Source organism: Loxodonta africana, chromosome 19 (genome assembly GCF_030014295.1).
Source record: "Loxodonta africana isolate mLoxAfr1 chromosome 19, mLoxAfr1.hap2, whole genome shotgun sequence".
Lineage (NCBI taxonomy): Eukaryota > Metazoa > Chordata > Mammalia > Proboscidea > Elephantidae > Loxodonta > Loxodonta africana.
Genome location: NC_087360.1, coordinates 80,912,115 through 80,977,140, shown reverse-complemented (window position 1 = coordinate 80,977,140; position 65,026 = coordinate 80,912,115). Strand labels below are relative to the sequence as shown.

The 65,026-nt window shown below is 41.7% G+C and overlaps 1 protein-coding gene across 2 annotated transcripts; it reads right to left on the bottom strand.

Moving 5' to 3' along the window:
- Positions 1-4,523: 4,523 nt before the first annotated feature.
- On the bottom strand, positions 4,524-36,688 carry PDLIM3 (PDZ and LIM domain 3). 2 transcript variants are annotated; one of them, XM_003412333.2, is made up of 8 exons: positions 36,578-36,688; positions 25,508-25,659; positions 24,194-24,278; positions 15,365-15,432; positions 9,501-9,764; positions 7,758-7,879; positions 6,481-6,592; positions 4,524-5,205 (listed from the first exon to the last, which is right to left on the bottom strand). In XM_003412333.2, exons 1-8 carry the CDS (start codon positions 36,668-36,670, stop codon positions 5,016-5,018), a joined length of 1,086 nt encoding a protein of 361 aa, XP_003412381.1. In that variant the 5' UTR covers positions 36,671-36,688; the 3' UTR covers positions 4,524-5,015. The 2 variants fall into 2 exon arrangements, with proteins under 2 accessions (XP_003412381.1, XP_003412382.1); XM_003412334.2 differs by lacking the exons at positions 9,501-9,764; positions 15,365-15,432 and adding an exon at positions 15,796-15,983.
- Positions 36,689-65,026: the final 28,338 nt, after the last annotated feature.

Sequence of the window (65,026 nt, the reverse complement as noted above, 5' to 3'; positions counted from 1 at the left end):
TGAAATAGTCACGTAGGTCAGGCAAATGGTTTATTTGCTTGAATTATCTGAACACCCTTACCTTTCTTCAAACTCTTTTTTATACTTAAGATACAGACAATACAAGTAAAAAAACAATGTTATGCTATGATGATATGATAATAAAAAGTAATAGTTATAAGTAATAGTTTCCTGGGAAAGAAAGAAAACTCTGCTCAGAGGACCACCTGACGAACTTTTGCAGCTAAATTTGCTAACAGATGAGATCCAAAGCTCCATTTTGCATGTCTTGGAGTGTTCACATGTTGGGAGATGCCAAATTAAGTGGCATCTCCCTTAATTTCAGGGACTGACAAATTTTAGATTATCTTACATGGAGATAAGTAAACCATTTGCAGGTCGCATTTAACTATTAAGCTTTCCTCTGCTTACTCAGGTGCAAGAATGTGTGATAGTGAGAACTGGTTTTTATTCCATCAATCATGCAGTTGATAGAGGGTCTAGCAGCTCCATCCTATGTTTATTCTGAAAAAACAGCAATTTAGCTAATCTTGAGTCAAAAGTTCATAGAAGGCCAATTCCTAACCATGAGTAGTCTCAATGACCATTGTTAACTTTTAATAAGTCTGTAAATCTAAACACAGTGACTAGTCCGTTTTTTAAGAAAATATGTTGTTTTGTGAGCTAAATCAAGACTACTTGGTATTCGCTGTGCATGGCTTGAATTCCTATATAGAAGATGCTGTGAATTTATTATTGAAAGACATTGAGGGAAAGAATGCTAGTATGGGGGAAATACTGCTTTCTAACTTGATTTTTTAAAAATGTTTTAATTCCTTTTCATTTCAACATTGCTATTTTCATTCTGTATTTTCTACATTGAAACTTTTTTCCACATCACATCCATTTTTTACTAGTTCTGTAGTTAATTCCTCTAATTTTCATGTTCGAATTTATGATTTAATTGTCAAAAGAATTTTTTTTTTCAAAACAATGATCATGCAATTTTAGGGTATGCTTCACAGATTTTAGCCACATAGTCTGAATTATCAAATTTAAGTGGCATCTCCCTTAATTTCAGATTAGAATCATACTATTTTTTTTTTTTAAATATCAAAAGCTCTTTATGGAATATTTGAACTTGAACAGTTCATTATGTACTCTAACCCCCCAAAACCAAACCCACTGCCGTGGAGTCAATTCTGACTCCCAGCAGCGACCCTACAGGACAGAGTAGAACTGCCCCGTGGAGTTTCCAAGGACCACCTGGTGGATTTGAACTGCCGATCTTTTGGTTGGCAGCTGTAGCTCTTAACCATCATGCCACCAGGGTTTCCATTATGTACTCTCCTACATATGAAATAAAACAATTTTAAAGAAACATTGTTTCATGTCTAACATGTATAGTACGGTGTCTCATGTACACTTTTCTCGTGACTCTTTTATACTTAGTTAATTTAACCTCTTTTTGGTACAGCACCCACTCAGCTCTGTGCCTTGTCTTCCAGTCCAGAGACACTTTGTTTTACCTTCTCCGTGTATTACCTAGCAGACTTCCACTGGGGTAGGATTGCTGTGCATTGTGTGTGTGTGTGTGTTGCAGGGGGGCTGTTCTAGTTTTTAAATACTTCTTAACCCTTTCATTACTGATGTTTTATTTTAATATTTTGATGGCCTGTGTTTTCAGTACTGGAATGCATGTTTACTAATTGAGTGTGTTTAAATTTTTGGTTGTAACATGGATTTTGAGAAGTATGACGTGGTAGTACAATCCACCAATGAGGGCAGTAACACGACGGTATACCAGTGGAAACTAGATAAATAATTTGTTGTGAGCGCCTTTCCATTAGGTTACATGCGGAACCTTTGGTTTTCCAAATATGACACAGAAAAACCAAAACAAACTCATCAGGTTTCCCTAACTATCACATAGGAAAGTCATACTCGTGCTTGCAAGCCTCATCTCACAGAAATAAAGAGGAAAAAGGCAAATGTTTACAAAACTAACACAGCCAGGAAGCATCACCTGATAGAATGCCCAACGGACACAACGATAGGCTCCAACTCCAGTCTGCTGAGTTTCATGATTTTCAAAAGGGACCCATCTTGACGCCAAATGCATTAGAAACAGAATAACGTACTACCTGTGAGGTTCAGAGGAAACCCTGGTGGTGCAGTGGTTAAGAATTCAGCTGCTAACCAAAACGTGGGCAGTTTGAATCCATCACGTGCTCCTTGGAAACCCTATGGGGCAGTTCTACTCTGTCCTAGTAGTTGGAATTGACTTGACAGCAACAGGTTTGTTTGTTCGTTTGCTTTTTAAGTGAGCCCCAGAGGCATAAAATGTGGCTCATATACCATTTTACAGCTTCCTCCCAGTCCTCCTTTTATGAGCTTCACCTTTGTCCTCTAGTCCAGAAATACCTGGTCTGATCAATTCTCATTTTGGAGAGTAAGTTAGATTCATTTTCAGTTTTCCTCACTGCTGCTTTGAGTTTCGGAGCCCTGGTGGTGCAGTGGTTAAGAGCTCAGCTGCAAACCAAAATATTCAGTTCAAGTTCTCCAGCCACTCCTTGGAATCCCTATGAGGCAGTTCTATAGGGTCGCTATGAGTTGGAATTGACGCGACGGCAATGGGTTTACGGACTTTAGGTTTTAACTTTCTCAGGTTTTCTAAATCAGTTACCATTCGTCTGCCTCAGATGTTATGGAGAGGTCTTGGTTGGGAGCTTTGGGAACTTGGAAGCGACAGCTGGAGCCCCAGGTGCAGGAAGGGTAGGCTGAGCAGCACCGAGGAAGTGGCACCTCTGGTGTAATTGTTGCCTTGGTTCTTCTTTTTCCTATTCTCGAAGGTTTTTACCTTAAAAAAATCCTTTATTCTTATTTTTTAAAGTTTTATCCTTCTCAGAGCAAAATATTTTAAAATAATGTAATTTTTTTTGTTACATCCATTTCCTTGATCTGAAACGCTTCTTATTTTTTAAAACCAGCTCTTTTAATGAATCTATGTTTTGGTCCAGGGTTGTAATCTCAAATGTTTATAGCAGTCAGGCAGGTGTTCTGGCTCCTTGCACTGGGTCAAAACCCTGGACAGGCAGGTGTCAGAGACAATCAGTTAAGTTTGGGAGAATCCAAGAGCCATAAAGCTTGTGCCTCATTTTCCATTTGGGATTCTGGCAGGAGAATGCTTGCCCAAGGCAGGAAAGCTGGAATGACCCTGTGGACAGTAGAGAGCCAGAGGCTGGGACAGTTCCCACCTCCCCACCCTGCTGACCCTCAGCTTGTACTTGGAGGGACAATTTCAGAATTTCTCATGTGTCTCCAGGGAGGAACATGGAAAGTAGGTGAGAGAAGCAAGTTGGAGGCTGTTATGGATTGAATTGTGTCCTCCCAAAATGTGTGTCAACTTGGCTAGGCCACGATTCCCAGTATTGTGTGGCTGTCCACCACTTTGTGATCTGATGTGATTTACCTATGTGTTGTAAATCCTATCTCTATGATGTTAATGAGGTGGGATTAGAAGCAGTTACGTTAAGGAGGTAGGGTTCAATCTACAGAATTAGGTTGTATGTTGAGTCCATCTCTTTTGAGATACAAAAGAGAGAACCAAGCGGAGAGGAGAGGGACCTCATTACCACCAAACAAGAAGAGCCAGGAGCAGAGTGTGTCCTTTGGACCTGGGGTCCCTGAGCTGAGAAGCTCCTAGACCAGGGGAAGATTGATGATGAGGACCTTGCCCCAGAACTGACAGAGAGAGGAAGTCTTCCCCTGGAGTTGGCACCCTGAATTTGGACTCCTAGCCTACCAGACTATGAAAGAATAAAATTCTGTTTGTTAAAGCCATCCACTTGTGGTATTTCTGTTATAGCAGCACTAGATAACCAAGACGGGGACATTGCCACAGGGCCACCAGAGTGAGAGGCAAGGTGACCTGAGGCAGAGTCTGCGTGGCTGAGTGCCTAGGCCAGGGCCCAGATGGAGCTCTCGTTGGAGATGCCACGTTGGAAAACAGACAACAGGTGAAATCATGGATTTCAGCAGTGGATACATGCAGGACCCCCAGAGACCAGCAGCGCCCTTTCCTTCCTCAGGAGGCCCCCTCAACTCCTTGGCCTGGAGGGACACCCTGAGAAGGAGGGGGAGGTGGTGCTGAACCTGTGAGCACAGAGAAACAGCCCTGGCGGACTTTGAACCTTGAACTTGACTGAGTGTTCATCTGAAAGAGACACTAAAATTAAAAGAGACCATTTTAAAGCAAAAGAAACTGTTTTATCTGAAAAAGGCTGAATTACCTTTAACTAGCAAATTTAAACTCCCCATCCTATCAGCAGAAATCGGGGGCTCATGAGAAATTGTAAGTGAGTTATAGAAACTAAAGACGCCACATTTTTCTTAAAGTATCTGAGTTAGTGTAAACGTCAAGATACGACTGGGCTTTTCGTTGGAATGCTTACTTTATCTGAATTCACTGAGTACCACGTCCTTAGGTAGTTTTTAAAACGCTTTATGCATTTATTACATACGTTGCATCCAGTGGTATGATTTTTTAATATGAAACTAAAGAAATCCAGGGGATTTCTTCCTAACATGCACCGTAGGAGTTAAAACAGATACAGACAACTGCAGATTGTGCTACAACACAAGGCTGTTACTTGGCAGTTACTACAATTGCTGAATTTGTTAAGGAAAGGCAATTAGACTCCCAAAAGTATCTTGATGCTTACATGTTTGGTTGTCATAATATCAGTGTAAATTTTGGAGTATAACATACAAAAAATTATTGCTTCAAATGTCATGAAGTTATTGCTAGCCCCAAAGATTAAAAGAGTTGCAAAGCGTAATTAAATGTATGTTTTTCATCATATAGCAGGCGTTTGCCTCCCATTCTCATTCCTCAATACACGATAAGATAAATGTTTAAAAGCCTCAGCTTTAGATTTGGAGGCGACGGTTTGCTGTGCTCCTGGCCAAAGCCATTAATGTCTCCCCGTGTAAATGCGTGTGGGTGAGCACTTGCGAGCCCGTCTGCCTAAGACTTAAGCTTTGGGATAAAGGGTGACTGTGTCGTAGCCCTCGGGGGGCCTGGAGCGGGCTCGTGCGTGGGCTTCACAGTACAGCTCTCCCTCCAAGAAGAAGTAGCCCTTCTGTTTGAGGTTGAGGTTGCAGTCAGCACACACGAAGCACTCTGGGTGCCGGTACTTGTCCCGTGCCTTCACCACAGCACCACTGCGAGGAAAACGAGGTCAAGTAAAAACCACAAAAGCAAAAATAGGATGCAGAGGGAGAAAACACTGCAGATAAGGGAGATGTTGTCTGTTTCACATTCAGGAAGCATGGCCTCCAGCTGTAGAACCATGCACAGCTGTGAAGCTCTGTGTCATTGTCAGGGAAATACAAGATCACTGTCATAAGCCACCTCGAGCTTCTCTCTGATGTTTATGTATGAATACTTCTCAGACTTTTGAACAAGTAGTTTATAGAATAACTTGTAGACTCCTACTTTGTGATCTTTCCCCACAGTTTCTTTGAAAGAGGGAGACATGATACGGATAAGACAAACACCTCTCTTTGTGAAGGATTCCGATTTTGACCAAGATTGTTGTCTACACAGCTACACTGGTTTCTCTTTTAGTGGTTCAGGCTCTTGTCTATGGAACACAGAACAGATCAAAGAGCAGGGATGGAACTTCCTCAAGGTGGGAGGAATTGCCTCTACTGTCAAAACGGTTTACTCCACCTTAGAAGCAACACTTGGTCTTTGGTAACATCATATTCTATCGTATTTTATGGGTGCTCTTTCTGCTCCTGAGCTCCCTTGCCCTGCTTTTTCCTTTCCTCTACCCAGGCTTATCTCCCTCAGCCTTCCTGGGGTTGTATCCTGGCTAATTGGACAGATGGCGCCTCAGTGTGTGAGCCAATGGCGGAGGCATAGAGTAGATGGCTGGCAGAAGTGGCCATGGAGGACATAGAGCATGGAGAGGTTAGCATTATCTGGTTCACCTGAAGATTTGAACTAGCAAATGTGGCCATTTAAACGTAAAGTCCCTCGAAATGGGAGTTGACTGTATTTTTAAATTATACTTTAACATTTGTGCAGCTTAAGAAACTGGGTAAAGATAAATGTGTTTTCATTAACAACCTGACGGCTCCTGTCTTTGTTTTTTGGGGTTTATGCAGAAAAGGAAGTATTCAAAGACTGTACACCAACAAGGGGGCAGCTTTTTGATGTGAAAGTTCTGATTCTTGAGATTGATTTTTAACGTGCTTTGGGGCCAGTTTCTTTTTTCACCAGAGTATATCTGAAACTCAAAGTCAAGATTGCTGTTTCATGTTACATGCCAGTTTTAGAGCTGGATCCTTAGACGTGCCGAGTGTTGTGGCAATTAAATGATACATGTGGTTTTTTCATAACCGTCTTTTACATGTAAGTCTCAAGGTATAAAGACTAGAGAGCTGGCTCCAGGATTTACGGTAAATTCCTGGGTCAGGAAGGACACTTACACGATGCCACTGCCACATTTGTCACAGAGCGGCATCTTCTGCGCGCCACCAGCACCACCATGGGCTTTTGTAACTGGAGCTCTCACACTCCGCGTTCCAGCAGGACGGTCATCTGGAAAACAAAGCGTTTCCATTTATGGCCAGGGAGCAGCTGGCTACAGTCTGTACTTGGCTTCTATTTTAACGTGTGCACTTTCACCTGAAGTCCTAAGATGCGCCTGCCCTACCATCTCAGAAGGAGCAGGGTTGAGTCAAGCATAAGAGACTGTTCTGAATAGAGGGTCGTACAGAAAGGAATTAGTTAAAAGATTTGCTGTTGTTGGAGGGAGCCGTGAACGTTCTGTATTTTTCTGCGGCGTTTAACGAACAGTACACGGCTTTTGGGGGTGGAAAGCACTCGGAAGCGTGTGACCCCTGAGGACAGCAGCAGTGGGCTGGAGACCCCACTCGGCTCTCACTGGCTGTATGGCCTTGGACTAGTCCACCTCTACGCCTCCGTTTCCCCATTTGTTATACGGGCAAAATAGCAGTTCCTGTCTCGCTGAGTTACTGTGAGGATTAAATGAGATGACCTGTGCCAGGTACTTAGCACAGCTTTGGGCATCGTAGGGGCTCAGTGTGTTGTCAGGTGCCGTTCAGTTGGCTCCGACTCATAGCGACCTTATGACCTTATGTATAACAGAACGACAGGTTGCCTGGTCCTGTGGCACCTTCATGATCGTTGCTGTGTTTAAGTTCAGCTGCTATCCATAATGTCTTCACGGGTTAATTTTCAGAAGTAGATCACTAGGCCTTTCTTCCTCGTCTGTCTTAGTCTGGAAGCTTTGCCGAAGCCTGTCCACCATGGGTGACCCTGCTGGTATCGTGTAGCTTCCAGCAACATGCAAACCACCGCACTACCACGAACTGACAGATGAAGTTGTTACTGTTGTTTTCTATTCTGATGAGGATGGTATGATACTCTGGAGTGTAGGGGGAAGGTGAGAAATTTTACAATATCCACTTTGAACTCTATGTTATGATTTTATGATTAATAAGCTCAGCTAGCCTTTGACCACTCGGATGGACTTGGTGCCTCTTACCTCTGGCTGCTCAGAGAGCTCCTTTCCTAAACCACGCACTACCCAAAGCCTTCTGAGCAAAGATTCATTGGATTACTGACTAAAACCAAGTTTTAGACTTTCATTCCCGGTAGTATGTTTACTGGCCTCCCCTTCCCACCCCCTACCTCTGGGCCTCTATCAGTAACACACCAGCAGACGTCAATGGCGGCTCACCGTTAACCATTTCCTGGAGCACTCGGAAGGAGCCTGACTGGCGGGGCTGAGTAGGCTCATCCTGACTGTGGTGGAGCATTTGATACACGTCAGACCGGGGGGGCACAGAGGCCACGGGTTCACTGAAACACACAAGTGGTGGCCATGCATCGTCAGGAGCGTTGAGAGGCACCGGCGTCAAGACACCACACGGCATCAGAAAGCGTGGACACTGCGTGTACAGTGACCTCTGAGCAGGACTTTCAAGTTGATCTCTTTTATACTTAAACACAACCTGAGTACTCACATGGGTTGCCTTGAATGTGTCGTTGAGTAATTAACTTGGGAGTCACAGAGGCTATTTTCTATGTGGCAAAACGCTTTGCAGGGCAAGTGAAAGGCGACTGATAGGAAATGATAATTTTTAAAAATAAGATCTGTGCCTGATGGATATATAGTTCCAGATGTGAACACTATTTCTCAGAAAAAAGGTTACAAACACACATTATGGAAAGTGCAGGAGTGAGCCCAATTTGATTATTTTCCATCACAGATTTGTCAGTAAAATTCAGATTCATTTTTGATATTAAACTAAAAGTATATGATTTAATTTTGTTTTTAAGGTTAATTTATTTTGTTAATTCCTGGAAATAACAAAGTTACTATTTCCATAATAAATGAAAGGAGTTCAACTTGTCAGTGTTTGAAAGCACATAATGTTTAAGCTTTCACACATAACCCTGTTGTACTGACTATATTATATATTTTAAATAGCTACATTATAGATCATTTTCAATAACGACAGCAGCTTTGTTTTAACTTTTTTTTTCTACAAATATATTCATGATAGCAGTAACACTGTATCAGGATAATACTATCAGGCACTAAATGATTTATTACCTTATATCATTTAACTGCATTGTCTAGAAAAGATAGTTGCTATCTGCACATATTCTCATTACCATATCATATTTGAAAATAATTTTATACATCTAAAATTCTTCGAAAATTGGCTTTGCGGTATATTACACTATTAGTTCAATGCATTTATCCTAAGAGATATCTTTACTAACTGTTGTTACATAGCACTCTTAGGCATTATGATACCTTAATTTAAAAAAAATGATGGTGTAATAATGAAAGAAATAATAAATTTTATCCTATGATAAATCTTTCTAGCTAAAAAAGTTTGATGGTAAAGTTACCTTGAACAAACATTCATCATAAAGAAGAAATTAGTCAAAATGGAGATCAATGGAAATTAAATATCTACATTACTTTTCTGAGGTATTCACTCGTAAATCTTTAGCCACGGCAAACGCCTTAAAGGAGAAATAATTACCTCTCCACAAGATGCCATTAGGAGAGAGAAGAGGTGTTATCTTTTATAAATCTCTGAACTTCGCAACTCTTCCCAATTTTTGACCCCAAGAAGGTGACATAATGGGTGTCCTAGGTTATAAATCACTTTTGAGAAGTATTACTCTGGACCCTTGTAAAGTCCATTGTAGCTTTTGAAAGACTTACACATTTAGCCCTTGCGTGATTTCCTTTTATTCCTATCATATAAAGCTCTACTAACTTAATTCCTCCAGTCTCCTTTATCATCAGGCCTTAGATACTTGCAAAAAATCATTAGTATTTTTAAAACATTTTCCACACAGCTTTGTTTCCATTCAGACTTAATGTTAAAAGACATCAGCCAACTTGACATTGCCCACGTGTTTAGTTAATGTGCCCATGGTACAAAAAGACTCGGATTACCTCATGGAGGGTGTTTCCCCTAGAGCTGTCGAAACCTGACCCTGAAGTGTTTCCATAATATTGTCATCTGAGTACAACTGCATAGGTGTGTTAAACTGAGCATGGACAATCTTCACACCAGGGAGTTCCATTTCCAAAGGAATGTTAGGGGCCATCTTAGCAGCAACTTTCAAGTCACCTGGGCAGATAGTACTCAGAGTGCTGACAGAAGAGGGGGTGCTGCGTCCACTGCCACCATCAACACCGGAGGGAGTGCTGCATCCACTGTGTTAATGACACGCGACACAGAGGGGACACGGGACCCAGAAAGTCCAGACACACGAACACAGAGAACAAGCACAGAGAGGTGAAAGTGAGTGGAAGACGCGAGAAGTAGGAGGTGAACTACGTCCAGTTAAAGCCATTATTTCTGGCAAGGATTTATTTAAAACGACGGAAGATATTTAAAAAATTCATGACTGAAAACGGTTTAACAAAATTAAAACATGCAGGCAATATTGCATTTTTCGGCTCTTCTCCTGGGCACTATGTATGTTGAGTGTTAAAGGCAGAAAGAGTTGTATATCAAGTAAGTAGAAAAAGGTGAAACTATCCTTGCATTTTAGAAATAGGTCAAATAATTTTAAACTTGACAATATCACAGACAAATGATGCCGGGAAGTTACATTGACTAGGGATCCATTTACATTTCTGAAGTTGAATATTTAAAATTAAAATGTTAATGAACAGTCCTTCACAAATTGTAACTAAGTACGAAGCGTTGGGGCTCAGACAAATATTTGAGCCAAACATCTCAAAATAAGAGGGAAGAGGTATGTTTCAGTAATTCAGCTGAGCTTTAAAGGAACAGTAATTGGGAACTTGTAGATTATGTAGTAAAGATTGTTTTAAGGCAATTTTGCAAAGGTTTATTGCCACTATTTCATTTATTTCTATTTTAATTCTTTAATTTTGTGCAGAATACAGTTTTAAAAACTGTTCAGCAGTTTAATTCAGACTCTGGAAACAGCCAATAAATGCTTGTCACCTGGAAGTAAATGATTAGAGGGCAAATAAGGTGATCTTGACTTTTTAGACACTACCTAGGGCAAAGATAAACTTCTTTTAGACACAGTAATTTCATGTAAAAACTTGGAAGCACACATTTATTACCATGCATTTTTCTGATTTCCTTTAAAGGACATATTGAGGGGGAATTATTAAGACTTCAGAAAGGCCGGTCATGCAAATTTAGAAACAATTAAGGAGGTTTCATATTCTCTTTAAGCCTGGATAGGAGCCAACAGACATGCCAATGATAATGACTCATGTTCCTCGTGCATTCTAACTGCAGCGTGAGAGGTGCGTTCTACCAGAAGACAGAATCTACTAGGTTTTTTTTTTTTTTAAAGCACATTCCTTCAAGATAAAGCCAAAAAGGTATTAGCATTAATGTCAGCATCTGCCACGCCTGCCATCTAGCCTTGCTGTGAAGTCAAGACAGAAGGGATTTATCTAGTGTGCTTACCTCGAGGTCAGTGTTCTCTCAGGTCTCAGGTGTGCATTTACTATACTGTCCAGGGCTACTAATGCTAACCTCAGCCCCATAGAGAGAGCAAAAACCAGAAGGATTTTGACAGTGATTTATTTTAACCTCATCACTGTTGCTAATCAGCCTGATTAGTCTGGACAACTGTGTCACTAAATGTATTTTTAAATTTTTTTGTCTTGTGTTAACCAGTTCAACCATCTATACAGCTTAGACTAGGCAGGTAAAAACTGACACACTCCTTCACTTCCCAACTGCTTAGAATCTGTTAAAAACTCAGTCTGCAGATTTGTTAGATGACAAACAAAACTGTCAGGTGGTCTGTTCAACATTTTTTTGCAGCTGAACGCTACACTCACCCCTGAAATTTATTTCACAAGGTAAAAGGATAAAAGTCAGTGTTCAGCTGTGGTACAGTTTACTCAGGATCCTATTGTTTTGACCTAAGTATAAGAAAGCTTATGAAATTCTAGTTTAGGATTTTGAAACACTGAGTTACACCTTGGGAGACTTTGGTTCAAAATAGTGGCCCCAACAAGCACTTGTTAACCATCCGACTGTGTGCTGGACATAGTCCTGGCTCTGGCATTGTTGTAGAGAAAGTCCCCAAACAAAAATTCACTTTCCTCTTTATTCAATGAGATGTAGTCAGTACAAATGCAGTCAGCACAGATTTTATAAAAGTGAAAATCATCATCTCTGAAAAGCATGAAAGCCTTATGATTAGGGCTCAAGGCAGGCAGATTGCCAGGGGACCACTTATCCGTGGCTGTTTATCAATAGGTAAAGTTGGGATCAGTGCAGAGCTTCCGTGTGCTCCTCACTTTGTATTGTAATTAGAGACCTTTGTTAGTAGTGCTCTTGCATCCATGCACGTTTGTGCACACAATTTTATTTAAGCAAAGATTGTGTCTTCTATTTCCTTAGCTCCTTTATCACTCTATGTAGGGCCCACTGTCTATTGGATATTAGGAAATAGACCCTAAGCCATCAAGAATTACTGTCTACAACTTTCTGGGCTGATTCTAAAATATTTGATGCTTTGCAAAAGTAGTTTTCAGGGACTCCAGTTACTTGGGTATCACCATGAGTCACCACGGCCTATTTCTGGTGACCTGGAAAGGGAGGTGACAGTGAGCTGTCTTGAAGAGGATGTAGTGACTTGGCAAGACCACCTGTGAGGCTGATGATAGACTCAACTGCTTTACCCCGATAGGTCTTCAGACAGGGAGGTAATGTCCCTGGGGTGCGTACAGAGATTTTTAGAGATTTCTGGAAGCGCTTTGTCCAAAACCCACCCCCAGAATTGCGTTATATCATTAGAATCTATAAAATACCTTGTATTTATTTTAATTATAGCTATGGTTTTAATGTTTTACTTATTTGCATATAAAAATGCTGGCTTTTAAGGTGTGTCAATTATGATGAAATAATTAAAAGAATCATAGTTAGTAGCCAAACCCCAGGGAGATGAACACATTACCAGTTTGGCGCCTCCAACTTACTTCTGATTAAAGAAAAGAGTAAGTTGTTCATTAATAGTGTAGTTACAGCGTGGATGGAGCCAATCGAAATCCCACCTTGACGAAGAGTCATTTGGTGAGAACAAGAAATTCAGAAGCTACAGCACCCAGTGAGGGGGCACAGGAAAAAGGAAGAGCAGGTGAGGCATTTCTACAAGCACTGGTACTTGTTTTTAAAGAAAATCCTCTCATCCCTGTTCCTTCTCCTCTTCCAAACTCAGCTATATTAAGAAAAAAAAATATTAAGAAGGCACCTTCAAATCATAAAATTATGAGTGGCTTACCATTATCACCCTGTTCAGATAAAAATTAAAATACAAAAGAAGCGATTTCTCTAACTTCCCCTGGATTTTTATAAAATTAAATGTGTTCTAGGTCTTTACCAAAGATGTGTGTCACTCTAATGCATCACTTTATTCTAGCGTTCTGAAGTCATGAGGCTCAAGTTAGTGGACTTAGTCATGCTAACCTCAAAAGGATGCAAGGATATTAATTTCATAATGCTTCTTTTGCAAACTGTATAGGTATTTATTCAATAGTGAAATCGCATTTTAATTCTTAATTCAGCGTTATGTTACTGGGGATGGGGTGGGTGGAGAAGCTGTTGAGTGTGGAGAAACAGGAAGAAGACACAGAGGGAAACCGAATGGAAGCAAACGGGGAGGAAGAAAGGACTGTGCAGACTTTAGAGTATGAGGGAAGGGTGGTAGCTCCTGACCCTTTTGGACACTCACTCAGGAAATATTGGGTACTCAGGATTTTATTCCTTTATTTGATGAGCATTTATTCACTGACCATATTTCTGGGTGCTGGGGGTGTACTGTTGACCCAGTCAGGCAAGGGCCCTGTGGACACCGAGCTTACATTCTAGTGAGGAAAGGTCTATTTGGTGGTCATTGCCTCCTTAGCATCTTTCTCCTGCTCTTCTCATCCTAAGAGCTCCTTTCTGGGTTTGACGTCACAGAAGTTGTCAGCTAATTTCAAGGCAATCCTCTGGTCCTGACTCTAGCTTATGAAAAGGTCTGCACATGGAAATCATATGTGAAGAATGACCACTCACAGCAGGGTCATCAACTCAGACGTCTACAAGGGCCAGGAGGGCCACACACACATGAAAATGGGCCAGGAATAACACAATTACAAGTGACGGACATTTTGAGAAGCTGGAGACTGCACGTCCCATCTAAAGATTTTAAGTTTTTAAACATCAGGAGAGTAAAATAAAGCATACCCGAGAATTCAATCCACCTAGGACCACCAGGAGCCCTGGAGGCACAGTGGTTAAAGTGCCTGGCTGCTAACCAAAAAGTTAGCAATTCAAACCATCAGCTGTTCCTTGGGAGAAAGATGCGACAGCCTGCTTTCGTAAGGATTACTGCCTTGGAAACCATATGGGGCAGTACTCTGTCCCATAGGGTTGCTGTGAGTCAGAATCGACTCGATGGCAGTGGGTTTGGCTTTTGGTTTTGATGGACCACCAGTTTGGGACATCTGATGTAGATCATTATTCAATGTTCCTAGCCAGTTAGGAAGGAGCCCTGGTGGTGCAACGGTTAAGTGCTTGGCTATTAACCAAAAGGTTGGTGGTTTGAACCCACCCAGCGGCTCCACAGGAGAAAAGACCTGACGATCTGCTCCCATAAAGATTACAGCCAAGAAACCTCATGAAGCAGTTCTACTCTGTCACATTAGTCACTATGAGTTGGAATCAACTTGACAGCATCCAACAACAACCAGTTAGGATCAATCCAGTCTAACCACCAACTTCCTTCCTTTAGGCTGGTTGATTTAGCTGCGGTCAGAGGGGTGGGTTTGAAGTTTCCTCAAGTCACTATTTCCTAGTGTCAAAATATAGGGCATTAGTCTCTTCCCCCTTGGGCTGGGGTTGAATTTCTAGAGCAGACATTCAGAAAGGGTTGTCTGAAGATGATCCATTTCTGACTGACAGACAACCCATTAAGAGCTTACTCATTATTCTTCCAATTTGTACACTGCTATCCTGGGTGGTGCTGAAGGTTAGCCTGCTTGGCTGCTAACCAAAAAGTTGGAGGTTCAAGTTCACCCAGAGGCACCTCAGAAGAAAGGCTTGGTAATCTGAGAAAGATGGGCCATTGAAAACCCTGTGGAGCACAGTTTTACTTTGATGCACACGGGGTTGCCATGAGTCAGCACAGACCGCACAGCATCTGGCGGAGCTTGTGGTAGACCCAAGAGATCTCACTTCTTCCCTACTCTGTCTTTATCCTGATTTCCCCGCCAAGGGAAACAATTCTGCTTCAAGTGGCCTTTCTTCCTTTGAAAATTTATTTTTATGTAAGAGTTAGAATTAGCGGGATTTCTCAGTGGGCTCTGAGGGTGCAATGAGAGGCATATGTTGAAGTGGGAGGATGGGAAGAAGAGAAAAACTACCCCAGCTTTCCCACGTGGGCGCCACCTGCTCCCCACTCCTGACCAGGGACTGGTTTCCTCTTTCCTTCCCGCTGGCTGGCTTTCCTGACCTGGTACAGAGCACGTCCACCTGACTCAAAGTTCACTGTGTTCCTGATGGGATCCCCAGAGCAGCAGGGGTACTAGTTATAAATACCCGCGGTGACTTCACAAACTCCCACAGCTTCATGATCTTGTCAGCGTTTATTCTTGGAAATAGAAGTTATTTGACAGCTGCTCTCTCTGCTAAACGAGTTTGTTTCTGAAATACCTTTCAAAATGAGCAAAGTCACTCCAAACACCTCAAAGTTACTTTGCGCGGTGATTAGTAAGGATTTAATGAAAGAAGCATGCATTTCAAACTTCGCAATCTCAGACTTTACGACCTGCTTCGGCCTGGGATTGTGAAAGGTTTGGGCCGAACATTATGCTTGTGTTCAAAGTAGTTCACGTCCTGAAAAAATAGAGTTAAAAACATCCCTCAGTGGAAGACCAATAAGCTTTTTTAGCTAAAATTAAACTAATGGTAATTTTACAGAGAGAATTGTTTACCACCAAGTATTGACATGACTAAGAAGGGTGATGGAACCAGGGCAGCTTCTTCTTTTTAACCATCTAGTCACTAAACGTTCAGGAACTGGCCGATTGGGCTGCAGAACATTAGAACTATGTTCTAGATGCTTGTCTTGAAAATCAAAATCTGATCATGCCTCCAGGAAAGTGACAATCAAACAGCAAGAGCTGGACTTTTGAAAGGAAAAGAAACCGTACTCTCTCGTTAAGAACATTGTGACCGTAAGCTGAGTTGAGTACTTACTTTTGAGGTGAACTAGGAATGAGACCTCGCAGCTGTCCGTGAAGTGCGTCTTGTATATTGCTAGTTGAATAGAGCCCAATTGGTGAGTTATAGGAAGCGCTCACTACCTGTCTTTTGTCGTCAATGTTTGCTGCTGCCACAAAAGGTTGGGCCCTTCTGTTGTGTGCGGTACCAATGGGTTTGAATTCCTGTACAATGGCAGACAAAATACACAGAGCCACAGAGTGCACAACAAAGCCGTTAATGAGCAAAACTAACAGCATCATATTGTTAATAAAGGCATCTTTACCTACTAGGAGATTAACTACCTGGTTAAAGAAGGAGCCGGGCATAAACCTGTCTACGATTTTCTGCAAAATGAACACGTGCCATATTTATCTACCAAATGTTAAGGTGCAAAGGTTGTTGTTGTTAGGTGCTGTCGACTCATAACGACCCTATGTACCACAGAACGAAACACTGCTGGGTCCTGCGCCATCCTTACACTCATTGCTATGCTTAAGCCCACTGTTGTAGCCACTGTGTCAATTGATGTCATTGAGGGTCTTCCTCGTTTTTGCTGACCCTCTGCTTTACTAAGGTGCAAAGGAAATGATCTTATTTAAAATATTATAAGACAATTCAAACACTGTATCTCATATCTGCCCCCGTTGACTTCTACATCCATAACTTTTAGGAATTTCTAATGTGACTCATTTGAATATAGAGATTTTGTGTCAGAAATGAGATTCTGGCTGATGAAAAACTTATTATACGTATTTTCTCAAGTAGAACTTCCATCTGTTTCCTCTTCTTTCATTAGTATCTTAATAAAATCACCGCCATTTTAAGAAACGGGGGAATAAACATAGGCGGTGAAAGAATGAGCTTCTATGAATAACCGTACTGAACCATTTTAACAATCCTTTATACCTGTCACAGTAATGACAACAACAAAAATCCTTAATCTGGAACAAGTTATAACTTTAATCTTAGAGAAAAAATTGACAAGAATTACGACTGTTCTTCCTCAGGAAAGTAGGAATAACATTTATAGAAAAACTGTTTTCTAATGTGATGATTTCATGTGTGTTTAAAGAACTCTTCATGTTTACTCTAGTCCCAGAAAGACTGAAGTCAGTACTTCAGAGATAGCTGACATAATGATTCCACCAAGGGGTTTTCATTTTATTTATTTATTTATTTATTACCTGGGAGAAAGGGCCAAACATCAAAGCGCTAAACTCCCAGTCTGAAACGTGCCCGAATGAGCTGAAATCCTATAATTATTATGTTCTCCAGTTTTTATGTAGGTTTATAACTTTTGTAAAGCCATTAAAAAATTTTTTTTCTTCTGAGCAACAGAAGAAAACCAAAGAGGAATGCTAAAATACACACAAGCCAGCTCTCTTTCTGAATCTTTCCACTTGGCAGAATTAATAAGATAAATCTTTATAAAAATATTTTCATTCACACATTCACATCAACTTCATTTACTTTGGTAAATGTGCCATGAACGTCTCGCACAGATTTCAAGTTGTACAAACATTTGTAATTATTTGAAATGTTTCTGGAAAGAACTCATTTTTGTTAAAAAAAAAAAAAAAAGTTAAAAGATCTCACCGTGTTCTTGTTCCTATGGTTATTTTTCTTGTAATTTACAGATGAGGAAGTCGTGGGGTGGAATTTTTCTGTAGAAGAGGCTGTTTCCCCTCCTTAACCTTGGAGCTAGAGTTTTACACCAAGGTTCTTATGCCAGGGAGCACCAATGACTTCCCACTGGAGCCCAGGCTGCAGAATGCTTTCTTTGGGTTCCCCTGAGCACTCATTTCTCTCTCCCCAGCGAGAGATGCATGCTTTTTTGGAAGGAAAATGGCTGTGACAAGGCAGGAGGGGGTGCGGCCTCAAATGCTGGCCTGCTTAGCCTTTGACCCTTGCTGCCCCAAATCTCATGGCACCTGGAAATCTGTGATGTGGTAAAGAACACTTTTGTGCTCATCAACCTTTGACAGCATATTTTAACACCTTCCTGAACCAGAGGGTCTGAGTTGAATAAAACAGCCTGTAATTGAACGGACTGATCTTTCATTGACTCTCTTTTTCGTCCATAATAATGGCTCACTGCCAAGGAGTTGGCTGAGCGACACATAGTCGCTGCGATCAGATAGTGAAATGAAACAACCAAGCGTGGCTTTAGAAAAACGCTGAGTCCCAGAACATGTGACAATCAACGGAGTCCAACATTTATAAAGAGCTACAATCTGTTTTAGCTGATTGAATACTGAAGTTGGATTGAGTGTGTTTTATGACTAACCATTGTGATTAGCCATTATTACGGCATAAAAAAGGTGAACTGGAAATTACTGTAAGTAACAACAATGGCCATGACTCAAGCCATCGTTAGTCTTTTTGATGTGAAAGACGATAGAAGGCTAACTGCATTATATTTAGCTTTGGTGGGTTATAAATCCTCTGGGTAAGTGAAAGAGAGGACCAGGCAGGACTGAACGCCTCAAGTTCTGTGGGACATAGCTGCTGCTTCTTCTTCTTTTTTTTTTTTTAATTTTGTTCTGCCTTAAAGATCTTGGTAAATAGAATTTAATTTGCAAAAATTAGTTAATATAAAATGACTTCGCCTGGGAAAAAAAATCGCTGTTCTTATTTCTTCTTAGCCTTAAAATGACAAACATGGATGATGGTTGCCATGAAAAGGGGGCAGCTTCTCTGAAAATAATATTTATGCACTGATAATCCTTAGTAGCACCCCCAAATAGCAGCACGTAAGTTAATCAGCTCCAAGCTTTTCCTCTCTCATTTTCAGTTTGGGTTATATATCGCGAAGGCGACAAATGCGTAATTTGTTAAAAAACAAAACAAAAACTCTGTTTTTTGCTCATAAGATAGAAGTATTTCTAATACAGACTTCAAACATTTGCATTTAGGCTTTGCAAAGCATTAGTTTATGGCTTGCCACAGTCATTCCAAAAAGCACAATCGAGTGTGTGCACCGAAAGTAAACAGGAAGTTTAAGCGTGGCACCGAACGGCAACATTGCGTCCAGATCTTACGTCACTGTGGACGGTCAAACATCATCAAAGGACAACACTGATTAGAAGCCTGCTCTTCCACTTTAATTCCTGGAAAACCATGAGCTACACAAAATACAGTAAAAAATTTATATAGCAGTTAATATGGTCCAGCTCTTGTGTTTATCCTACTCAGACAAAACCATACCAATTATTCTTATCTTTTAGGAATTCAATAAATACTCATTTCAGTTAATTAATGCATCTTAAAGTATATTTTTTAAACGTTAGGAGCATACAATAAAGGTTATATTTTATTTTGGATTAATAAAATGCTCAAGCTGCCAGAGCAAGCTTGACAGAGCTCTGTAGACGTCGGGGCAATGCTGCTTTTGATAACAGTCTCCCAGGTCCTTGGAATGACCTCAGCAATGATAGCATTCAAGGGTGGCTCACCTATCAGTTTCGTACTTGGATTGGAGAAGCCACAGATAAAAAATTCAACCCAAGGACTGAGGCCATCAGAGAGAGACAGCGCATTTGATTCACACTTGTAGACACAGAAGAAAAAACGGCAGGGAATAAGGGAGACAAACTATACCAAGAATCAAACATTTGATCAAACCATACTGAGGAAATGATTGTATTTAAATATAACTGGAATTTATGAACCACCATCCTCCTCACGCTCACCCCTCGAATGGAAAATAACGTCACCCTCATAACCATTTTCTCGTCAGTGATCTCTTTCAAGTGTTCTCCATATTTCACTGTGGAGGAGTTTGGAGAAATGGGAATTATAAAAGCTTGTTTTGTGTAGGCTGCCTTCCAGTTACCAAAGCATTGTAGATAAACGTTGTTTTTATGAAAATAGCAATGACTTCAGTCTATATCCATTTGGCTGTGCATGGCGGTACGTCTTCACCATCACATCTTCTGTGGCAGGCTTCCTTCATGTGGAAATGGAGACAGCTTTTTTCTTACTTAAAAAGGAACCACTTTTGTTTATGAAAACCATCTGTCCAGTATTGTGATAACTACATCATACCTTTGAGTCCTCTGACTTTAAACAAAGATGAGGTGATGTTTTGTTTAGGAATGCAAGCTTTGAAGAAGGGTGAAGAACTCTAGCAAACTTTACACCCAGCTGTGCTTTCGATAGAGAACGAGGACACCTGCTCAGAGGCCATTCTCAGAATTGTACGGAATGAGTTTTTTTTTTTTTTTAATACCTGGGCATTTATCTATACAACCTGTATGGTTCCTTTCAAACCTAAGATTCAAGTTGAAATTTGCAAAAACAAATTTTAACTATTTAATGACAGCCTGGAAAAGTGAAAAATCTGGATATGAAAATTTTGTATGCTGTATATTATTACTATGGCTGTGCAAGAAAAATGCCCCAAAGCCCTTCCAAAGAGAAAAAGACTGGAAAGATATATACTAACATTTTATTATTTGTGGCTGGGCCTGGATGGTTGGGTATAGAGTTGTTTCATCAACAAATAAATACTACTTTTAAAATGAAAAAGAGTATTTTATTCCAATAGCAAAGGTAAGATAACTTACAATAAAAGCTTGACTTAAGATATAAGAACTCAAGTAGTATATCGCTGATGGCATTTTACTGTTAGTCTTCAGTGGTATCTCAAGCATGATGTATTAATGGTATTGGTTTCGGTAACTGACACACCTGTGTTGGGCAGACTGTTTAATTTGCAAAGCTCCTACTTTGGAAAAAAAAAAAGACATCTCTTTGTATGGCTTTGCATTAATTCAAGAAAATAAATAGGCATATGTGCAGAACTGTCCCTTAGTTTTTCTCCGATCTCCGTCCACAAGTGAAAACTCACTGTTTGATTTGCATCACGTTATGTCCCAGTTTACGTGGTAGTTTTCAGATAGCAGAGGCTGCACTGAAAGTTAGCTGTTTTATGGAGGGAATGCCTGTCCTGAGCTGCCAAGTTGTATGAACTGGTCGTGCAGAAATCTGGCTTGAGAACTTCATAAGGAGTAGAAATTGGCTGGTCCACTGGGGGAAGAGGTGAAGTCGTTCTGATCTCTGAGCCCTTCAAACACCGGCCTCTTGGAGAGGACTTCAGTGATAATTCGTGTGACTCAAACTAATGGAATGTTAAAACGCTCTGTCTGCTGCCTGCTGTAGCCTTTAACCCTCTCTTCACCTTTTTTGTTTAAAACTTATCTTTTTTCCTACTTGTAGTATCATAAGTATCCATAATGTCCAAACCGACACACAGAACACATGGGGTAATACTTGACTGACAAGAGAAGGCAGTGTTTAGAATTATCCATAAAGATTCAATACGTGGGATAACCATTATTGCTGTTGTTGTCATGTGCCATCGAGTTGATTCTGACTTATAGTGGCCCCACAGGACAGAGCAGAACTGCCCCATAAGGTTTCCTAGGCTGTAACCTTTATGGGACCAGATCACTAGGTCTTTTCTCCTGTGGAGATGCCAGGTGAGTTTGAACGACCAATTTTTCGGTTAGCAGCTAAGAACTTAACCACTGCACCACCAGGGCTCCTTGGGATAACCATAGTTATAAATTAATACTTATAGTTCTAGAGTTACTACTCAGAGATTGCCCTTAAGTTCCAATTCTGGAGACATGTTAGCAAGACACAGGTTCTGTCATGGTCCAGCTTCACCCTGTGCTTAATAGATGCCTGCAAAACTCCCCTCGGTTTGTCCTGCCATGGAAGGAGGTTGCATGGCCAGTATATGTGTGTCTGTGAGCCTAAAGCTTTCTTTTTTTTGCATATCAGGTGGGCACTTTTTTCATCTGTTGCCTCTGAGTGATGAATGGACACAAGGGTGGGAGGAAGCAAGTGGGCTTGGGCATGACTGCAAATGGCTACATCAGAGTGACAGCTCGGTTTTGTGTTTTTCCTTCTTTCAATCTTTTCTTCCATCAAAGAAAATGCTAATACGAGGGGTTACTATTCACCAGCCCACCCAGCAGGCCAGGGTAAGCTGCCCCGTTAGCATTATCAGCCTTCAGACCCTGCCTCGCTGCATGGATTACTGCCCCCTCCCCCCTCCCCCCGCCTCGCCACTGTATCTTTTGCTGGCCTCCCCTGAAGAATTAAATTCTACCTGAACTATGTACCCTACTCAGTTTTCAAAGTCACTTTTCAATGCAACAGCTGGGGGTGGTGGCAGAACCACCGAGAACTGGCTCCCAGGGTTGGTCCTGGGCGATGTTAAAATATGCACAGTTTGTCTTTAGGTTCTCTGGTTTCTTTCCGGCATTTGTCAGCTATTTATTGAGCAGTTGCTGTGTGCCATGCCCCAGGGGATTCTGGCCTTGCCCTCATGAATGTTCTGTGTCCCGCTCACTCCCTTTGGGGTCTGTCTTCTCCTCCTTTCCTTCTTAGTGGTTTTTAGGCTCAGGCCCTTTCTTCCCTCCAGTTAAAAATCTAGGACAAGAACCTAATAAACTCATTCCTCTAAAGATTAAATTACTCAGGCTGTTTCTTGTCCTGGAAGGATTGTTTTGTAACTGAAAATAAAGCTTTAATCCAAAGTAGCTTGTAATGGTACTTATAATAGTAAGCAGGAAGGCACTCCTGGTCTCTACAAGCCTTATTACATAGGCAGCTTCTGCTCTACCTGCTGGGAAAGACTAGGAGGCGGCTGGTCAAGCCTGACGGGAAGGTACCCGCAGTGATAGTTAGAAGACCTACCACTGAATTGAGGATCTCTATGTCCCTGGGTGGCAAAAACGGTTTGTTCTCAGCTGCTAACCATAAGGTTGGTGATTCAAACCCACCCAGCGGTGTTGAAAAGAAAGTCCTCGCAATCTAGTTCTGAAAAGTCAGCCATTGAAAACCCTGTTCTACTCCGACACGCGTGGGGTTGCCACGAGTTGGAATTGACTCCATGGTAACTGGTTTTATGAGCAATGCAATGGCATAAGTCCCCTTTCTGTCTTATTTTATTTAAATCTTAGAGAAGACCTATGAGATACACGTATTTAGTTACACGTATTTTAGAAGCCCCGGTAGTGTAGTGGTTAAGTGCTCAGCTGCAAACTGAAAGGCTTGTGGTTGGAACCCACCAGCCACGCTGTGGGAGAAAGAAGTAGCAGTCTCTTCTGTAAAGATGACAGCCTTGGAAGCCCTCGGGAGCAGTCCTACTCTGTCCTACGTGATCACTATGAGTCGGAATCAACTCTACAGTGACTTTTTTTTTTTTTTAACATGTATTTTTCAGAGAAGAAAACAGAGCCGTGTGGAAACAAGTGTAAGACTTGAAGAACAAATCCAGGAGCTGACCCTCCCAAAAGGGGAAAAACTGGTGAAGCTTAGATGATAAATATGTTTTCAGTTAATTTTTGTGAGATAAAAATATATAGGAAAACCAGAGTTTGGGAATATCTGATAAGTTTAATGGGAATACTTGTTTAAAAAGGGATATTTAATTTACATCCCTTTACTGATAAACCGGAAACCCTGGTGGCATAATGGTTAAGTGCTCCGGCTGCTAACCAAGAGGTCGGCTGTTCGAATCCACCAGGCGCTCCTTGGAAACTCTATGGGGCAGTTCTACTCTGTCCTGTAGGGTCACTATGAGTCAGAATCGACTCGACAGCAGTGGGTTTGGTTTTTTTAAAAAATAATTTATTATTATTTTTTTTACGGATAAACCTGGGAGTTTCTGACGAGGGAGGATTGTAAAACCCTTTTCTTATTTAGATTCTCAGTACATTACAATCGAAGTTGGGTTTAATTTCAGTTTATTGAAGCTTCTGAAAGCAGACATATTGAGATAAGCATCAGATTATTAGATTAATTTAGCTCATTAGAGTTGCCTCCGGGGAAATGCCTATCTTTTGTAATTCAGCTGCAGGGACGGAATATCACTATAATATAAAGCAAAACTCTTTCCACAGAGTAAGCTTCACTGTAGAATGCCAGAAACGAGGATGAAAAGATGTCAAAGAAAATCTGGAGAAGGACCTTGAGGGACTGAAGTTCATGATAACTTTTTGATTGGAGACACCTGTTTCAAATGGGCCATCCTATTTTTGTTTAACATTTTATACTTCTTAGATTACCTCATAGTCATTTGGCAGAAATCCATAATAAAAATAAAAAATAAGTTGACTCTATGTAAAAAAAAAAAAAAAATTCTTCCCGATGAGAACATATTTGTGTTTTAACAAGATGTTTGCCTACACATGCTCTCTCTCTCTCTTTTACATGAGAAAACACGAGTAATATAAATTAGCAGGAAAACCCAATTATTTCTTCCTCATCAGGAGCTTGCTCCCATTTTTGTATTTTCCACTTTTCTCTCTTGGAAGGCATTGACATCATTTAAATGGACACAGAATGTGAATGGCATTGACTCTAAAATTCGTACCTGTGGTTCTGACTCTAAGTTGATTTTGAAAGGATGAGCTTTCCCGTCTTCGGTTACCTGTGGTGACCATAAGTGAGTGTCTGCCCTGTAAATAAAACAGAGTTCTTAAACTCCAAATTCTAGCGGTACTTCCAGTTCTTCTATACTCTAATGTCCCCCGATGTTTGTGAAACTACTAGAAGCCTTCAGTAATGTAAGCAAAAGCAATATTCTTTGCTCGTTATTCTGTATTCTCCCATCTGCTTAGTCTTATGTTTTTAGTGTCCTTTAATGGATCCATATTGCCTGAAGGACACTGTGTGGTTTTGGAGAAAGTAGGTCTCTGCTGCATATGGGAAACAGTAAAGGAGGGAGAGACCCTGGAGGCTCGCCCTGCAGAATTACCACAAGGCAAACTCCCTGGGTCTTCCCAACTTCCCCTTATTCTACCCAGGTCACCCCAGGAGATAGCGAGTGATTTGCCAGATGGATTTGCCACCGGCATCAAGGAGACGTGCTCTGTCCGTTCCTTCTCCTCCATCTGTTTGGAAACTCATGGCTGCTAAGGGACCAAGTGCTTGGCAAGAACACAAGTTATGCACAGATAGGGGAAGAGTCCATTTCACTCACGAAATGCCATATTGGCCGCCTTCTGTACCCAGTAGGGTAAGCTGGGGCCAATGTGAATACAATAGCAACAGGGTAAACACGCATTAACAACCACTATTGCAAATCATTAGTTTCATGATTCATTTTTGGATCAAGACTTTTGGCAAGAGATGGGGTCCTCTTTTCTAATATTCTTTTTGGTAGGAAACATCTCACTATCTAAGATATCCCTGTGCACAAGCACTCACATCTCGTAAGATTCTTCTGGGCTGAGTTCTATACAAAACAGCCAATGGCATACAGGATATTAGCAACCTATTTTTAACATGATCACATCTAGGAGAATTTCTAAATTCCATTCCATTCTCTCCCACATTTAAAGGGTGGTACCAACTAGCTGTGCTGTGCGGTGTCTGTGTGGCCAATGCGTTTAATGGTTCTGTTTTCATAGTCAACTAACTAGGTTATTACAGAAAAAAAAATGTTTCTGCAGCCTTTTTCATGATTTTGATATTCCAGAGAGTTCCTTTCAGAAATTGTTTCTCAACAGCTACCAGACTGACTGACTTCTGTGAAGAGCAGACCAAAGTGGCTGATGCATAAAAAAGCCAGTCAAAATCCTAGTCTGTGACACTCCAAAACACTGGGAAGATGAAACCATGTATAGTTCTGGATCAGGCTCTCCTGAAAAACAGATCAAATTTTAAGCCATTAATTAAGGAGCACCTGTCAATTTTGAGACACAGCTGGTGTACTGCTGCTTTAATCCTGTCCTGCGCATCGGCGTGAGTCATGGACTCGGTGCCAAAGCCGTCAATGGCCACGATGACATCTCCAGGACACAGGTTGGCAGCCGCCGCCTTGCTTCCTGGAGTAATCTGGAAGAAACCATGGCGTCAGTTAAAAACCAAGATGCTTCAGTTTCTAGAGTTTTGTGCTGACATTTGTATCTCAGCCCGTAACGCTTTTAATGTATCACTGGGCACGAAATCTTACATCTAACTTGGAATAACTCTCAACTGAGCAATTGTGTTTAGCTCTATTTTCCCATCAGATTAAATGACTTTGTTTATTGCTAACAAAATTTGTTCTATCATGGCATCTCTCTCTTTATAAAACACCTTCCATAACTTCATGTCTAAATCATATTTTCTTTGTTTCAAGCCAATTTTTTTTTTTCTACAGGAATAGAGCTTTATTGCATTTAAGGAATTACTGTATCTGAATCGAAACCGCTTTAGCCTCCTTATAATTCTTCATCTTTACAATTCCATGGGGGGCACCTAGGATGTAGAAAGCTGGAAAGGGCATCACTTTTGCAGTAACAAGAAGAAAGTTAAGTTATTATACCTTTTCTTGAACTCTTCAGAGAACTCAAGGCAACCAGTTAGCCTGAAATCTAAGGAAAGACAGACACTTGCAAGGACAAGACACGAGCATGGGCTCACCTATATCAGAACACAGTAGGAAGATGGGGCCACAATACTAGCTGTTAAGAAGAACTCAGCTAAAATTATTGAGGACTTGCTAGACCCAGTGTGAGTCAGCATGCCAGTATAGAGCTGCCCTCCCGCCGCCCCCCCCGCCCCGCCCGCCGCCCTGGGAACCACAGACACAAGGGAATTTTGTATTCACTTCTGGTCTCTTCTCCATGATCGAAGAGCAAATGGAACAAATAGAAAACAACCAGCCAGATGGTAGATTTTAAGAAAACCATATGAGAAATTGCATTAAGTATAAATGGTCTAAACATATCAATTAAAGTACAGGTATTGTCAAACTAAGTAAAAAAGCAAAACACAATTATATGCTGTCTACAAGAAACACATTTTTTGTGGGAGTTGGGGAGGAGATAATAGGAATATTTAAGGATATGGGAAAAATGTGGTTGTTAAATGTTTAAAATAGGAAATTTGAAATTATTACTATGTTGAGTATTCAGTTAAAGAAAATGTTTCTTTTTGATTACTGTGTTGTTGCTGTGTGCCATCGAGTCGATTCCAACTCATTAGCTACCCCATTAGACAGAGTAGAACTGCCCTATAGGGTTTCCTAGGCTGTGATATTTATAGAGCAGATCACCAGGTCTTTTATCCCATGGAGCCTACTCCCAAATTTTGTGGGTAAACCCCAGCTACTTACTAATAGGCCTCACATGGTCTGGCCCTGCCTACATCTCTGACATAATTTTACACCACTCCTGCTGCCCCTCATTCACTGTGCTCTAGCCATTATGATTTCCTTTTAGTTCCTCAAACAGGCACAGCTTGTCCCCTCTTCGGGAGCTCTATATGCACTGTTTTTTTCTGCCTCTACCCTTTCCTGGTTGCTTCCCTCCACTCTCCACCTGGTTGCTCCTTCTTATCCTCTAGGCTCAAAAAGCACATTCTCAGGAGACTTCTCTGACCATCCGAAGTAGCTTCTCCAGTTCCTACCCCATCATTCTCCACTATTACAGCCTGCTCATTTCCTTATGGTATTTACCACTATTGGTACTTTTTACGTTTCTTTATGTACTTGTATATTGTCTGCTTCCTCAATTATACCTGAGGGCTGATACAATATGATGCTTATTTGTAATGCTTCCCAGTGTGTACACCAACGCTTGGAATCAGTGAACAATTGGTTGAAAAAGAGCGAAAAGGCCATTTAAACCAGAGTCTATAAAACAAAAAGAGCTAATTCCTACATGCCAAAAGATTATGGCTATTAATGTCAACCTATTATTTTATGTTTGGAAATTCCCACTATTTAGAACAGAATGATACACAGAACTTGACTTAAACCCCAAACCGTTCCAGTAATAACCTAGATAATTCCCCATGTTTTACTTGAAGATCAGTCATTAATTTATTTTTCCCTCTGTTTATTCTAGATATCTATTCTATTTAACTTTGTGGCTCTAAAGGAGATCCAAGTTTCATCTAAATAAACAAAATTGCTGGAATAAATTCTCGTGTGTCATGGATCTTCAGCCTCATGACTAAAATACTTACTGTACTTTCTTTAGTTACTTCTATCATCTCACTGTAATTATTGTGACCATTTTTCCAGCAGGAACAGCTGATAGAAGCTGGGTAAACACATTTGGGGGTTATTACATCTAGGCCTCTGGGAGACATTTCACAGAGTTTTCCGTTTGATATGTTCTCCCAGACCCAGAACTGTTAGAGAATCAACAGTTTCCACCCCACATATGACGTGTAGGGAACAATCTTAAACTTTTAATTTTCTCTAGCTATAGTTTTTTTTTTTTAATAGTTTGTCAAAAACCCCTTTGCTATGGAGTCAATTCTGACTCACAGCGCCCCTACAGGACAGGACAGAACTGCCCCACAGAGCTTTCAAGGAACAGTGGGTAGATTCAAACTGCCAACTCTTTGGTTAGCAGCTAGGCTCTTTAACCACTTTGCCCCCAGGGCCCCTGGTCAGGAAACCCTGGTGGTGTAGTGGTTAAGTGCTACGGCTGCTAACCAAAAGGTCTGCAGTTTGAATCCATCAGGCGCTCCTTGGAAACTCTGTGGGGCAGTTCTACTCTGTCCTACAGGGTAGCTATGAGTCAGAATCGACTTGATGGCAGTGGGTTTGGTTTGGATTTTTTTTTTTATAGTTTGTCAAAATCAGTGCTTTCTATTTTTAAACTTCTAAGACCAGAATGCTTTTCTTTGAGTTAAAACACTAGGAAACATGGCTCAATGTGTTAGCTTAAGCATATTTTCTCATATACTTAAGTAGATTTTAGCTGTATGACACTCAATCCTAATATGAGTCGATTCTGAGTCATAGCGACCCTATAGGACAGAGTAGAACTGCCCCATGAGTTTCCAAGGAGCGCCTGGCGGATCTGAACTGCTGACCTCTTGGTTAGCAGCCATAGCACTTAACCACTACGCCACCAGGGTTTCCAATGTATATGTGTCCATACGAATTTTAAACAGAGGCATCTGGTGTTCTTAACTTAGATATTGAACATTACTTAATTTTATGAATATTAATACTAAAATTAATAATACTATCTACATTTATGCAAAATATTACATTTGCAAAACTCTCATACCATTGACTATCACAAAAACTCTCTAAGACAGGCTGAACAAGGAAGACTGTCCTGTTTTCTGAGCGGGAGAGGAGTCTAGGTAACCTGTGACTTCTCCCTAAGCTGGGAACAGCTGTAGTACAATATCAGCTGTTTCAGATGACAAATAAGGAAAGTGGTTGATGGTGACGGCCAGAACCCGCTTCTGACTTTGTGTTCAACCTGACAATTACTATCCTGAGCCTCCAAGAAGGAAATTGAGGTTAAAAAAAAAAGGGTGAAGAAAGGGGGATTAGGGAGAAGGAGAAAACCTGATCCTGTCACCTCTTCTTAGTTCTCAAGTTCAGCTGGCCTAGTGATCAGAAAACGGCTGCTAAAATGGCCCAGCAATTTAAAATCTGTTTAATCACAAAAATATATTATTTTTTCATTAATGAATTATTTTATATTATTGGTCACAGTTTATTGTCATTATGTTTTTCCACATAAGGAGAGAGCTAAAGTGAGGCATAGGTTTTTTCCATTAATTATTTATTATTCAAGTTCATAAGAGTATCGAATGTAAAAAGTACTAGAGAGATAATTGGAAATAATACTTCAGTTCATCACTCGGCCCCATGTTTTCAAACCTGCCTGATCATAAGATGTCATGGACTGAATTGTGTCCTCTCAAAATATCCGTCAACGTGGCTGGGTCATGATTCCCAGAATTGTATGATTGTCCACCATTTTGTCATCTGATGTGATTTCCCCATGTGTTGGAAATCCTGTCACAATAATGTGAATGACATGGATTAGCGGCAGTTATATCAATGAGATTTACAAGATTAGATGGTGTCTTAAGTGGATCTCTTTTGAGATATAAAAGAGAGACAAGAGCAGAGAGACACGGGACTTCTTACCACCAAGAAAGCAGTGCCAGGAACAGAGCTCATCCTTTGGACCTGAGGTTCCTGCACTGAGATGCTCCCAGATCAAGGGAGACTGATGCATCACAAGGACCTTCCTCCAGAGCAGACAGGGAGAGAGAAAGCCTACCCCTGGAGCCAGCGCCCTGAATTCGGACTTCTAGCCTACTGGACTGCGAGAGAATAAACTTCTCTTTGTTAAAGCCATCCACTTGTGGTATTTCTGTTATAGCAGCACTAGATGATCAAGACATACGAATCAGCTGGGGTCCTTGTTGAACGTAAAGGCTCTCAGATTCCACTCAACGAACTGAACCAGAATCTCTAGGAGAGGAACTAGAGAATTTGTATTTTTAACAAGTATCTGAGATGATTCCTTGGGGCCCTGGTGGCGCAGTGGTTCAGAGCTCAGCTGCTAACCAAGAGGCCGGCAGTTCAAATCCACCAGCCACTCCTTGGAAGCCCTACAGGGCAGGTCTACTCTGTCACATAGGGTCGCTATATGAGTAGGAATCTACTTGAGGGCAATGGGTTTGGGTTTTGGTTTATCACCTCTGTTATCAAGAAAATCTTACAAAAGAGTTATCTCTGTCTTTAGGGGAGAAAATTGATGCTCAGAAAATATAAGCAGGTTACTTAGGGTCACACATCCAGTGAAAATATGAAATTCCTGCCTGGGTCTGTCTGACTTATAGCTCAGGTGCTTCCACTATTCCACAATGCCTCTCCTGTAGGTAATCTCTCTCCTAACCCCTTCTATCTCTTTGGTCATACCTTTCTTGTGGAATCAAGGATGGATTGTTTTTAACAACTTAATGGTAGTTTATGTCCCTTCTATTGACATTTTTTTAGTATCGACATGAGATTGTCAGGAGTAGAAATAAGTCTAAAGTCATAATTACATCACTAAGTTTTCATGGAGGATGCATTCTGTACTTAGTAGATATTTGTGGGCTATGAATGTAATGAACACATGAACCAGTACTTCCACGCAGACACAGTCATTGTGAGAACAAAATTAAATAGGTTTTATTCACATTGACCTTTTCACTACATTTGTATAAGCCTGGAAAGGACTGCATTTAGCTATAAACATTTCTTCCTAAAATTTCAAAGGATGATATAGTTTATGTTAAAGTGTTATACTTTTCTATGTTAAAGTCTACAAAAATTAAGAATATATTTGCTGTTATTAGTTGCCACTGTGTCAATCTACATATAGTCAACTTATTTTTCATTTTTTAAAAAAGATTTCTGTCAAGTGATTATGAGGTAATCTAAGAAATTTAAGTTGTTAAAGCAAAACAAAAAATGTGATCCACCATTTGAAATGGGTGTCGTGACCTTTAACCCCTCACAGCCTTTACCCATATGTTTACACCCTTTAATTCTCAATGCTGGCATTCCATGGAGTCCCTGGGTGGCACACATTGTTAATGCTGGAGTTTAAAAAAAAAAATTGCCACGGACTTGATTCTGACTCATAGCAACCTTATAGGACAGAGTAGAACGTCCCCAGAAGGTTTCCAAGGCTGTAATCTTTAGGGAAGCAGACTGCCCCACATCTTTCTCCCCGAAGCCGCTGGCAGGTTCAAACTGCTGGTGTTTGGTTATCAGCTGAGCACTTACCCATTGTGTCACCAGAGAAATTGGTGATTCAAACCCATCCGGAGGTGCCTTGGAGGTGAGGTCTCCTGATTTGTTTCCAGAAGATTCCACCCTTGAAAACCCTATGAAGCGCAGTTCTACTCTGCACAGCTGAGGTTCCCCATGAGTCCCCAAGAATACACTAGCATTTCCTATGTTGGTACCCAAGTCCAATTAGCATTCTTGCTTACAGTGATCTTGATCCCGGTGTCATGGAAAGAAGAGTGGGCTCCGGGAAGGAAGGAAGGAAGGATGGGCGAGGAGAGGAAAGAGAGAGAGATCATGTGAAAAAGAACATGCTGGCATCAGATGTACGTAATCATTTCATATCATGTAGACAGAAGGAGCTGCAGTGTACTCCACATCGGACCACGTGGGAAAACAGTCGGTAACTTGGCACGAGTGCAGGATCACCTTCTGGGTGGTCTAAGAACTTCAGAAAGAGGTTCCTCAGAGCGTACGTGCAAGAAAAATTTCTTGGAAAGGAGTTCACTTAGCGATGTGAAAATTTGACAAAATCAGCCAATTTGACAAAATCAGCGGTCTGTGGGACGGGGGAGGGTGGTGATCTCTTAGTTATCTAGTGCTGCTGTAACAGAAATACCACAAGTGAATGGCTTTAACAAAAAGTTTATTCTCTCACAATTTAGGAGGCTAGAAGTCCAAATTCAGGGTGCCAGCTCCAGGGGAAGGCTTTCTCTCTGTCGGCTCTGGGGGAAGCTCCTTTTCATAAATCTTTCCCTGGTCTAGGAGCGTCTCAGCACAGGGACCCTGGGTCCAAAGGATTCACTCCACTCCTAGCACTGCTTTCTTGGTGGTAGGAGGTTCATGCATCTGCCCTGCTCGGGCAAGTGTTGCAAAGCTCTTTAGCTCCTCCAGTAAGTGCCTGGAGGCACCCCACTCTGCCAGTAAACCTCAGCTGGAAGGCACTGAGCTCTCTTGCTTTGTGGGTCGGCAAGCCTAGATCCACCGATAAGTGTTTGGAGGCACCTCACTTCACCAGGAAGCCTCCTGCCCAATGGCACTCAGCTCTCTTGCTCTGTGGGATGGCTCCAATGCCATCTTGTGCTGGTCTCCTGGTTCTGCTGCTGTGTTTCTCTGCCTCTGCTTCTTGCTGTCTGTGCTGTCTCCAATGTTACACTTCTCCTCACTTCCTTCTGAGTCCTCACCAGAATTGTCTCTGATGTCTGTAGTCCCACCAAGAGTCTCCTCAAGGCAATCTAAAAACTCTTGCCGCCCCTACCCATTCAGTTTCAAAACTGCTTCCACATTTTAGGTATCTGTTAGAGCAGCACCTCACTCTTTCGGACTCAAATTCTGTCTTAGTCGTCTAGTGCTGCTATAATAGAAATAACACAAGTGGATGACTTTAACAAAGAGTAATTTATTCCCTCACAGTCTAGGAGGCTAGAAGTCAGAGTTCAGGGTGCTAGCTCCAGGGGAAGGGTTCCTGTCTCTGTCGGTTCTAGGGGAAAGTCCTTGTCATCAGTCTTCCCTTAGAGCGGACAGAGAGAGAAAGTCTTCCCCTGGAGCTGGCACCCTGAATTCTGACTTCTAGCCTCCTAGGCTGTGAGATAATTAATTTCTCTTTGTTAGAGCCTTCCACTTGTGGTATTTCTGTTATAGCAGCCCTAGATGACTAAGACAGGAGGTGACACCATGAGTTACCCCACTGGGTGACACCAGCTCTACCGACACCACTGCCTGGTAGAAAACATAAGTACCAAGAAGAGGTCATAGACCAACAGCTATGGTGATCAAGTGGGTAAGATGGCTATTATTGCGGGACTGGTCGGAGGGGGGTGTTTGAGTGGGTTTCCACAGGCATGGAGAACAGTGGGGTGGGGACGAGAAGAGAATTCTGAGGAAAATGATAGAAAAAGCAAAGACATATTGGGGAAATCAACAGTGGTCCAGAGTAGCAGCACAACTACTGTGTATGGGGTGGGAGGAGAGAAGGGAGAGCGTGGGAGGAGAGAGTGAGGAAACCATGCTGGAAACATGAGTTGAAATAGATGGATGCTGTGCTAAAAATCACAGATTTTATTTTCTTTAAATTGGTGATGTCATTGAAGGATTTTTGAGAATCAGGGAGAGAGGAGCAACTTTGCATTTTACGAAGATGTCTAGTAAGAATATGCAGGGTGAACTGGAATGGGGGGAGTCAAGGTGAAGTCTGGAATAGGGACAGAAAGGAGGAGTCTAAAGTCTTGAAGACAGAACCAGTGGGATTAAGCGATGACTGGATGGCAGAGAACATCTGTTTGGAGATATTGGCATAATGAGTGCAACCTTTCACGTTGGGGATTTAAGAACGCAAGCGTTGGAGGCAAGTAGATCCGCCATCAAATCCTGCCCTACCCCTCCCTAGCTCCAGGATCAGGTGTAGGTTAACGAGTCACTCGAAGCCTCACTCTCCTCATCTGCAAAAAGGGAGACTAATAGCACCACTCTCACAGGATCACTGCGAGACTTAAGTGAGTCAGTGCACAGTGCAAAGAGTTAATGCACTCAGCTGCTGAATGAAAGATCAGAGGTTCGAGTCCACCCAGAGGCACCTTGGAAGAAAGGCCTAGTGATCCACTCCTGAAAAACCAGCCATTGAAGACACCGTGGAGCACAGTCCTACCCTGACACACACGAACTGGAATCGATCAGATGGCAAGTGTCCTTTTGCTTCGTGTTTTGTTTAGTGCACATGAAGAGCTGAGGGTAGGACATGGGAAGGCAAAGAGTGTAATAATGCACACATGACCATATTTACTGCCTTCTAAAATAGTATAAAAATTACAGAATAAGTCTACTAACAACAATACTGACAATTATACTTTGTAATACATTTTAGTCTTTTTCAAATGATTTTCAGTATTCTTATAACTTCAATTAGGTATTCACTAAGGCATAAAAGTTCAAATTAATATGTGTTCATTTATTCAACAAGAATCTACTATGTACATTAGTTGGTTTGGGGACACTTGAGATAAAAAAATGAATTAGTTTTGTCTGTTCTCCCTAAGTTAACAAATTAATTGAAGTGAAAAGACATAATCAAATGAAATAGTCATATATGGTCTTACAGTGTTTTTGAACCAAGTGTCAGAATGAGTGGCAGAAACTAGTTACGGATCAAAAGTTCAGAAAAGCGTTACCTTTCCGAATGGTAATTGTCATTATAGCTAATATTTTACCAACAGCTTCTCTAGTCCAGTTCTAGAAATGGAAGAGGACTGCTTTAAAATAAACATTGTTTATAATGTTAACAACTCAAAATTTCCAACATATGATTAATCGTGTTGACATGTTACATAGTAAAAGCAAGACATTTCTTTTATAAATCCTTAAAGGAGTTTGTGACAAAATAATTTACTTCTTCAGGTTATAATATAAATACGATTTATCCTTTGTTAGCATTCAAACACTTGGTTCATTTAATATAAACAAGTGAAAACTATACACCATAAACTTTAAAAGTATTTCTCAGTAGAGATAATGGAAAACTATTTTCTTTGGTAAATCCATTAAAGGCACTGCTTGGCCTGGATCACTGAAGCATTTTCTGCTTAATTTACTTAGGATCATTTTTGGGGGATATTGAGTTTTCACGTCTTATACAAAAACATGTGTCAGATACGTTTATATGTTTTTGAAAAATGTAAAACAAAGCCTAAAATGTTCCATTGAATGTGCCTGTATAATACATATTTGGAGATATTTTAAAAAGGACTTTGTTTCCTAAATCTCATCCAAACCAAAACCAAACCCACTGCCATCAAGTGGATCCCGACTCACAGCGTCCCTACGAGACAGAGTAGAACTGCGCACTGGGTTCCCAAGGCTGTAATCTTTGCCGAAGCGACTGCCACATTTCTTGCAGAGTGGTTGGTAGGTTCCTACTGCTGACCCTGGGGTTAGCAGCCCAGCGCTTTAACCACTGTGCCACCAGGGCTCCTCCGAAATCTCACAGACATATATAAATACAAAAGAATTTAGAAGGCCATTCCTTTGTTCAAAATCTCTGAATAAATCATTTTGTAAAGTATGTATTTATTTATAAAATATAGTATAAACAGTAAAGAAAGAAAACAAAGGTATGCTAATCAGAGCCCTGGTGGCACAGTGGTTAAGAGCTCTGCTGCTAACCTAAAGGCGGAAGTTCGAATCCACCAGCTGCTACTTGGAAACCCTATGGGGCAGTTCTACTCTGTCCTACAAGGTTGGAGCGGCCCAACAGCAGTGGATTTGGTTTGGTTTAAAGGTATAATGTTATGAAAATAAAAGTATATACTTTGAAAGTTTATGCTGTTAAATTAGATTTTAAATTCTTTGTATGTGATAACTGAAACAAAAATAATTTTCTATTAAGACAAATGCAAGTGTTAGAAAAAGTCAGCTACAGCGAGTAACGCTTTAGAATTAATCCTAGACACTTACTGACAGGACTTAGAGGTTTTACTTTTACTATTTTGTTTCTTTCCTCATAACAGCTCTCTAGAGAGCACTGAGCAAGGAAAGAAACTTGACTTTGATATTAAATTATTATCTTCTGAGTTATCAGGCTGGGTGGTTACTTTCCATCAGGTAAACTAAACAGTCTGACAAGTTTTCTTTGTAGTTTGAGTTATAAGGGATGATTCCTAAGCCAAGTTCCAAGCTTAGGAAAATATTTATTCAAAATGCCTGGAAACCAGGAATACACATTAGCAATATTTTCCCTGATATGACCGGCTCCAAACTGGCCAATCCACATTGTACCCTACAAACGGCGCCTCGCTGAAGTTTACAAGAAAAACTCTCAGAGGACGGTTTAACTCGAAGACATGACCCTGGTGTCGGTCTTTCTGTCTCTCCTTCCCAGGATCCCATCTCGCTCCTTACCGAAGGGAGCCGGGGTGCGGAGGGAGGGCGGGCGGGAAGGCAGCGCACGAGCCAGGGTCAAGCGCTCAGTTTACCTCTCCTCGGAAGGTCGCTGCAGAGACCCTCTGAGTTGGGTGTTTACCCTCTCAGCTGCTCTGCACCCTCCGAGCCTCAGTCTATCAAATTGCAGCCGCCCCTCGAGCTGTGCGCCCGCAGCCCCGGACCCACCGCACGCACCACCCTCCCGCGCCTCGGGCGCACCTGCCACTCTCCGCTCCAGGGGACCTGCTGCGCCCCCCAGGACGCCACAGCCCCCGACTGGCAGTGAAGGCAAGAAGGGGAAATACCTACCCTGGTGATGACTAAAGGCTGGTTGAAGTCTATTCCCCCCGAGAGTCTGAACCCCCAGGGCGCAGGGCCCGGGAGGATCACGTTCTGGGGCATGGTGCTCCCAGGGAGGCGGGCGCAGCGAGGGGTCTACGCACGAGTCCGGAGCCCGACGGCCACTCCGCTCCCGGGGCGGTGTCCTCGCCCCGACTGTGGCCGGAGCCCTTTATCCCTGCTCCACCGTGACGTCACTGATCCACTGCCCTCCCCGCCCCCTCCCACTAGGAGCGCTCCAACTTTGGAAGCGAGGCCGGGCCAGACCCGCGGGAGTTCAGGGCGCGCACCGACTGGGTGCAGCCTCCCAGGCCCCTCGGGAGCGCGCTGGAGGAGGCTTCGGGTTACAACCTCCGCCACGCCCTTAAAGTAACACCTGTCCTCCTGTTTGTCTTCTGCTGGAAGCTCAGCAGCGCGCACTTGATGGGAAGTAAAAAGCACTGAAACCACGGCCTCCGTGTTGGCAACACTGAACGTCACCAATAACACGGGTTGTTCAGCAGTTTTGAGTGTGCTAATGTTTACTTATTAGCTGTGAGACCTAGGTTGTTACTTAACTCCCTTGGCCTCCGCTTCTCATCTTTAAAATAGGAGCAATAACTGTACCTCCCTCACAGAGTTACTGTGAGAATTAAATGAGCTACTCCTGCACGACCCCGAGGTACACCCTTCTTGATTTGAAACCACGCAGTATCCCTCTTACTCAGTTTGGAAGACTGCCTCTTGGTTAAAGTACAGGTTCCCCATGAGCACAATTGAGTGTTCTGAAATTCCCATTCTTCCCAATGTTATCCTTAATTTGTCATGATCCACACAGCCAGATGTCTTTGCATAGTCAACAAAACAGAGGTAAACATGCTTGTGGTATCCTCTGCTTTCAGCCAGGATCCATTTCGCATCAGCAGTGATATCCCTGGTTCCACATCCTCTTCTGAATCTGTCTTGAATTTCTGGCAGTTCCCTGTCCATGTACTGTTGCAACCACTTTGGGAATTATCTTCAGCAAAATTTTACTTGCATATGATATTAGTGATATTGTTTGATAACGTCCACATTCTGTTGGATCAGCTTTCTTTGAAATGTGCACATATATGGATCTTTTCCAGTTGGTTGGCCGGGTAGCTGTCTTCCAAATTTCTTGGCATAGACAAGTGAGCACTTCCAGCGCTGCCTTCCCTTGTTGAAACATCTCAGTTGATATTCCGTCAATTCCTGGAGCCTTGTTTTTCACCAGTGCCTTCAGTGCAGCTTGGACTTCTTCCTTCAGTACCATCAGTTCTTGATCATATGCTACCTCCTGAAATGGTTGAATGTCGACCAATTCTTTTTGGTGAAGTGACTGTGTATTCCTTCCGTCTTCTTTTGATGCTTCCTGTGTTGTTCAATATTTTGCCCATAGAATCTTTCAAAATTGCAACTCCAGGCTTGAATTTTTTCTTCAGTTCTTTCAGCTTGAGAAATGCTGAGTGTGTTCTTCCCTTTTTGTTTTCTAGCTCCAGGTCTTTGTGCATTTCATTATAATACTTTACTTTGCCTTCTCAAGATGCCCTTTGAAATCTTCTGTTCAGCTGTTTTACTTCATTTCTTCCTTTTGCTTTAGCTACTCTACATTCAAGAGCAACCTTCAGACTCTCTTCTAACCTACATTTTGGTATTTTCTTTCTTTTTAATGACCTTTTGCTTTCTTCATGTATTGTAAGCAAATAATCCAAGAAAATGGACTATATAAAGAAGAACAGGCCATCAGGGTTGGAGAAAGACTCATTAACAATCTGCCTTATGCAGATGACACAACCCTGCTTGCTGAAAGCAAAGAGGACTTGAAGCACTTACCGATGAAGATCAAAGACTATAGCCTTCAGTATAGATTACACCTCAACATAAAGAAAATGAAAAGTCTCACAACTGGACCAATGAGCAACATTATGATAAATGGAGAAAATACTGAAGTTGTCAAGGATTTCATTTTACTTGGACCTACAATCAACACCCATAGAAGCAGCAGTCAAGAAATCAAATGATGTATTGCATTAGACAAATCAGCTGCAAAAGACCTCTTTAAAGTGTTAAAAAGCAAAGACGTCACTTTGAGGAGTAAGGTGTGCCTGACCCAAGCCATGGTATTTTCAATTGCCTCATACGCGTGTGAAAGCTGGACAATGAATAAGGAAGACCGAAGAAGAATTGATACCTTTGAATTATGGTGTTGGCAAAGAATATTGTATATACCATGGGCTGCCAGAAGAAAGAATAAATCTGTCTAGGAAGAAGTACAGCCAGAATGCTCCTTAGATGTGATGATGGCGAGACTTTGTCTCACATACTTGGAGCATGTTATCAAGAGGGACCATTCCCTGGAGAGAAACATCAGTGAAAAACAGGAAGACCCTCAAGGAGAGGGATTGACACAGTGGCTGCAACAATGGGCTCAAACACAGCAACGATTGTGAGAATGGAGCAGGACTGGGCATTGTTTCATTCTGTTGTACATAGGGTCACTATTAGTTGGCACCGATGGCACCTAATGGCAACTATAAGTGCTCAATAAATGCTAGGTATTTCTAATTAGGAATGTTCATATACTGTATATTTATGGGTGTGCATATAATAAGTTGTTGGTGGTAGGTGCGGTGGACTCATATCCTCCCTATGGGACAGAGTAGAACTACCCCGTAGGGTTTACTGGGAGTGGCTGATGGATTAGAACTGCTGACCTCTTTTGGTTGTCAGTTGAGCCCTTAATCACTGCACCACCAAGGCTCCCTAAACCCTATCCCTATGGTTATAATCCCATTTGGGCACGAGTTTCCTTTGTTATGTTAATTAGGCAACATTAATGCATGATGTGTCTCTTTTGAGCTATAAAATAGCAGTTTAAGCAAACAAGCAAGCAAGCGTAGCCAAGAAGATACACGCCACGTGATCACCTAGAAACCTAGGAATACCCAAAACCCCACTGCTGTCGAGAACAGAGTAGACAGAGTAGAAGTGTCCCGTGAAGTGCCTGGTGGATTTGAACTGCTGACCTTTTGGTTAGCAGCTGTAGCTCTTAACCACTACACCAGCAGGGTCCTGAAAAAAGACAAGGACTTTCCCTCAGAGCAGAGAGAGAGATACTTCCCCTGGAGCTGATGCCCTGGAGCTGGTGCCCTATGTTCAAACTTCTAGCTTCCTAAACTTGAGAAAATAAATACCTGTTAAAGTCACCCACTTGTGGTATTTCTGTTAGAGCAGCACTAGATAACTAAGACAAAAACAAAACCCATCGCCGTCGAGTCGATTCCGACTCATAGTGACCCTATAGGATGGAGCAGAACTGCCCCTTAGGATTTCCAAAGAGCACTTGGTGGATTTGAACTGCTGACCTTTTGGTTAGCAGCTGTAACTCTTAACCACTATGCCACCAGGGTTTCCAACTAAGACAAGGAGTAAGAAATACTTTAAAAATGAAATACTCCCAAAGATTGAGGGTTCTGGACTCAGTGCACATGTGTAGGGCCCTCGTGGTCCAGGAGAGCAGAGGATAATACTTACATTTATAATACGTATACTTATAATACTTAGAGTCTGTGCGGAAGAGGTCTTGAGGCTGATGGAGGAAAAATAAAAGCAGTTCAGGAAGCTGTAATCACAGTGTACCTGCCTGAGGGTAGTGTCAGTCACAGAATTTGCCCTCAATGGCACATTAAATAAAAGTCCTGACGGGTAGCTGTTTTCTGGTCCCAGACATTTTCCAGTGCCCCACCTATGCTGGGTTGTCAGGGAAATGAACATCATATATTCTTGTCAATTTTGCCTATGCCATAGCAAAGGGCATTTCCTGTCAGCACTGGCTGTCTGCAGACACAAACACATCCACACCCACACAGCCAGAGATTAATTCAGGAAAAAAAAAAAAAAACCCAACATGTTATTTGGTATTGTGTAATTATAACTGTTTATACCTTGTCTTGTGAGCTGGCTTATATAATCAGTTAATTACATGATTTTTAAAACGTTTTTTACTGGTCATTTGGCATCATTTACATGCAGGCACCATCTATATAATACCTGATTAGTTCTCAAGACTCTGCAGGGAGTGTGGAAAGCAGGTGCATGAACTGGGCAGGGTTTCCTGCATTCCTTCTCTGGTTTAGAGCCCTCTCACTCCACTGAGGCCAACAGCAAAGTGTTCAGAGCTGTCTAGAGGTACAGGCAATAAGAACTGTGAGGGAATGTTCTCAGGAGCAGCTAAGAAGCCCAGAGCTCACTACCCTTAGAGGTGCCTGCTTTCCCATTGGGGGCTGTTCTAGGAATAGTTTCTTCCTTCATCTCTCCTTCTTTTCTTTTTTTCTTCCTTACCTCTTTTTAAAGAATGATAGTCAACTCCAAAATCATTCTCTTTAAACCCAAACCAAACCCATTGCCATCAAGTCAATTCTAAGTCATAGACATCCTACAGGACAGACTAGAACTGCCCCACAGGGTTTCCAAGGAGTGCCTGGTGGATTCAAACTGCCAACTTTTTGGTTAGCAGCCATAGCACTTAACCATTACACCACCAGGGTTTCCTCATGCTCTTTGTTTTTGCTGTTAGGTGCCGTCGAGTCGGCTCTGACTCATAGCAACCCTATGCACAACAGAACAAAACACTGCCTGGTCCTGAGCCATCTTAAAATTGTTGTTATGCTTGAGCTCATTGTTGCAGCCACTGTGTCAACCCACCTCTTTGAGGGTCTTCCTCTTTTCTGCTGACCCTGTACTCTGCCAAGCATGATGTCCTTCTCCAGAGGCTCATCCCTCCTGAAACCATGTCCAAAGTATATAAGATGCAGTCTCGCTCGCCATCCTTGCCTTTAAGGAGCATTCTGGCTGTACTTCTAAGACAGATTTGTTCTTTCTTTTGGCAGTCCATGGTATATTCAATATCCTTCACCAGCACCACAATTCAAAGGCATCAATTCTTCTTCTGTCTTCCTTATTCATCGTCCAGCTTTCACAGGTCAGGCGCACCTTAGTCTTCAGGGTGACATCTATGCTCTTCAACACTTTGAAGAGGTCCTTTGCAGCAGATTTACCCAATACAATGGATCTTTTGATTTCTTGACTGCTGCTTCCATGGCTGTTGATTGTGGATCCAAGTAAAATGAATTCCTGGGCAACTTCAATATTTCCTCCGTTTATCATGATGTTACTTATTGGTTTAATTGTGAGGCTTTTGGTTTTCTTTAAATTAAGGTCTAATCCGTTCTGAAGGCTGCGGTCTTTGATCTTCATCAGTAAATGCTTCAAGCTGTCTTCACTTTCAGCAAGCAAGGTTGTGTCATTTGCATAATGCCGGTTTTTAATGAGTCTTCCTCCAATCCTGATGCCCTGTTCTTCTTCATATAGTCCAGCTTCTTGTATTATTTGCTCAGCATACAAATTGAATAGGTATGGTGAAAGAATACAACACTGACACACAACTTTCCTGACTTTAAACCGTGGAGTACCCCCTTGTTCTGTCTGAACAACTGCTCCTTGATCTATCTAAAGTTTTCTCATGAGCACAATTAAGTGTTCTGGAATTCCCATTCTTTGCAATTTTATCCATAATTTGTTATGATCCACACAGTCTAATGCCTTTGCATAGTCCATAAAACACAGGTAAACATCCTTCTGGTATTCTCTGCTTTCAGCCAGGATCCATCTGACATCAGCAATGATATCCCTGGTTCCACGTCCTCTTCTGAAACCAACCTGAATTTCTGGCAGTTCCCTGTTGATATACTGCTACAGCCGTTTTTTGAATGATCTTCAGCAAAATTTTGCTTGCGTGTGGTATTAATGATATTGTTCTATAATTTCCACATTTGGCTGGATCACCTTTCTTGGGAATAGGCATAAATATGGATTTCTTCCAGTCAGTTGGCCAGGAAGCTGTCTTCCATATTTCTTGGCATAGACGAGTGAGCACCTACAGCGCTGCATCTGTTTGTTGAAACATCTCAGTTGATATTCCATCAGTTCCTGAAGCCTTGTTTTCCGCCAATGCCTTCAGAGCAGCTTGGACTTCTTCCTTCAGTACCATCAGTTCCTAATCATATGTCACCTCTTGAAATGGTTGAACATCAACTAATTCTTTTTGGTATAATTACTCTGTGTATTCCTTCCATCTTCTTTTGATGCTTCCTGCATCATTTAATATTTTCCCCATAGAATCCTTCACTATTGCAACTCGAGCCTTGAATTTTTTCTTCAGTTCTTTCAGCTTGAGAAATGCAGAGCATATTCTTCCCTTTTGGTTTTCCATCTCCAGCTCTTTGTACATGTCATTATAATACTTTACTTTGTCTTCTCAAGACGCCCTTTGAAATCTTCTGTTCAGTTCTCTTACTTCATCAATTCTTCCTTTTGCTTTAGCTGCTCAGCATTCGAAAGCAAGTTTCAGAGTCTCCTCTGACATCCATCTTGGTCTTTTCTTTCTTTCCTGTCTTTTCAATGACCTCTTGCTTTCTTCATGTATGATGCCCTTGATGTCATTCCACAACTCTCTGGTCTTCGGTCACTAGTGTTCAATGCATCAAATCTATTCTTCAGATGGTCTCTGAATTCAGGTGGGATGTACTCAAGGTCATATTTTGGCTCTCATGGACTTGCTCTGATTTTCTTCAGTTTCAGCTTGATCTTGCATATGAGCAATTGATGGTCTGTTCCACAGTCAGCCCCTGGCTTTGTTCTGACTGATGATATCGAGCTTTTCCATCGTCTCTTTCCACAGATGTAGTCTGTCACATGTCTGTCAGTTTGTCATACTGTGGCGGCTTGTGTGATGCTGTGACGCTGGAAGCTATGCCACCGGTATTCAGATATCAGCAGGATTACCCATGGAGGACAGATTTCAGCTGAGCTTCCAGACTAAGACAGACTAGGAAGAACGACCTGGCAGTCTACTTCTGAAAAGCATTAGCCAATGTAAACCTTAAGAATAACCATCTGATATAGTGCTGGAAGATGAATGACCCCCAGGTTGGAAGGCACTCAAAAGATGACTGGGGGAGAGCTGCCTCCTCAAAGTAGAGTTGACCTTAATGACATAGATGGTGTAAAGCTTTCAGGACCTTCATTTACTGATGTGGTGCGGCTCAAAACGAGAAGAAACAGCTACAAACATCGATTAATAATCAGAGCCTGGAATGTACGAAGTATGAATGTAGGAAAATTGGAAATCGTCAAAAATGAAATAGAATGCATAAACATTGATATCCTAGGCATTAGTGAGCTGAAATGGACTGGTATTGGCCATTTTGAATCAGATAATCATATAGTCTATTATGCTGGGAATGACAACTTGAAGAGGAATGCTGTTGCATTCATCGTCAAAAAGAACGTTTCTATCCTGAAGTACAACGCTGTCAGTGATAGGATAATATCCATACACCTATAAGGAAGACCAGTTAATACGACTGTTATTCAAGTTTATGCACCAACCACACGGGCCAAAGATGAAGAAATAGAAGATTTTTATCAGCTGCTGCAGTCTGAAATTGATCGAACATGCAATCAAGATGCATTAATGATTAATGGTGATTGGAATGGGAAAGTTGGAAACAAAGAAGACGGATTAGTAGTTGGAAAATATGGCCTTGGTGATAGAAACAATGCCAGAGATTGGATGATAGAATTTTGCAAGACCAATGACTTCTTCATTGCAAATACCTTCTTTCGCCAACATAAGCGATGACTATTTTTTTTTTTTTTTCATATACATGGACCTTGCCAGATGGAACACACAGAAATCAAATTGACTGCATCTGTGGAAAGAGATGATGGAAAAGCTCATTCTCTTTAGGAATCCATTAAATATTACTTTCATGACTAACATTTTAAACCATTTTTTAAAAAGTTCTTCAACTTTTTCTTTTTAGAAAAGGATCAATTACATTGTTTGTTCTATTCTTATATAACTGCAAAACCTTTCTGCTAATTGAAACAATCATCTCTCCTGTAGTCATTCCCAAATCTACAGTTTTAAACTTGAACTCTGTTTTCCTAATCACTTACTGGAGCATATTCACCAGGACGGTCCAATCCGTGTAACACCAAACCTATCAGTTTCTTTACCCATCTCAGATTGACTTCCCAGCCCCCATGCCTTCTAGTGTTCTCATTTCTGTTCATTTTTTCTACTACTCTTTCAAGATTCTAGGATTAATGCTGTAAAATCTCCCTGGACTGTACTGTGGTTTCTTTATTTATTAATTCACTCAGCAAATCTTTATTGATAATGTAGGACATGCCAGGGACTGGGAATGCAAAGGTGAGTAAGACTCGCATTTTTCCAGCAATATAATACAGGAGAAGTAGATGCAGAATACAATGGCATAGTGTGGTAAGTGTTGGGACAACCTTTTATACAGTGGTGGGATAAAGGACAGAGTAGTCAACTTAGCTTGGGGAGGGTGTCAAGGGCAGCTTCCAAAGGAGGAGATGTTAGAGCTGACTCTAGAAGGGGAAGAGTTTTTCAGGTGGCAGGAATTGGGGTCAGAGCAGGAGGGAGGATATTCCAGGCAGAGGCAACTGTAAAGGGTGTGTGGTGGCAGGAAGGCAAGACACAGATGGCAAATTAAGAATTAGAAGTCATTTGACATGGAGAGAGCTTAGCATCTTGGGTAGGGACAGGAGACAAGAGCCATAGTAGTCAGGGACCATTTTGGAGCAGGCCTTGTATATTATATGAACATTGTCATGTATTGAATTGTGTCCCCCAAAAATGTGTGTTGATTTGGTTAGGCCATGCTTCCCAGTATTGTGTGGTTGTCCTCCATTTTGTGATTATAATTTTATGCTAAAGAGGATTAGGGTGGGACTGTAACATCACCCTTTCTCAGGCCACCTCCCTGATCCAAGGTAAAGGGAGTTTCCCTGGGGTGTGGCCTGCACCACCTTTTGTCTCTCAAGAGATAAAAGGAAAGGGAAGAAAGCAGAGAGTTGAGAACCTCATACCATCAAGAATGAAGCACGAAGAGCAGAGCCCATCCTTTAGACTTAGGGTCCCTGTGCAGAGAAGCTTCTAGTCTAGGGGAACATTGACGAGACCTTCCTCCAGAACCGACAGAGAGAGAAAGCCTTCCCCTGGAGCTGACGCCCTGAACTTGGACTTCTAGCCTCTCTTCATTTCAAGAAGTAGAGCCTGTCCCCTCCCTTTGAACTTGTATAGACATGTAACTCTTATGTTACCAATAAAATTAGGTGGAAATGACACTGTGTTACTTCTGAGACTAGGTCAGAAAGTTGCTGTCTTCTTCATTGTAACATTTGTGCTTAGGGTCCTGAGTTGATTTGTAAAAATCTGACTATTCTCAGGAATAGTCACATGCTACTTTTGATAGCCCCGGACCAGCCACCAGGTATGTGAGTACAGATTACACCTCCCTGTCCCTAGACCTTAAATCACCCTCAGTATCTAAGACTTGTCAGCTCAGGCTCCAGACACTGTGGAAGAAAGAACCATCCCCACTGTGCCCTTCACAAATCTGTGAGCACAATAAAACGTTTTTTAAAATTATTTTATTGTTCTTTAAGTGAAAGTTTACAAATCAAGTGAATCTCTCACACAAAAACTTATATACACCTTACTATATACTCCTGGAAACCCTGGTGGCATAGTGGTTAAGTGCTATGGCTGCTAACCAAGAGGTCTACAGTTTGAATCCTCCAGGTGCTCCTTGGAAACTCTATCGGGCAGTTCTACTCTGTCCTATAGGGTCGCTATGAGTCAGAATCGACTCAATGACAGTGGGTTTGGTTTATATACTCCTAGTTGCTCTCCCCCTAATAAGACAGCACATTCCTTCCTTCTGCTCTCTATTTTTGTGTCCTTTTGACCAGCTTCTGACCCCCTTTGCCCCCTCATCTCACCTCAAGACAGGAGCTGCCTATATAGTCTCATGTGTCTACTTGATCCAAGAAGCTCACTCTTCACCAGTATCATTTTCTACCCCATAGTCCAGTCCAATCCCTGTCTGAAGAGTTGGCTTTGGGAATGGTTCCTGTCTTGGGCTAACAGAAGGTCTGGGGACCATGACCTCTGGGGTCCTTCTATTCTCAGTCAGGCCATTAAGTCTGGTCATTTTATGAGAATTTAAGGTCTGCATCCCACTGCTCTCTTGCTCCCTCAGGGGTTCTCTGTTGTGTTCCCTATCATGGCAGTCATCGGTTATAGCCAGGCACCATCTAGCTCCTTTGGTCTCAGGCTGATGTAGTTCCCGGTTTATGGGGTCATTTCTGTCACTTGGGCTCATAAGTACCTTGTGTCTTTGGTGTTCTTCATTCTCCTTTGCTCCAGGTGGGTTGAGACCAGTTGATGCATCTTAGATGGCCACTTGCTAGCGTTTAAGACCCCAGACACCACTCTCCAAAGTGGGATGCAGAATGTTTTCTTAATAGATTTTATTACGCCAATTGACTTAGATGTCCCCTGAAACCATGGTCCCCAAACCCCTGCCCCTGCTACACTGGCCTTCGAAGAATTCAGTTTATTCAGGAAACTTCTTTGCTTTTGGTTTAGTCCAGTTGTGCTGACTTCTCCTGTATTGTGTGTTGTCTTTCCCTTCACCCAAAGTAGTTCTTATCTACCATCTAATTAGTGAAAACCCCTCTCCCTCCCTCCCTCCCCACTCTCGTAACCATTAAAGAATATTTTCTTCTCTGTTTAAACTATTTTTCAAGTTCTTATAATAGTGGTCTCATACAATATTTGTCCTTTTTCAACTGACTAATTTCACTCAGCATAATGCCTTCCAGATTCCTCCATGTATGAAATGTTTCACAGATTCATCACTGTTCTTTATTGATGTGTAGTATTCCACTGTGTGAATATACCATTATCCATTCATCTGTTGATTGGCATCGTGGCTGTGTCCATCTTTTTGCTATTGTAAACAGTGCTGTAATGAACACGGGTGTGCATATATCTGTTCCTGTACAGGTTCTTATTTCTCTAGGATATATTCCGAGGAAGGGGATTGCTGGATTGTATGGTAGTTCTATTTCTAGCTTTTTAAGGAAGCACCAAATCGATTCCCAAAGTGGTTGTACCATTTGACATTCCCACCAGCAGTGTATAAGTGTTCTAGTCTCTCCACAACCTCTCCAACATTTATTATTTTGTGTTTTTTGGATTAATGCCAGCCTTGTTGGAGTGAGATGGAATCTCATTGTAGTTTTGATTTGCATTTCTCAAATGGCTAATGATCATGAGCATTTCCTCATATATCTGTTAGCTACCTGAATGTCTTCTCTTTTTTCAATAATTTTTATTGTGCTTTAAGTGAAAGTTTACAAACCAAGCCAGTTCCTCACATAAAAACTTATATACAGCTTGCTACATACTCCCAATTACTCTCCCCCTAATGAGACAGCCCGCTGTCTCCCTCCACTCTCTCTTTTTCATGTCCATTTCACCAGCTTCTAACCTCCTCTACCCTCTCATCTCCCCTCCAGGCAGGAGATGCCAACATAGTCTCAAGTGTCCACCTGATCCAAGAAGCTCACCCCTCACCAGCATCCCTCTCCCACCTGTTGTCCAGTCTAATTCATGTCCAAACAGTTGGCTTCAGGAATGGTTCCTCTCCTGGGCCATGAACGTCTTCTTTAGTGAAGTGCCTGTCCATATCCTTTGCCCATTTTTTAATTGGGTTTTTTGTCTTTTTGTAGTTGAGTTTTTGCAGTCTCATGTAGATTTTAGAGATCAGACGCTGATCGGAAATGTCATAGCTAAACTTTTTCCCAGTCTGTAGGTAACCTTTTTACTCTTTTGATGAAGTCTTTGGATGAGCATAGGTGTTTGATTTTTTAGGAGCTCCAGGTTATCTAGTTTCTCTTCTGCATTGTTAGTAATGTTTTATATACTGTTTACGCCATGTATTAGGGCTCCTAGCATTGTCTCTGTTCTTTCTTCCATGATCTTTATTGTTTGAGATTTTATATTTAGGTCTTTGATCCATTTTGAGTTAGTTTTTGTGCATGGTGTAAGGTATGGGTCTTGTTTCATTTTTTTGCAGATGGATATCCAGTTATGCCAGCACCATTTGTTAAACAGACTGTCTTTTCCCCACTTAACTGACTTTGGGCCTTTGTCAAATATCAGCTACTCATATGTAGATTAAAACAGTTTTTTAAGCTGCTAAATTTTAGGGTGATTTGTTATGTAACAGTAACAGGTACAGGAGGAAACCACCCAAGAATATTAGGTATGTGAGGTGAGAAGATAATATATGATTAAAATCAGAGAAATCGCAGCATTTAAGGGGCAAAGGGATAAAGGGGACCATGAGAAGGCAATTTTCTTCTTATGAAAAATTTAAAGGAAACCATGGAAGTGGTGACAGAAAAGACAAGTAAAGAGAAAAATTTGACAATGCAGATATTATCACAAAAGGCAAAGTTAAAGTTGCCATGTCAAATACCTACTGGATTTGGTAATTGGGAAATTACCTGAGGCCCTTAGCAGCGTTAATGAATGGTGAGGACAGAAGTAGGTTGCCATGGTTTGAAGACTAATGGGAGGAGAGGTGAATACAGACAATCACTTCAAGGAACTTGGTAATGCAAAGGAAGGGAAGGCAGTTGAGGGGATGCAGATTGAGGGGGAAAGGACTTTTTCCCCCTTAAATGGGCTGTGAAAATGGGACAATGAATAAAGAAGACTGGAGAAGAATCAATGCCTTTGAATTACGGTGTTATTGAAGAATGTTGAATATACACCATGGACTGCCAAAAGAATGAAAAAATTTGTCTTGGAAAAAGTACTGCCAGAATGCTCCTTAGAAGCGAGGATGGTGAGACTTTGTCTCACATACTTTGGACATGTTATCAAGAGGGACCAGTCCCTGGAGAAGGATATCATGCGTGGTAAAGTAGAGGTTCAGTGAAAAAGGGGAAGACCTTCAATGAACTGGATTGACACAGTGGCTGCTGCAGCAATGGGCTCAAGCATAATGACTGTGAGGAAGGCACAGGACCAGGCAGTGTTTCATTCTGTTGTTCATAGGGTCAATATGTTGGCAGTACTGTAGGTCATCAAGTTCTCTTCACTTTTAACTCTACCTGCCTGTTTCAGGCCCTCAGTGACTTCACCTCTTGATGATTACAAGTTTTCTGAGATTGCTTCCGGCCAAAAAGCTCTCCATTTTCTTCTACCTCACAGACAGCCATCAGATTGAAGCATTCTCTCTTGCTCAGGAATCTACAATAGCACTCCCTTGCACCTAGGATAAAGCCATCTCCACTAACGAAGGGCTTTTGAGGTGTTTCATCACCTGACTCAAGCCGTGGGCTCCATTCAGACTTGGTCTCTCTTCACACAACAGTCACAGCAGAGTTGTTTTCTATACATTAAATCTGTTTTTCTTCCTTTTCCTCCCTCCCTTCCTTTCTGCTTGACTTAACAGGAAGATTATCTGTTTAAGTCTGAGATTCCCTTAGCTGGTGATTCTCAATTTTGGAGTGCATCAGAAAAGCCTAGGTGCTTGTTGGAATTGTGAATTCCTGGGCTCCACTCTCAAGAGATTTTTTGTATTCAGTTGCTGGGGCCAAAGTCCATTGTGGGTGTTCTGTGGCCCAGACTTTAAGAAACAGTGTTTGAAGTCAACACATAGGATTGTAATTTCTTATGCTGCATCTTTATGTGTTGTTTGTCCTTTGTGGAATGCTCTAGGTTTTCCATCACATCCCACTCTCTTTCTACATTTTCTGGGAAGACTTGCTTGACCGCTTACAGCTACATCAAACTTTCCCTTTACTTAGCTCTGATTTCTGGTGGACAGATCACTATTTTGTACGTATCTATTCTCTAGTTTAAGCAGGCACCTGGCAATGTGATAGGTGCGGGGTTAAGCGAAGAAGCAAGTTGTGGGTGTGAACCTTGAGAACCTCAGAATCTCACAAGGGTGACTTGCCCATAAGGCTATTTTTGCATTCCCAACGAGGCCATAGGCTTCTCCGTGGCAGAGACTGTATTTCCTGGGGATCTACCACAACTGCCATCCTGGTACTGGGCACAGCAGAGGTGGTTAGTAAGTACTGATAGGTAGAAACAGATCGTGATCCTGGGATTTGTAGGGTTGGGAAGCTGATTCTTCCTTCTCAAGTTCTCCTTCAACAAGCATCCTACCAAGAAGCCACTGCTGTTGCTGTATCTGCATGTAGTTGCTGGTCTGTCTGTGCAAACCAAATGATCCAGGGCCTGGGCGGTCAGCCAGTGTGCCCAAACCCTTCCATGCATTGTGTCTGGCTTCCTCTTTGGTCAAAGCCCTTGCGATTTTCATGCTTTGGAGTATTTGGGCCCTTGTGCAATCTCTTCTGGGGAATTAGCCACACTGAATTCCATGCTTTGTGTCTGCCCTCAGTGCTGGCAACAGCCTACAGTTTTATTCCCACATTCTAATGCTCCTTGGGACGAGGCGATGGTTCAGCCAAGTTCATTTGGTATTCCCCTCTGTAACGCCACTTAGTTTTCCCACTGTTCTGAATTAACTAATAACAATCGAGCGAATAATTAGTATGCTGGGAAATATGAACTGGGGGATTTTGGGAAGAATAGCAAACAGAGGCCTCTCCCGGGCGGCAGCTTCTGTTGCTGTTGTGGCTGTCGTTTTAGTGTTAGTGCCCTTGCTAACTGCAGACAGTCATGAAGAGGGTGTGTGTGCATGCACGTGTTAGCATGTGTGTGCGGGCATGTGCGTACGGGTGGTCAGGGTGCCCGTTGCTGTAGAGATGAACCCCGCTCGTGGAGATCCCATGTGTTACAGAGTAGAAGAGTTCCACAGGATTTTCTTGCCTGTAATCTTAACAGGGAGCCCCGGTGGTACAGTGGTTAAGCACTTGCCTGCTAACTGAAAGGTTGACATTTTAAACTCACCAGCTGCTCCCTCCGTGGGAGAGTAAAGATTTACAGCCTTGGAAACCCTATGGGGCACTTCCACCCTGTCCTATAGGATCACTATGAGTCAGAACAGACTCACCGACAACAGGTTTTGTTTTTGGTTTAATCTTGACAGAAGCAGACTGCCAGGATTGTATTTCCATGGTGCCATTGGGTGGGTTCGAGCTGCCAACCTTTAGGTTGGTTAAACCAAACCATACCCACTGCCGTTGAGTTGATTCCGACTCATAGCGACCCCACAGGGTTTCCGAGGCCATAAATCTCTACTGAAGCAGACTGCCACATCTGTCTCCCACATTTAAAAAAAAAAAAAAATTTTTTTTTTTTTTTTTTTTTTTAGCTGAGTGCAAATGGGATTCCTGAGTATGTTTTCTCATTTAAGCAGCTTACCTGGGAGCATTTCCATCCCTACTGGATTGTCTTCTGGAAGGACTTCAGGCAGAATGAGGGCATGTTGCTTCCTGCCCCGAGCAGGCTGAGAAAGATACCTCTTTCTTCCTCCCAGATTACTTATTGGCTTATGATTCTGTGAAGGTGAACTTGGTCAGAAGGGCTTCCACAGTATGCCTGGCATTGTGCTAAGCATTTAACACGTTAATTCTTTCTAATCCTTAAAGTAATCCTGAAAAATAGCTGCTATTGTCTCAGAATACAGAGCCTGTTAGAAGGTAAGGTTTTGTCTAAGACCTCATAGTTGGTAAGTGGCAGAGCTGAATTCAAACACTTAGAACCTGCCTTTCTGCCACCTTCAGCTCCTTCTGCTACTCCATGCTGTCTCATAAGAATGCATATTTACTAATGGTTACTGATTCCAGGGTTCTTCTGTCCACCTCGACTGACTGCTTAGTGTGATGGTTTGGCCTTGGTGAAAACCCAACATCCTTCAGCTCTTCATACTGAAACTTCATTCTCTCTGGGGACTAAGGCAGAGCCACAAAATACTGAAATGGACTTGTCTGAAAGATGAAGTTGATCACATTCGTTGTGCTGCCTTCAGGGTCCTAGAAATTCCTGCCTAAATGTGTCTGGGAAAATCAGAAAGACCCGGTCTTCAGCCGAGTGATATTTTACTTCATGGGGTGAAGTGGCCTCAGATTCTCCCTGTTCCTGAGTTAGCACAGAGAGATACACCTTTGCAGTTTTTTAAATGACATTGGAGAGCAAACAGAAGAGCCAGGGCACGTATTTCCGACAGAAACACATATGAAGCCATTTGCTAGTAACAGAGACCATGTGTTTTGGGGCTTTTCTATTTGGAGTCATTATAAAAACATTTCAAATGGGAATGGAGTACATGGAGCCCTGGGGAACAGTATAGTGAGTTCTTGGTTTGGATGGCTGAATGCCTGGTCTTGGTTTAGACACTCATAAGGTCTGAAATGAAGCGCTAGTGCTGACACTAATCTATCACAGACACCTTGGCAATATCCCTGAGCATTTCCACCTGTTTCAGCACTGGGCTCTATGGCTGCTGTCTTAACAAATAAAACGTGTGTGTTCTCTACAAGACATGTCAGTTAAGACAGGACTGAATTCCACATATGATCATCTCAGTGGTTATCTAACTCATAGTTTTCTTTTTTTTAAGTTCTTTAACCAAAGGTAAAAAATTAGGATAATAATTAATAACTGATTATATTTGTTGTTACTGTTAGGTGCCATTGAGTCGATTTCAACTCATAGCAATCCCATGTGACAGAGTAAAATTGCCCCCTGCTTTTTCTTTACAGTAATCTTTACAGAAGCAGACCAATAGGTCTTTCTCCCATGGAGCTGCTGGGTGGGTTCGAACAGCCAACCTTTCAGTTAGCAGGTGAGCACAGACCATTTGTGCTACCAGGGCTACTTCATACAACCCATTTTAAATTATATGGAAAATATTACTTTTGTTCTAGAATAATGGGCTCAGCCTCCTCTGATACAGGGGACACATTCTGGAGTGGCCGATAGTGCCTCTGCCCTGTTTTCTCCAGTTTTCTGGTAACACTGGGCAGGGAATGAATATTTAAGGATCTAAGGCTGGCCAGGTGGTCGAGGTAGGAGGAAAAGCCTTCTCTCTACAGGAGAAGCCATCCGTAAGGAAAATACACTAGAATAGCAGAGTCACTAAATTTTAAACAAAGAATTGGATGTATATGATACAAATTAAAATCAAACTCAGGGAAGGCTCTAAGTCTATGTGTATAAAAAAAAAAACCCTTACCCCTGAGTTGATTCTGACTCATAGTGACCCTACAGGACAGAGTAGAACTGCCCCATAGAGTTTCCAAGGAGTGGCTGGTGGATTTGAACTGCCAACTTTTTTTTAGTAGCTAAGCTCTCAACCACTGCACCACCAGGGCTCTGAAGGTCTAGGTTTGCTGTTAAAATATTCCATCCTTTGGATTCTGTGATACCAGAATCTTTTGGATTTTCTGTGACATATACCACTGGAGGAAACCCTGGTGTTGTAGTGGTTAAGAGCTATGTCTGCTAACCAAAAGGTCGGCAGTTTGAATCTACCAGATGCTTCTTGGAAACTCTATGGGGCAGTTCTACTCTGTCCTATAGGGTCACTATGAGTCAAAATCGACTCGATGGCAGTGGGTTTTTTTTTTTTTTTTTTTACACCACTGGAAACTCCTTCTTAGTTCCTTGAAAGGTCCTTCCTCTGATTGCCTCTAAGATGCCAGTGATTTCCAGGGTTTCATTTTCAGCCCAGGTTCACCTCATGTTATGAAATCTCACTGAGAGGTTTCATTCAAACCTATGACATCAACTGCTACTTAAAAACTAAAGACTTCCTCCCTCGACTGAACCTATATCCTTCTTCCCATCCCCTTTTTTTCCTGCTGGGCACAAGATCCATGTATCTAAGTGTCTATTAGATTTTTTCTCTCAGAGAAACTCAATTTGCCCAAAATCTTTTTTAAATTTTATTGTGCTTTAGGTAAAAGTTTATGGAGCAAATCAATTTCTCATTCAAAGATTTATACACAAATTGTTCTGTGACATTGGTTGCAATTCCCGCAATGTGTCAACACTCTTCCCCTTTGCATTTCCATCCTGGGTTCCCCATGTGTCTTCTTCCAGTTTTCCTGTTACTTCCTGCCTTCTTGTCTTTGCTTTTGGGCAGGAGTTGCCCATTTGGTATCATATACTTGATGGAACGGAGAAGGTTGTTCCTCATGTGTGTTATTGTATATTTTATAGGCCTGTCTAATGTTTGGCTAATTAAAAAAAAAATTAGAACAAGTCCATGGGAGCCTAAGTTTGATCTTCAGTATATCCCACCTGAATTTAGAGACCATCTCAAGAATAGATTTGATGCATTGAACACTAATGATTGAAGACCAGATGTGTTGTGGAATGATATCTCAAGGACATCATACATGAAGAAAGCAAGAGGTCATTGAAAAGACAGGAAAGAAAGCAAAGACAAAAATGGGTGTCAGAAGAGACTAGCTAAAGTAAGACTTTAGCTAAGAGTAGCTAAAATGAAAGGAAGAAATGATGAAGTAAAAGAGCTGAATGGAAGATTTCAAAGGGCTGCTCGAGAAGACAAAGTAAAGCATTATAATGAAATGTGCAAAGATTTGGAGATAGAAAACCAAAAGGGAAGAACATGCTCAGCATTCCTCAAGCTGAAAGAACTGAAGAAAAAATTCAAGACTCGAGTTGCAATTTTGAATTTTAAATAACTCAGGAAGCATTAAAAGAAGATGGAAGGAATACACAGTCACTGTACCAAAAAGAATTGGTCAACATTTAACTATTTCAGGAGGGAGCATATAATCAAAAACCAGTGTTAATGAAAGAAGAAGTCCAAGCTGCCCTGAAGGCATTGGCGAAAAACCAATTGAGACGTTTCAACAAATGGATACAGCACTGGAAGAACTCACTCATCTATGTCAAGAAATTTGGAAGACAGCTACCTGGCCAACTGACTGGAAGAGATTCATATTTGTACCCATTCCAAAGAAAGGAGGTCCAACTGAATGTGGAAATTATCGAACCATATCGATAATTAATATTAATGCAAGTAAAATTTTGATGAAGATCATTCAAAAGCTGTTATAGCAGTACATCAACAGGGAACTGCCTGAAACTCAAGCCAGATTCAAAAGAGGATGTGGAATGGGGGATATCATTGCTGATGTCTGATGGATCATGGCTGAAAGCACAGAATACCAGAAAGATGTTTACCTCTGTTTTGTTGACTATGCAAAGGCATTCGACTGTGTGGATCATAACAAATTATGCGTAACATTTCAAAGAATGGGAATCCCAGAACAATTAATTGTGCTCATGAGGAACTTGTACATAGACTAAGAGGCAGTCGTTCGAACAGAACAAGAGGATACTGTGTGGTTTGAAATCAGGAAACGTGTGTGTTAGGGTTGAATCCTTTTACCATGCTTATTCAATGAGCAAATAATCTGAGAAGCCAGACTATATGCAGAAGAATAAGGAGTCAGGATTGGAGGAAGATTCATTAACAGCCTGCCATATGCAGATGACACAACCTTGCCTGCTGAGAGTGAAAAAAACAACCCAAGTGAAGAGGACTTGAAACACTTAGTGATGAATATCAAAGACTACAGCCTTCAGTGTGGATTACACCTCAACATAAAGAAAACGAGAATCCTCACAACTGGACCAATAAGAAACATCATGATAAGCAGAGAAAATACTGAAGTTGCCAAGGATTTCATTTTACTTGGATCCACAATCAATGTCCATGGAAGCAGCTGTCAAGAAATCAAATGACATGTTGCATTGGGCAAATCTGCTGCAAAATACCTCTTTAAAGTGTTAGAAACCAAAGGTGTCACCTTGAAGACTAAGGTTCAACTGATCCAAGCCATGGTATTTCCAGTCTCATCATATGCATGGAAAGCTAGACAATGAATAAGGAAGACCAAAGAAGAATTTATGCTTTTGAATTATGGTGTTCTCAAAGAATATTGGATGTATCATGGACTGCCAGAAGAACAAACAAATCTGTCTTGGTAGAAGTACAGCCAGAACGCTCCTTAGAAATGAGGATAGCGAGACTTCGTCTCATGTACTTTGGACATGTTGTCAGGAGGGATCGGCCCCTGGAGAAGGACATCATGCTTGGTAAAGTAGAGGGTCAGCGAAAAAGGGGAAGACCCTCAGTGAAATGGACTGACACAGTGGCTGCAACAATGGGCTCAAACATAGCAACGGTTGTGAGAATGGCGCAGGGCCAGAGAGTGTTTCGTTCTGTTGAACTGAGGTCACTATGTGTCAGAACTGACTTGACAGCACCTAACGACAACAAACAACAGGGACTGAGGATTCTGTGCCTTCTCTTCCCTCTGTTCCCAGGCTTAGTATGAGACAGTAATCCTGTTCTGAAAACCCGAACTTTTCCCCGGAATGAGGTCCGTGCCCAGACTGAGGTAGGATTGGGGGGCGGACAGAGAGTATTAGCAGACTCACTTCACAACAAACCAAATCTGTTTCTCCAAATTTATTTGCCACAGTGAAGGTGATAGTTTGATTTCCACGTTCATGGCTCATTTAGTCTACTCTACAGTGCCTTCAGTCTCAGATATAGTATTACTTTCTTTAGGAAGTGTTCCTGGACCGTACCCATCCCCAGATAGATTAAGTGCCTTCTCCTGCTTTCCCATAAAACCGTGTGCATTCCTCTAGCTTATCTACCTTACTGCAGCCACTTACTAAGTGCCTCCTCTGGCAGAGATAATGCCACTATATTCCACATATACATCATCTTTCACACTGTTGTAATGCAGGGGCTCTAAAGACATTAACCTTCTTAAGGATGGCGACAGTCTTAATCTCTTTCCATTTCTCATACTTTACCCAGTGCCTGACACATAGCAAGTGTTCAATAAATGTCTATTGAATTCACAACTCCAATAGCAAAGTTAGTGTTCCTGCCTCACTTTCTTTATAAAAGAATTGGATAACATAAGAAAACCTCCAAATTTTCCTAAGTAAGTATCAAAAGTTAAGTTGGATCATGAAAGAGGTTGGGTCTATAAATCATATTTAGCTATTCAACTTACAGAAGATGTCCATCAAGGCAGCTGGAGTTTTTTCATGTTTTTGGTAAACTTGTGACTGTGATATTCAACTGGGGGTTGTAGTCTTCTCTGAAGATTTACTGGCTTCCCACAGTCATGGAGTGATGTCAACTCACCTCTTAATGCCTGAAAGACAATGGGGTTCATCAGATTCATGTGTGCTTTCGACCCTTGCAATAGTGAAAGGCAGCAAAGTGCTTGGGGTTACCAATATTCTTAAGAAATTGGAAAATGCAGATATAAATTGTACATTCCTTTAAGTTCAAAAGTGACCACCTGTCGATAGATGATGGCTTTAGGAAGTTTTCCACGGATGGTTATGGGTTTTCACTGCTCTATGCACGTGTTCTTTTGTAACCAGGGACCTGGATACTTTGGTGAATGGCTGGACTCATGGTTGTGGTCTCAGGCCATGAAATGGGTTGAAGCCAACTTCTTAATATGGTAGTTGAGTCCTTTGATTTGCATTTTTTAAATTTCCTTTCTCCAACTAGTAAACTGATCTACCACAGATTACAAACTAAACCGTAAAATGATATAAAATCTATTTTGAGATGTGTCCAATGTCTTGAAAAACATGCCGGCTGTTAGGCATTTCTTGAGATAGCGTGCTGCCTAAAAATATCACCCAAATAGCTGGAATGTTATGCTGATCTACCGGCGAGACGCAAACAACGAATTGTACACTTACCTGGCTTCATGATATTTAGAAGAAGCCAAGATCCAAAGAGAGATTGGCATCCATGGGTGTTGCAGAAATGCAGCTATAAAGACTGCCCGCCGTTCACATGCCACAAAATAATGCGTTTAATGAAAATTTGCTCCTTGGCCCTAGGAAAAGCTGCATTGTCACTCCTTCGTGTTCAATTTAGCCCTTCTATCTTACAATGTATTGTTGTTAGGTGCTGTTGAGTCAGTCCCGACTCACAGTGACCCTGTGCACGACAGAATGAAATGCTGCTCAGTCAAGTGCCATCCTCACAGTCAAATTTACAATCTACTTTTAAGTAATACAGAGCTTCTTTGGAAGTAAGATGCCTTTAAGCTAGATATTTTTTTGAAGGCAAGTAAGATGGTGATTGATTTGGGAGGTTGGTGGGAGGCTTCCGATGTTAGCAGGCATTCCTAGAATTGCAGGCATGTCCAGTTTTATAATTCAAATCAGTTTAAAATAGAAAAAAGAGAATTAGTCTGACCAGGAGCTTTAATATTGCCTGGTCAGCCGGCAGTGATGTGGAGGCTGGGTCAGTGGAAGCCAAGAGATTCAGAGTCCTTGTTAGCATGTCATCTTGAGGCTCTTCCACTGGCACCCTCGAATTAGAAAAGATGTCTTTACCATTCAATTGTCTAAGAGAGTCTTCAGAGTCCTACATCCTTATACTCAATTATGAAATTAAAATTGAATCGATTATTGCAGTTTTGAATGAATTATCAGAAATCTGAAATTTCTTTTATTGATATCGTTAAATTTCTTTACCCTCTGTCATGAAGTTTTTGATGAGCTTTTTCTGTGATTAGAACACAGATTTTTATTTATTTAAAGAAGATAACAGGGCTGCTTTTGAGGACTCAAACAACGGCAAGACCAAACAAACAAACAAACAAACCCTCCAAATACCCAAGTAGGTCAAAATTAGCTGATTGCCTATGCTTTTGAAATTCAGCTTTCGAATGTTTAGGTTTCTTCATCACGGCATGAATAAAGATGGGATCATTTTTTATTATATGGTTTATATGGCCTCTCTTTGAAGTAAATGTTCTCAATAAAAGAAAACATACATTTGCACAAGGCACATGCTGGAATTCAAGAATATCTGGGCATATGTAAGGGTCACTAAGTGGGTATTTAAATGAAGAGTATTTATGTGAGTAACCCCTTCTGAAGAAATGGCTCTAAAGGGAAGAGAGAATAAGAGGTTTGATAGATACACAAGTCCATAGACTGGTTTAAGAAGAGAGGGGTTATTCTATGTGTAGCTAGTAGCTATTATTCTAGAGGAGCCATATCAATTCATTTCTGAGCCTGAAGGCAAGAAATTGTAATAAAAGGATGAGAAAGAGTGGCCTCATGAGAATATCTGTGGGATTTGAACACACACGCTGCCAGTTACACTGGTGACTGCAAACTGGTAGCTTTCGAGGACAACTTCCTTCGCCAACAGTACCCTCAACACTGGGCATGAAAAGCTATTAGGCTCTAGTGGCCTTAGAACATGTTATGGATTGAATTGTGTTCCCCAAAATGTGTGTCAGCTTTGCTAGGCCATGATTCCCAGTGTTGTGTAGTTGTCCACCATTTTGTCATCTGATAGGATTTTCCTATGTGTTGTAAATCATAACCTCTATGATATGAATGAGGCAGGATTAGAGGCAGTTTTGTTAAGGAGGTAGGACTCAACCTACAGAATTAGGTTGTATCTTGAGTCAATCTCATTTGAGATACAAAAGAGAGAATTGAGCAGAAAGGAGAGGGACCTCATTACCATCAAGAAAGAAGAGCCAGGAGTGGAGTATGTTATTTGCTGACAAGCTCCTAGACCAGGGGAAGACTGATGATAGGGATTTTCTCCCAAAGCAAAAATAAGGAGAGAAAGCCTTCCCCCTGGAGCTGGCACCCTGAAATCAGACTTATACCCTCCTAAACTGTGAGAGAATAAACTTCTGTTTGTTGAAACCACCCACTTGTGGTATTTCTGTTAGAGCAGCACTAGATAACTAAGACAGATCATAAGTGGGCAGACTTTGGCAACATTCCCATTGCCTCTAGGAGTGATCACATGTCACACTTGGCATAGCTTTGTTGCCTATTCTCCTGGGAACTGTTTTCAGCATCGGTGACTTCAGTGGGTGTTGGCCAGAGTGATGGCTCTTTCCTGGACAATGGTGGTTTGGATTTCATCAAGATTCAGTGGCGAAAACAGTGGTGTAAGCAGGTGTGGGAGCTGGACCATGATAGAAGACAATGTGGAACAATACTCCTGGGGACGTTAAGAAGTATTGAGGAAGAATTTAAGGGAAATTGGACTTTCTGCAGAATTGGCAGGGGCAGAGACTGTGGTGTATCTTCTAGTTTTAATTGTGACCTTCCTTTTGTCCCAGGTTAGAACAACCTGAGAAGGAGATTGGGCAAATGTGGGCCAGATATTCAGCTTAAATTTTGATGTTCTAGGCATTTAGAAAGAGTCCATGAATAATTGGGCAAGGAAAATTGTGAAGCACTCTTTCCCTTTGTTTCCTTTCAAGATCCTTCTATTCACCTTAAACACATTTAACATTTCTTAATTTCAAGTTTTCCAACTTAATTTTGCATTAAAAGAAGCATTTGTAGAAGTAAATGTTTCATTTACTTTCTTTTCACCGAGGTAAGAAGAACATAAAGCAGGATGAGTTTTATTGAAGCCCACAGGCCATAGCCAACTGGATAAATCCTTTTGAAATGTGTTATGGCTGTTACTCTGGAAATTGAACATCATTACTTTCCATTCTGTCATTTACTTCTCAGTGGCTCAGCTCCATGTTGATCGTTAGAATCAAACGTCACCTCCAAGTTTGGCAAACAGCTGCCTATTTGGTTTAGGGCTAAAGCCAGTTCTGGCAAAGAAGACAGATTTGCTCATTCCAGAAGAGATGGTTTGATTGAAACAGTGTGGATGTCTGCCAGAGCTACAGGGGATCAGAATGAAGGCCAGCAGTACGACATTCTCTGGGCGCTGGACCCAGGAGTGCAGGCGAAATCTGTAGACTTGGGAGCCCGCGTGCTAAAGGATCACAGATTGAGATTTCATGCCAGAAAAACCCAGTCATGGAACAATTGCTTAGTCTTGGATCTAGGTATGTTGCATCATATCCCCTGAAAATACACATGACTAAGGTCAGGTATATCCCAGTTTTCCTACCAGTGGAGCGTTAGCCTAGTGTCCTCATAAAACTCTCTGCCCATGCATCATATTTAATGATAATGGTAATGTTAATTTATAACTACTACTGGAAATATTTTGAATAATAAGACATTAAGCTAGTCATTGAGTAGCCACTGTGAATCTGCCACCTTCTTGCTTATTTGTTCAATAAAATTCTATGTACCTGGCATTGTGTAATGGCACATGAAAATGAAACAAGAAGTGATATTCTCTGACTTGGGTATCAAATAACTGGAGGATAATACAAGGGTAGAATGAGTGTTGGAGATTCCAAAAGTTACAGACAACTCTAAAAAAAAAAAAAAAACTGTAGGGGTGGAAACAGTCAGGGAAGGATAGCCGTTTTGCAGATTCTGCAGAAAATGTTTGATCCTAGTTGGCAGAGAAGAGAGGATTCAGACACGGCAGGATGGAAACATTAGCCAGGCTAAGTAAAGGATGAGGTGGTGAGGAGCTCGGGCAATGGCTGGGTGGTCGAAGGAAGACTGGGTAATGAGAAGACGAGTCTGAAAGGGGAAATCTTTTTCTTGTTAGAGTTATTGGAAAGAAATATTAGATAGGTCGGGTGCATCATAACGGCCTGGTGAAGGCCTTTGGAATATCACCCACTCATTTGTTCATTTGTTTATCGAATTGTTTATTAAAGTCCTACAGTGTGTTAGTCCCTGGATGGTGCAGTTAATACACTCAGCTGCTGACTGGAAGGTTGTAGGCTCAAGTCCATCCAGAGAATCCTCAGAAAGAGGTCTGGCAATCTACTTCCAAAAAACCAGCCGTTGAGAATCCTGTGAGCACGCTTCTGCTCTGATACACACGCGTCAGAACCGCCTTGGTGGCACTGGTTTTTACCATGTGCTAGACACTGGGCTGGATATTGGCAACAAACAAGTCCAGGGCTTGCCCTCGGGAATTCACAGTGGGGGAGAGAGGCAGGTAAAGGACCCATTACAACACAACAACGACTCTAGAAGAGGTATGTAAAAAATAGCCTGGTAAGAAAGCAGAAGGATTAATTTAGCTGGGGCGGGGACTGATAGAAAAACAAAACAAAACAAAAAATAACAACATCAAAGCTTACGCAGGTGAAACGGATAAAACAGCCTTTTATGGAAGATCAACCCGGCAGTGGTGTGCAGAGTAGATTGTAACAGGTACCAGTGGAAGCTACTGAGGACAAACCCAGACACGATGAAGACTGAGTCAATGCTGTAACACAAGCCGCAGTGGACGCCAACAAACAAGGCGGGCTGCAGAAGAACCCCAGAGACTCAGCACAGCTTAGGTGTGCACAGATTGGGTTTGGGTTGCTGGGCAAAGGCGGTGACAGCAGAGCAGAGTGGGGCCGGTGAGAGACATGGCTGACATTTTAAGTAGAGCACAGTCCCTGGCACCATTGCAAATAGCAACACACTTGGTGGAAAGGACTATCGGACTTTCACCCAAGTTCCCATTCGAAGGGATAGCAGTCTTGGTCATTTTCTTTGCTGGTCCCCTAACATCTCAGGCCTTTTAGTGCCTCTGAACCTTTGAGGGAGCCCTGGTGGCCCAGTGGTTAAGAGCTCAGCTGCTAACCGAAAGGTTGGCAGTTTGAATCCGCCAGCCGCTCCTTGGAAACACTATGGGGCAGTTCTACTCTGTCCTACAGGGTAGCTAGGAGTCAGAACCGCCTTGATGGCAATGGGTTTGGTTTTTGGTTTGGACAGTTCTACTCTGTCCTACAGGGTCGCTGTGAGTCAGAACCGCCTTGATGGCAATGGGTTTGGTTTTTGGTTTGGAAATTTTGAGTGTTTCACTCCTCTTGCTTCCCACCCCCTGAACGCCTACTTTTCTCCCAGAGAAATGTTACTCATTTTTCAAAAGTCACTTCTCTAAAACCTTTCTTAATATCCCGAGGAATATTATATATAGCTTTGTATATAACTCGACTTTGGCACTTACATTTTATTATATTTAGTTGTCTTATGTGTTTATCTTTCACCGTAAATTATGCATTCTACAAGGAGAGAGACTGTCTTATTTACAGCAAAGGCAAGGATTGAGCTCAAGTATTTGACTCATGGTATCGTCTTTGAGTCCCTGCTTTACCACTTATCAGCTCTGTGACCTTAAGAAACTTGGCTAAGGTCTCTTTACCCCATGTTCTTCGTCTATAAAACAGGGCAAATAATATCTGCCTAATAAGGTTGCTCATGGAAAAAAGACCTGGAGATCTGCCTCCATAAATTACAGCCAAGAAAACCCTACGGAGTAGTTCTACTCTGCAACACATGGCGTTGCCATGAATCAGAATCGACTCTATGGCAACTGTCTTTTTTTTTTTTTTTAAATAAGATTAAGGACTAATTATAATAATGTATGTAAAGCACCTATCAGAGCGACTGGGTCACAGAAGCTGAATGAACGTTTGTTTCTTTTCTCCTCTCTCTCATTTTGTGTTCTTAAAGCTTTGCACAATGCTTGACGTTCAGTAGAAAGGACTTCTTTTGAATTTACAAATACTAACATTTACTGGTGGAAACCCTGGTGGCGTAGACGGCATTTACTGAGAGCTTACCACGTTCCAGCTACTCTTCTGAATATCTATAGATATCTCTTAGCTCATTTAATCCTCTCCGTAACATCTTGGGGAAAGAGCCACTTAATATTTTCATTTTATTTTGAGGGAACTAAGACATAAAGAAGTTAAGCTGCTTAACATACCTTGTTCAGGAAAGCCCAACTAGTAAATAACAGAGGCAAGATTTGAATGCAGGTGGTGATCTAGCCTGTTCAGAGAGCTCCACAAGTAGGATTGCCATAGGCCTTGGATAAACCCATTCCTAGTACGGAACTGCAAAAGGACTTCTGAATACTCTTAAATTCTCCTGAGAAATTATTTCCCGTTAGAGGAAAGAGCCAATTCTGTCATGGGACTGCTCCACTACTGGACATCCACTCGAATTAGTTTATTCATTGATTAAGTGACATATATTCATTTAAATACTACTCAGAGTTTGGTTGCTTGCTGTTGAGCTACAGAGGTGTAGGACATGATACTTGCCCTTGATGAATGGCCACCACAACCACCACTGCCTCCAGCTACCACTTCTGGAGTTCCTCCATGGTGACCCTATAGAGGAAGTTCTGGTATCTCACCATTTTGTGGCTGAGAAAAGGGAAGCTCATAAAAACCCACTGCTGTGGAGTCAAGTCTGACTCACAGTGACCGTATAGAACAGAGTGGAACTGTCCCATAGGGTTTCCAAAGAGCAGCTAGTGGATTTGAACTGCCAACCTTTTGGTTAGCAGCTGAGCTCTTAACCACTGCCCCACCAGGGCTCCAAAGATCATAGTAGTAACTAATTTTCCTAAGGTCATACAGCCTGCAAGTGTTTATATCCAGGTCTGTCTTACTCGGGTTCTAGCTGGGAAACAAGAGCAGCATAATTAGAGAAGCCGATGGTGGTTCTGTGGTGACTGACTTGTTCTTTGCTTGTTTCAAGAGAAAAGACTAGAACTTATGTTATCAGTGCCCAGGGTAGAGTTTTCACCATCT

Coding starts and splice junctions, on each gene's coding strand:
- PDLIM3 (XM_003412333.2), bottom strand. CDS start 36,670: ATGCCCCAGAACGTGATCCTCCCGGGCCCTGCGCCCTGGGGGTTCAGA. Junction 24,279..25,507: donor CTGTGTCTCAAAATTGACAG/GTGCTCCTTAAT, acceptor TTTTATTTACAG/GGCAGACACTCACTTATGGT. Junction 15,433..24,193: donor ACTTAGAGTCAGAACCACAG/GTACGAATTTTA, acceptor CTATTTTTTCAG/GACGTGAACTACTTTGAACA.